The sequence below is a fragment of the Anoplophora glabripennis genome, unplaced genomic scaffold (assembly GCF_000390285.2).
Source record: "Anoplophora glabripennis isolate ALB-LARVAE unplaced genomic scaffold, Agla_2.0 scaffold38, whole genome shotgun sequence".
NCBI lineage: Eukaryota > Metazoa > Arthropoda > Insecta > Coleoptera > Cerambycidae > Anoplophora > Anoplophora glabripennis.
In genome coordinates this window covers 1,335,880-1,407,968 of record NW_019416373.1, presented here as the reverse complement: position 1 = coordinate 1,407,968, position 72,089 = coordinate 1,335,880, and the positions used below count along the sequence as shown (strand labels likewise).

The 72,089-nt window shown below is 32.6% G+C and overlaps 4 protein-coding genes across 4 annotated transcripts; 1 reads left to right on the top strand and 3 right to left on the bottom strand.

The window, feature by feature from the left end:
• Positions 1-24,219: 24,219 nt before the first annotated feature.
• Positions 24,220-42,458, bottom strand: LOC108905722. Its single transcript, XM_018708719.1, has 14 exons — positions 42,365-42,458; positions 42,173-42,307; positions 41,975-42,071; positions 41,546-41,744; positions 40,210-40,336; positions 39,947-40,041; positions 39,561-39,854; positions 33,763-33,850; positions 33,570-33,704; positions 28,111-28,207; positions 27,861-28,059; positions 27,185-27,311; positions 26,968-27,062; positions 24,220-24,739 (listed from the first exon to the last, which is right to left on the bottom strand). The coding sequence occupies exons 1-14, from the start codon at positions 42,441-42,443 to the stop codon at positions 24,437-24,439; spliced, it is 2,070 nt and encodes a 689-aa protein (XP_018564235.1). The 5' UTR covers positions 42,444-42,458; the 3' UTR covers positions 24,220-24,436.
• Positions 42,459-46,142: 3,684 nt separating this feature from the next.
• On the top strand, positions 46,143-49,812 carry LOC108905735 (sulfotransferase 1C4-like). Its single transcript, XM_018708743.1, has 7 exons — positions 46,143-46,241; positions 46,308-46,442; positions 46,525-46,621; positions 46,896-47,094; positions 47,154-47,280; positions 49,285-49,379; positions 49,471-49,812. Exons 1-7 carry the CDS (start codon positions 46,163-46,165, stop codon positions 49,771-49,773), a joined length of 1,035 nt encoding a protein of 344 aa, XP_018564259.1. The 5' UTR covers positions 46,143-46,162; the 3' UTR covers positions 49,774-49,812.
• A 3,249-nt stretch (positions 49,813-53,061) lies between these two features.
• Positions 53,062-55,757, bottom strand: LOC108905744 (estrogen sulfotransferase-like). Its single transcript, XM_018708754.1, has 7 exons — positions 55,664-55,757; positions 55,463-55,597; positions 55,284-55,380; positions 54,866-55,064; positions 54,678-54,804; positions 53,489-53,583; positions 53,062-53,397 (listed from the first exon to the last, which is right to left on the bottom strand). The coding sequence occupies exons 1-7, from the start codon at positions 55,740-55,742 to the stop codon at positions 53,101-53,103; spliced, it is 1,029 nt and encodes a 342-aa protein (XP_018564270.1). The 5' UTR covers positions 55,743-55,757; the 3' UTR covers positions 53,062-53,100.
• A 4,417-nt stretch (positions 55,758-60,174) lies between these two features.
• LOC108905753 (estrogen sulfotransferase-like) lies at positions 60,175-70,799 on the bottom strand. The gene is made up of 10 exons (XM_018708765.2): positions 70,687-70,799; positions 70,483-70,617; positions 70,295-70,391; positions 64,381-64,487; positions 64,180-64,314; positions 64,005-64,101; positions 61,390-61,588; positions 61,199-61,325; positions 60,587-60,681; positions 60,175-60,504 (listed from the first exon to the last, which is right to left on the bottom strand). Exons 1-10 carry the CDS (start codon positions 70,763-70,765, stop codon positions 60,214-60,216), a joined length of 1,362 nt encoding a protein of 453 aa, XP_018564281.2. The 5' UTR covers positions 70,766-70,799; the 3' UTR covers positions 60,175-60,213.
• Positions 70,800-72,089: the final 1,290 nt, after the last annotated feature.

Genomic DNA, 72,089 nt, shown 5'->3' with positions numbered 1-72,089 from the left:
AATGAAGCCAAATATCAATAAGCTTTTCTCCACAGTTTATTCCTGTACAATTTAACAAAATAGCGCCTTTGAAAATTAGTAAAACTTGACTACATAAAAAAAATAATAAATAAATATACAGGGTGTCCCAGAATAACGTGTACAGTGGAAGACCACATATTCGTGGACTCAAAATAGGCAGATCTAGACTAATTCACCTATATCCGAAATCGCTTAGTTTGGCCGGTAGATGGCTCAAAGTTCGTGAAAATTTTTTTTAATTTTGTAAGTAAGTCGAATACGTATTATTCGATTTTGATTATTTTTGGGGCGTGGATTTTTACTTTCAATTTACACATTTTGGGGCTTTTAAAATTTACAATTCCTACAAAATTGATGTAGGTTTGGCGATAATATCCGTTCATAACTTTTTCCTCTCTCTGGCAATAATGTCAACTATTTTTTATTTGATAGGTGATACTATTTGAAAGCTTTTGGGCATCTTGTAGAATTTTGATTAAATGAGCGGTTTGGGTACAAAAAAATATTATTTTAATGTATACATTATCTTGCCACACCCAGATTTCAATACTTAACAGTGTTAGTAGGCTCTGATTTTATAGGTTGACTATAATTTTAGTTTGATCTTTTATGGAATATTATTATTGTTCCTGTTATTCTACCCAACAGACTGAATGAGGAATTTTATTTAGAGTTTTCACAAAACCCGAGTTATTTGAAGATGTGCCGTTATTACTCAGAGCTAACATTTTTTTATTTATACATGACGGCGTTCCACCACATTTCACCGTAAATGTCCCGCAGTATCTGAACCAAAGATTCCCTCGTCGATAGATCGGTAGAGGGGTAATGTTCCTGCTAACTAGCCTGTACGTTCACCAGACTTAACGCCTTGCGACTATTATCTTTAGGACACTCTGATAACAACAGTGCATGATTCCACATCTAACACAAGTCCTTAAGAACTAACTGCAAAGGGTGTTCTTTAACTTTCTTCGCCGAATTAACAATTGTTGTAGAAACAAAGGTGGTCATTTTGAACAGTTTTTATAATAAATTGTACTAAATTTAATAACACCAACTTTGTTACTTCTATCACCAGCATTTTTTTTTTATTGTATTTGATTGTTTTTACGAATTATTTCAATAAAATTAGGCACGATATAAATAACTCTAATTCGTCGTATGTGTGTATCCATATCGAAAAATGAAATAACATGTATATACAGCGTGGTAAAAAAGTTCTGCATAAAATTCATATTTTCATTAAACAATTTTTTTTCGAAAAACGGTTTTTTTTAAATGACAACGCATATTTTTTTCGTTCGAAATTGATGACAGTAATAATTATCTAAACAACGGTGTGAAAATTTCGATGTCTTACATAACAATTTTTTTTAGAAAAATGCACCTTAAGTTCTTGAATGCAATAATTTGCTGTTTACGGATCAAATGCCTTAGAAAAAAATTTATTCGGCAGAAAGCATTTCAGATAACTTAAGTTGCAACTGGTGTTATGTAATATTTGCGGAATTATTCATCAGATATTGTCAGGATCCTGATTAAACTGCAAAATTTAGAACCAAGTTCAACCGCACAAAATCCAAATAGTATGTAGCAAATTAAGGTCGACTTTTTGTCTTCGAGTTTGCCGATAAATTCCCCAAAAAAAAAAGATCCAAAGAAATGTTTACTTGAAAGGAGTAGATTACCTGAAATATTGAAGACTAAAAATCAGTACCGATTTAACATTCTTTGGTGAAATCGTTTAATTCGAAATGGCAAAACTTAGTGAACGCGAAAGAATTGATATTTTGAGGATGATTGGTTTCGGCGATAAGTTACGAACCCATCAAGAAGCTTGCCAATTATTTAATGCAACGTACCCTGACAGACCACCAATTACGCAATCTACGGTTAGTAGGGTACTGGCAAGGTTTGAGGAAACTGGTAGTGTGAAAGATGCTCCTCGTGCGGGTCGTCCTAGAGTAGATGATGAAACTAGATTGAATATCCTGGTGGAGCTCCAGGACAACCCTCATTCTAGTACAAGGTCGATTGCATTGAACAATGATATTTCACATGTAACTGTGGTGAACTTTCTCAAAAAAGAGAAATTTCACCCCTATAAGGGTCACTTGATACATGCATTGACTGAGGACGACCCAGACCGCCGTCTCCACTTTTGTGAAGATTTAATGCATCGATGTAACGGAGACCCCGACTTCCTCAAGAACATAATTTTTTCTGACGAGGCTACTTTTTATCTTAATGGATCGGTGCATCGACATAACTGCCGGTATTGGTCTCAGGAAAACCCGCACTGGGTGCAAGAAGTAGATCATCAGCACCCCCGAAAGGTGAACGTTTGGGCGGGAATAATAGGGCGTCGTATTTTAGGCCCGTATTTTTTCGAGGAAAATTTAACTGCTGCTCGCTATTTGGATTTCCTGCGGTTCGATTTGGTCCCAAGCTTAGCAGAGTTATTCCCGAACAACGAGGATCCTGATATTCCTGAGGAAAGAATTTGGTTTCAGCAGGATGGTGCACCGCCCCATTATGGAGTGCAAGTACGGGAGTACTTGAATAACACGTTTACTGGCCGGTGGATCGGGCGACGCGGAACAATCGAGTGGCCTCCGCGTTCGCCTGATTTAACACCTCTAGACTTTTTTTGTGGGGCTATTTGAAATCGCGTGTGTACACAAACAGACCAGGTGATTTGGAAGAACTTAAAAACCGTATTCGTTTTGAAATAAATCAAATCGACCCGGGAATGCTTGAACGAAGTGTAGACGGCGTTTACACACGCTTAGGACAATGCCAAATGGTACAGGGTGGGCAATTCGAACAATTTCGCTAGACTTACACAAACATTAGTGTAATTTTACTCGTTTGAAATGTAATTTTGTCAACTTTGTCCTTTTCGGAGCCATTAATAGTGTAAGTAGACAATTATCACTTATAAGAACTTAAGGTGCATATTTCTAAAAAAAATTGTTATGTAAGACATCGAAATTTTTACACCGTTGTTTAGATAATTATCACTGTCATCAATTTCGAACGAAAAAAATATGCGTTGTCTTTTAAAAGGAAAATTATGTCATCGCTGCGGTAAGTGGATTATCGAAAAAAATTTTTTTTTCCACATAACAAGGTGCCCTGGATCAAATAAAAATCGACAGGTTTCACCGTTTTTAACGAAAAAAAATTGTTTAACGAAAATATGAATTTTATGCCGAACTTTTGTGTTTGATTAAAAAAAATAGAGATTAGTATTCTATGGGGCACGCACTATTGCCCCTAAAAAACCGACTTCCGCCAAAACTTACGCCCCATACACTTACAGATCCCAAGTCTACCCCATGTACAACTTATCAAGTGAACCGATTCTAATTGTCCGCAACCCCATTACAATTTAACGACATCCAGATACGGGGTTAATTTCACAAATGAAGATATTAGACGTCTGTAAACGACCTACGACAGAGATAAAGGGCAGCGAGTGAAACATGCCAGACTCGATGCCAATGCCAATACCTTGAATTGTGAAACACGTGTCTTATTAGAGATCACGTTGGGATGAGGGACGGATGAAGCCATCTGCTGTCAGACGAGGCTGTGACGAGGGAGTGCCACACACCCTTAAAGGCACAAATGTTTCGCTTTCCGCGTCTCTAATGACATAAATCACAACGCCGCGCGCCGGCGAGATAAAAAGCGTTATACTTTATCCGTCGCGATAAATGTCCTCTTAATTGTTCCGCATATTAAGTAGCGACAACCTGACCTGAGTTTTTATGGTTTCGCGCAAAATAGGCTTTAGAAATAGATTAGAGAAATTAGAAAATAGAAATTAGAGAAATTTAGCTTTATGACAGTTAAGAAACAACTAATTTTAAAACGAACTGGTGACTGATCCTTGCGTGCACCCCTCTAAGTTGTTGTAGCCGATTTAATTTTGTCAGATGCGTATTAATTAGGTATTATTGTGGTTTTCATAGCGCACTTATTACCGTGGTTTATTGTTTACATCTGTCTTAAAAGTGTTTAAAATAGCCTATGTGTATAACAATGCAGAGCTAACGGTTATTTTTTTAATCTATAGTGAAGCGAGACAAAAGGCATTAGCAGCTTCTTGCTTATATGCAGAACGTTTTCTGGGCACGTGCCAAACGCTGCTACATTTACCGCGGTGGAAAAGATGGATGTCGTAGATGTCCACATCACATTGTATACAAATCTTAAATATTGTGAAAAGGAAATAAACTGTTTGGAGTGTCTCATCAACAGTATGGCGCATTACGTGTTATACAAAGATCCAATGTACGGCATGTCCAAGCAGATTATCTGTAACGGGTTGGCCACCGTAGTTTCCTGACTTAGACGTTCTGGAATTTGTTACGGTGACATGTAAAAAATGATCCTTATCATACTGAAATGGAAACTATTGAAAATAAACGTGTTTCAGCAGCTGCAAAATCAGCCATAAGTAGGAACATTTCGATCGAAACATACCCAATTTTTTTTCTGTTAAAAAGCTCTCTTTTTTCTAATAAACTTTTATTGGGAAAATTTTTCTGTGTTATAAGCAATATAGTCCTAAGGAGTTTCAAAAGAAATGCCACCTAAAAATCACAGTAGGGTTGGAAGGATCATGTAGTTGTTGGAAAATAATTGAATGTTCATTGTTTAAAGTGAATAAACATTATTAAGAATAAATAAAAGGATTAAACTCGATAGTTCTTTAGTACAGTTATAATAAAATGTTATAATAACAATAAGTAAACTTAAAAAAATTAGGCAAACGCTTTCATACCACATACATATTATAATCTTTTAGGCCAGGAAAGTAAGCTGAGTAATGACCATTTCGCGACTTTTTGTCAATAACAATAACATTAGTTTCCACAGTCATAAAAATGGGGGAAGATTATTTACAGGGTGGTTAATTGTATAATTTTTACCTAAATTCAACTTTTTTCCGTTCATTTCTATTAGGCCAATCATTATAGCTTTTTTTCGGGAAAAAAATACTATTAGAAGTTTCTCTGCGGAATATTGTTCTGAAACGTGTTATAAACAAAATATCAAAAAATCAACTCGAGACTAGTTGGGAAACTTTGTTAAAACAATGGTCAAAATGATGGAAAAGTGGTTTTTTGACTCGCGTAAAAAAACTGTTATTCATAGAGAAAAAAGGTTTATACAAAAAAGGTAGGTATTAAATAAATCTGTAAAATAAGACAAGTCCGATTAAATTCCGATAATTTGTTTATGCGCAAGAGCTCAAAAATGGTCGAAATTGTCCGCTTTTTTCAATTGCTAATAATTAATGCAATTTTCATCGCAGACACTTGTAATTCAGGATTTTTGAGGCTTTTTGCACCCTTAATAAGTGGTAAAAATTTCAGCCCAAAAGCTTCATTAGCTTGGCGTTGGCGGAATTTGTTATCTAAGAAGATGCTATTTTCAATTCATTTTTCCCAAGCTCACAGGCGTTGTAGGGTTTCGATCATTAGTTGTTTTTGTACCTAAATAGTTGTATTGACATATGCATTTACTGATAATTTAATTTTTCAAATTTAATTTGTTTAAAAATGACTGAAAAAATGTTAATATTTATTAAATTGTTAAGATAGGTAATTATTATAAAATAAAATAGTAACCTCTATACTTTAGTTTTCTTCGAATTTAAAAAAAAATTCGTTGTTGTAAGTTGATTAGAAGCTGAGATAATTTTTTTTTTTTTTAATCGCAGTGACCTTAATTATTAATATTAAGAGCCGAAATTTGGAGAGAGTATACATTAAGAGCTATATTTTCATGTCCTACATTAACATTAAGGTGAATTCAACTATTTAATTTCGAAAAAGAAGATAGCGGCGATGCGTTCTATTACTTGGTCTAGCGAACGAGTGGGGAAGGCGAGGCTTAGCATGCGCGCTTAACGATGTAATAAATATTAACATTTTTTCAAAGTCATTTTTAAACAAATTAAATTTGAAAAATTAAATTATCAGTAAATGCATATGTCAATACAACTATTTAGGTACAAAAACAACTAATGATCGAAACCCTACAACGCCTGTGAGCTTGGGAAAAATGAATTGAAAATAGCATCTTCTTAGATAACAAATTCCGCCAACGCCAAACCAATGAAGCTTTCGGGCTGAAATTTTTACCACTTATTAAGGGTGTAAAAAGCCTCAAAAATCCTGAATTACAAGTGTCTGCGATGAAAATTGCATTAATTATTAGCAATTGAAAAAAGCGGACAATTTCGACCATTTTTGAGCTCTTGTGCATAAACAAATTATCGGAATTTAATCGGACTTTTTTCATTTTATAGGCTTATTTAATACCTACCTTTTTTGTATAAACTTTTTTTCGCTATGAATAATAGTTTTTTTACGTGAGTCAAAAAAACACTTTTCCATAACTTTGACCACTGTTAAAACAAAGTTTCCCAACTAGCCTCGAGTTGATTTTTTGATATTTTATTTATAACAGGTTTCCGAACAATATTCCGCAGAGAAACTTCTAATAGTATTTTTTTCCCGAAACAGGCTCTTTCGTGTCTATAATGACTGGGCTATATGAGAAAAAATATTTATTAGATTAAAAGTTATAAACAGACATTTTATTTATGACTTTTGAATTAAACATTTATAAACTGCGTTATTATTATTACCAGAACGTTTCATTTTTTTTATTTAAAATTTCCAACCTGGAAATTTTTTAAATTTTTTAGCCGTAGTTGCAAAATATACGACGTACGAGCGTGATATAGTTATATATTATTACATATTCGGAAAGCTTATGAAAAAAGCTTTAAGTTAAAAAAAAATTGTCAAGATTCGTTAAAAATTAAGGGAGTTACAATTGAAGGGAATTTAGGAGAAGTATTCAATTTTAGTTTAAATATAATCACGAATGAGTAAAATGATCAAAATGCTCAATACTGAATGAAAATGTACTCAATAATTTCACTCAATTGACTCACTCCGTATTTTTATTGCTTTCACTCACACCGATTTTTTACAGTATAAATACAATTATTATCGACTTAATTTACCAAATAATACAATTTACATCGCACGGTGTGACGTCACAGTCCTCTGACGGTAACGGCTAACTTTGGAGATGATATCGTGATGACAAAAACGTTTATAATTAATGTACAAATAAATAATAATGAACAAATATAATGTCAAAATGTGTCAATATACTGTACTAATGTACTATTCTTCGTATTTTTTTTAAATCTGATTTCGTAAAGTTGCAAAACATAACAGATTTTATCACCGGTCCCTTTGAAATCCCCATCCACCAGCTTACCTGTTTACGTATCTCAATTATCCCATTCAAGTACCTTTCAAAGGATTTGACTATTATTATACTAATTGTAACATAAATATCTTATATTAATTAGTAGCATGCTTTGTTCACCAATATCCTAATTGGCGCTTGTTTGTTGATACGCCCCGAGCAAGCAAAAGCCTGCTCGTATGTAATTAATAATACGTTACCGATAACTACGAGTATATAGCTCTTTATACATCCTAGTTCATAATTAGTCGGAAATTTAACATTTTTGCTAGACGGAAACTCGAATGAAAGTACTATTATGTTCATTAAGCCTTAGTTGAAGGTAAATGACGGATTGTTACTAGCACCCATTCTTTAATGGGTATGGTGTAATAGTTTAGAGAATACGCTGTATTTTTCTGTGGACTGCTAAATAATTTATTAAAAGTCTCTTGGGAACAGAAGTTTAAAAGTATACTTGACCCGTTTAAACTGAAACGACGCAAGGAAGAATACAAAGGCATAACTTGGATACCGGCTAGGCCCTTTTAGCCCGAGGGTATTCACGAAGGAGATTTCAGCATCAAATTATTTAAAATTAACTTCTTTCAGTCTTTCTTAGGGACCTAACAATTGGCGTTCAATTAAATTTTAAAATGATACAATAACCTATGTTTGCAGATTACTTATATTGTGCATATTCACAACTTATAAAAAGAATAGAAAATATACAATGGATTCATAATAGTGTAAATAAGAAATCGGAAATGACACTGAAAATTATTTTGTCAGCTATTTTAGTTTGAATTATTTTTGTTTTATTCCTATTGTTCTTGAAACTATCAGTAGATGTTAATAGAATAGTATATAACACTTTGCTGTTCAACTCACTACAAGCGTTTGTGATTTTTTCTTTCAAATGATTAATATCTCGCTAAACTGTTTTGTAAACCTTATTTTTTAAAACCTCCCATAAAAAAACATCGAGGGTGTTAGATCTGATGACTTTCTGGGCCACTGAATAGTCCATTAAGCTCAATCCATTTTTCTGGGAAAGTGTTATCTAAATATTGCTGCACAATCCTGGCCTTGTGGGCAAAAAAGTTCTTCTTGTATGAAATTTAGGTAACACACGCTGTTCAATGTGTGTTCATAAAAATAAGGCCCAATTAAATGCCTATCGATGATGCCGTACCATACATCTACACCAAAATGACCTTAATTTTGGACTGGATTTACAACGTGGGGGTTTTCAATGGACCAGTAGTGTTCGTTGCGCCTGTTTGGCAAACCATTAATGACAATCCGACTTTCGTCGGTCCAAATAACGTGCCAAAAAAAGTTCTGATCAACAGTTTTCTACATTTACTACAGTTTGAGCTATAAAATTAAGTCTGTTTTCAATGTGACGCTCAGGCTAATACTCCAAACTGTGAATTTTGTAGTCATGATACTCATTGGTCTCTAAAATTCGTTGAACGGCTGATTTATTCAAATTCAATTCCCGGCTAGCCTGCCGTATAGAATTTTGTGGATTTTGTTCGAAATACTGTAACAATCTAGTTGTATTAACATTGTTTCTTACCCATCGGTCAATTATTTAATTTTTCCGAACAGAAAATGCATCTTCATTTCGTCGCAATGTCGCCTTCAATCTTGTAAAGGTTCTATGATCAGGAATGAGGCGTTCTGGGTATCTTTCTCGATATAACTCTACAGCTCTTCTTTAATTTTTTTGTGACTCGTCGTAAATTAGCAACATATTAACTTTTTCTGAATGAGAAAACATTTTGTAAGCACAAAAGCTATACGTTTAACGTTCGTATTGAGTAGTGACAAGTATTTTGTGACATTTATGCACTTTAATTAAACAACGAACAATTATTTTTCAACGAGTACTTGATCCTTCCAACGACCAATGTGATTTTTAGGTGGTATTTCTTTTGAGACTCTTTAGCACGATATTCCTTATAACATTTACAGAAAAATTTCTCGAATAAAAGTTTATTAGAAAAAAAAAGGAAAAAATTTGGGTATGTTTACGAAAAAAAATTAATTGATGACGTCATTAGTCGATTCTGTCAAATCACAAATACTTTCGCTTGAAAATGTAGCTTACCTCATCTCATTTAACACCACCTGTCCCAAATTTTATTTAAATTTTTTGTATCCTCACAGTAGGCCCATAATATCGAAAGTCAACTCTTAATTGGTTTTACATACTCAGAATAGAGACAAGTCACTCACTTGTTAGCAGACACTCGGATTTGAGTAAAATTCACTCACTTCTGTTGCAATAGTATCACTCATAAAATTTTAGTTGCACTTCTACTAATAGAGTGAATAATTAATTCGATCAAGTGTGGACTGAAATAGATATACAGGGATGGCCAGAAGTACGGTATAAAATTCATATCTTTTGAATGAGTTAATTTTTTTAAAACGTCGAAACACGTTAACTGATTTTGATTTTTCCCCATCTTTCGGTTATATAATAATTAATTTTTCTTCAACCCCCTAACCACCAGCAACCCCTACTTTTTTTTCAATGGAAACATAAGGCATTAGGGGGCTCGTTGAAAAGTTTATAGAAAATCGAATCCAGCCATACCAAATAAACAAGTTTTATTTTTTCAATAGCAGGGTTTTTAGGGTTGTATAAAACACCTACTTAAAGCATGTATCAGACAATGCTATTTAGTTGCAGCGACAAAATTACGGGGATTTTGTTGCGAGGGTAAAATTGCATGTTTATTATCACACAATGGGACAGAATTGCTGCAATTTGTTTAGTTTCCAGTAGTGTTACCAACTATGCATTGTTTAACATGTAAAATTTCTTGTATGTATCTTGTAAACAATTATTTTTTATTCAAGCAAAACATTGCAATGGATGAAAATTTGAAAGTAAATTGCTGTATAGCTCTAATAGTGGCTTCAACGGTGTTACAACCATGATCAACAGCCAACAACAGCTAGGTTGGCAATAACCAAATCTTCATAAAAGTAACTAGAATCCCTGCAATTTTGTTGCACGGAATAGAGCATGTTCTAATTCATGCAATTCAGTTGCTGGGACAGAATTGCATAGTCTGATAAGAAAAATTTCATGGATTCTATCGCAGCAACCAAATCCCTGCAACAAAATTGCATTGTCTGATACAGGCTTAACAAGTGAAATAAAATTTAATTTTCTTCAGTGTTACGCTCCATGAATTTGCACAAAATAAAGAATTTGAAACTGTACCTATTACTGCTAACGCAAAAAAGATATATTTTTTATGTTGCGTTTTTTGGCACCACTTACTTGCCAGGCTTTCTGCTTAATTTTTCGCTTTAGTTGTAAATTGGAGTTCGAAACGTTACTATTGTGTCAAAATCAAGTTATTTACTGAATTGCAATGGTATTGTCGGAAAGGCAACGCATCAAAATCTTGATATTGCTTGGATGTGGAGACAAAATAAGAAGCCAGACTGAAGTGCGCGATTTATTTAATGCGAAATATTCCGAAAACCAAATCTCGCAAGGGACAATTAGTAAAATATTTCACAAATTTGAGGAACACAGTACAGTACAGACTTTAACCAAAACTGGACGGGCACGTGCATTGAATGAAGAAAAGAAATTAGACATTGCATTAGAACTTGTTGAAAATCCTCATACTTCAACTGTTTCATTGGCCCGCAATCACGATGCTTCTCGAACTGCAATTCGAATGTTTCTGAAACAAGAGAAATACCACCCCTATAAGGTATGTCTTGTCCAAGAGCTTTTGGAAGACGATTATGATAGGCGATTACAATTTTGTGAGGAAATGATGAGACGGTGTGACGACAATAATGGTTTTCAACGAGACGTACTTTTTTCGGATGAAGCTACGTTTTATTTAAATGGAGTGGTTAACAGGCACAACTATCGCTTTTGGTCCCAGGAAAATCCACACTGGACATGCGAATCGCATACGCAGCATCCACAAAAAGTTAATGTATGGGCAGGTATCATCAACAACAGAATCTTGGGCCCATTCTTTTTTGAAGAAAATCTTACTGCCGCACGCTACCTGGATTTCCTAACATTTGACCTGATACCTGCTCTAGCTGTGATTTTCCCTCATGAAATTGATCCAGATATACCGAATGAAAGAATTTGGTTCCAACAAGATGGCGCTCCCCCACATTTTGGTATTGATGTTCGAAGATACTTAGATGAAATGTTTCCAAATCGCTGGATTGGTAGACGGGGTACAGTTGAATGGCCGCCAAGATCCCCCGACTTAACACCCCTGGATTATTTTCTTTGGGGATATTTGAAAGAAAGAGTCTACCAGGACAGACCGGATAATATTGAGAATTTAAAGAACAAGATTAGGGCGGAGATGCATAATTTACCAGCTGAAGTCATTCAGAATGCTGTGGACAGCTTTTACTATCGTCTTGGAGAATGCCAAATAGTGAATGGAGGACATTTTCAGCATTTGCGACATTGAGTTTATTTTTGTAAATTATCTAGTTGTTTCAATTTCTAAATGAAAAAAAACTTGTTATTGAAAAAATAAAACTTGTTTATTTGGTATGGCTGGATTCGGTTTTCTATAAGCTTTTCAACGAGCCCCCTCATGCCTTATGTTTCCATTTGAAAAAAAAAGAGGGGTAGCTGGGGGTTAGGGGGTTGAAGAAAAATTAATTATTACATAACCGAAAGATGGGAAAAAATCAAAATCAGTTAACGTGTTTCGGCGTTTTAAAAAACATTAACTCGTTCAAAAGATATGAATTTTATTCCGTACTTCTGGCCATCCCTGTATTATTGTGTGAATTTGAGAGATTTTTTTAAAGTTCATTAAAAATGACGCAATGTTTACAACATTGTAATTAATAAAACGTTTGTATAAAGCCCAAATTTATTTCAGGATTCATAATAAAAAGTATGGCATCTCCGTACCCTTTAACACCTTGTATTGCTAGAAATTTTATGCTGAGAGTAACATTCTTCCACGAATTTTTCAATTGGCATTCACAAAAGCATTCATAGAACTAGTAGTTTTATGTATAATTTATCCTTAAACACAAGATACCTTAAGAAATATTATCATCATTGTCAGTGCGCGAAGTTCCTCACCCGTTCCACGAAATACCACGGAATCTCAATAAGGCCCTATGTTATATAAATCAATTTAATGCGCGTTCACTTTGAACTAACTGGTTGTTCATGGAACAGGACCAACTGCTTTAATATATATAATAGCATCCGGGAGTGTTGCCAGTTTAAAACCGACTTTGTATTCTAGCCGGCAGGTAGTGTTATTTGACAATTAATTATATAAAACATTTTACAAATTACAAACTAGTTACAATTATATTTACATTTGCATTTGGATCTAGCAGTTTTAATTTTGACCGCACTCTCATAAATACAAATTAAATGCGGTGTTCCAGTCGGTCTTTTTTGCCCTTTAATTGTACATGGTACAAATTGCAGCAGTTACATTTTAAATTGTTCTGCTTGTCGCGGTAGGCTGGTAATAATTCCTAGCAATTCCTTTTTTATATGAAAATAATTGACACTTTAAAACATTGTTTATTATTCACCGAGGAAAAAATACATTATATATTCAATAAACATTGATAAACATATTGCAGAAATAGAGCAGTTAATGTAATTCTACATTTATATTACTACTACAAATGTGACTATAGGTACAATATAATTTATATTTTTATAATTGAAAATATATCTCAATTATTGTAGATTCCGTGCAAGTTTGGTGTAATTTTTATGTAAATTTACATTATCCAAATTAATTACTCTAGTAACAAAAAAGTTAATGGAGATATTGTGGAAATTTTACATGTATTTTCTAAAATCATATATATTTTTTTGGTAAAATACCTACAGTTATAGTACCAGCTGATGTAATTTTACATTTATATTACAGAAACCAATGTAGTTTTGCAAATATAACTCTCATTACATTGAAAATTTATTATGGAAATATATTGTAACGAATTTGAAATGTTCATGTAGAAACTCGTATGAAAATATTGCCTGACCGAACTTAAAATCGTATAAAAATTTTAATTATTATTATAGCAACACCAAATTTGTTTAAAATTGTTACCATGGATATTCTGGATATAAAACTAGTAATGATCAATGATATTACATAATAATTATTATTAAAAATAATAATCTTTTAATTTTATTCTCAAGTACAGAATAAATTTTCATAAAATGCATGACGTCAACACTTGTTAGTACTCAGTCCATAGAGAAAATTGATTCTAAACTTAGAGTGACTTATACTGAATGAAAGTTTAAAGTCTATAACTGATAACTAATCTGGTATACATGTCGTTGGAAGACGAGTAAACTTAAAGAAGATATCTCAATCCAACATAAACCATAACATGAAAATTTTCATCAATTGTCAAATTTTATAATAAATTTCACAAATGTCAAAGCTAAAGGTGGCTTTGAATGAATACCCGGAGATGACCTAAAAAACATAAAATAAATATTTTATTAATTAATTTAAAGAATTGTATATAAAAATAAAAGGACATTTGTTAAAAATGTGTTAGCTATAAGTAATGTTGTGAAAAAGTGATTGAAAAGGACATCCAAAGACTAAAAAATTCTGTGTATGGACCTTAAGCAAAGCTAGGGACAGAATATTGAAGAAGGATGAGAAAAACAAAATAAAAACATTGATTGGTTCCGGCTTGGATTTTGCAGCGTAGATGTACAGCGTGGAGAGGCAGCTTCCGAAAAATAAAGCAAGAAAAAACAGTCCAAGAAAGAAAATTAAACACTCACCAGGTAAATTCACAGTTTGTCAGAGTCCAGAGAAGTTATGTTGTCATCCCATGAAAAATTTCCGCTACCAGCAGTATAAAGCAGTTTCCAGTGGCTCCATAAATAATCTGCAAGGCCTCTACGTAGTTTCCAGCAAAGAAAACTTCAAATTTTACAACGTACCAAGTACCTAAAACACAGTGCACTATAATATTGCTAGCTATCAGCAATACATCATGCTTTCTCTCGCATCAAATCTTTGCAAAATATAAATAACAAACCACAGGACTTGCCTGTACAGAAATAAGCATAATCCAATCACTTGTAACTTAAATATTTCACTATTTTCACGAGCTCTGAGAAAATATGTCAATTGAACAACCATTTGACTTTAGTCTGAATCATTTTCGTTCCTGTGTAGATATAAGAAATGCCCCTGTCTGATAGGCAACAAATAATATAAGGAGACGTACTCAGTATTACATAGATCAAATAAAGTTAGTTAATAGTTATTTTTTTATAATTATTCTTTATATTACTCGGCTGAGCCGAAAAAAAATGTAAATTTTGTTATTAAAATATTCTTTGTTCTGGAAAACATATTACATATAGAAAGGTGTTACTAATTTTAGTTTATAAAGTTTTCAAGTATAAGTAGTCATAACAAATTTTTGAATAAACATTTTATTGAATTTCAGACTCTCTATTCATTTCAAAGTGTATTGCATTGTACTAGTTTGTGTGTAAATATAGAACCGACTCCTGACGTTTTCTGATATTGTCTGATATGTAACAAATGTCTACCAACAGCTGGCCAGGGATAAGAAAGTACAAGGTAAGACATAAAAGATAGTAAAAGTTTGTATGGAACAATTTACAGCTTAATTAAAAATACAATCTACACTAAAATCAACACACACACACACACACACACACACACACACACATTGAAATTATATTTCAATATATTGCTCCAACAATAAATTGAATGTAATTTTCATGTAATTTTACACTGCCCCTAATTGTTACTATTAAGTTCTCACATATAATTGCTGTCTAATGCGAGTTTTGCGCATTACAATTATATGATAATAATTATATGTAATTTATATCTGTTAATTGTAATTTATTTTTAATCTATCTTTAGTAGTAAGTAATTCAACCATTTACTTGTTTCTTCATACCAAAAAGACATCAGCAACATGTTTAATTTATATGTCATAACTGCAATTATATGCTTAACTGTAATTTTACAATAAAATTTTGTGCAATTATTTGTAAATTTGCTAAATGTATTTTAAATGTAATATTGCATTCAGCTCGAAAACACAAGTTTAATGTAATTTATTTGCAATTTTGCTCCATTTTACTACTGTAATTTTACAGTTACTTAAAATGTAATATGATTATACACTGTTGTGTAAATTTAATGTAATTTGTTTTGTAATTCTACTCTGATCCGCCTTATTGCTGTAATTTTACGGTTTTATTAGATTTTGCAGTTTAAAAGAGTTCAAAGTGGATGTGTTATAAGAATATGTAATAATATATTTTTTTATAATTTTTTCTTATTCATTTAAAAACTGGGCCGTTTTACTTAGTGACGTGCAACCTCAATATTGATCCGTACCAAATAATTTTTTTTTAAATTCTTCCATATACATCAACTACCGGCCTCTGTTGACGTTTCGTTTAAAAAAGATGAGAAAGCAGGACGTGGATGTTTTTTTAAATGGGAAAATAAAACTGTGTATACATCTGTCACGGCGGTTGATGTATTTTTGCGAATAGCACGCCCAAATGAAAATATACGGGTGGTATTACCGGGAATGCAGTGAATTTTGCTTTGTTAAGGGGCGCTCTTGCCGGCGGTGAATGCATATCAGTTCCATTGTTGACTCGACTCCTAGGGCGTTGGAAAGTTTCCAAATATCGAGGTGCCGCGGATTGTTGATTAATTAGTTTACAATTAGCTAGAAGCTTTTTTCAGTCATCTGAGGTATGGGAAAGCTGCCACTATTACTTGTGTTCTAAATAATTTAAAATGAGATTTTGGGAGACGGTTGCACAAGGAATGAAAAAATTTCTAAAATATGATCCCGAAAGTGCTTATACAGAGTGTCCCATAGGAGAACACAAGATACGGGAGCAGCCATTTATTGATTTTTGGCCTTTAATGGAGGCCAACCATTAATTCTAGATCACTGTCTGGGTATTCCTAAATATCATATACATAAGGACGGGGTAATTCTTTGGCTTATTTCATGACTAAAAATTCATATAAACCTAGGTCCGCAAACGCTTCGTTACCGATCTACAGGCCGTTGAAATTTCAAGATTTTTCAATTTTTTCTCTATAACTCCTACAGTTTTTGAGAGATATACGCACTCTCGCACATCCTGGGTTATGGGGTTACGAAGTTATGGGGTTCCGAAATTATGGGGTCATGGGGATACGAAATTATGGGGTCATGGTATTATGAAATTATGGGGTCATGGGGTTACGAAATTATGGGGTCATGGGGTTACGAAATTATGGGGTCATGGGGTTACGAAATTATGGGGCCATGGGGTTACGAAATTATGAGGTCGTGGTGTTACGAGATTATGTGGTCATGGGGTTACGAAACTATGGGGTCTTGGGATTGCGAAATTATGGGGTCATAGGGTTTCGAAATTATGGGATTATGGGGTTACGAAATTATGGGGCATGGGATTCCGAATTTATGGGGTTATGAGGTTACAGGATTATGGGATGCACTGGTTTGGTCCACGACGCAGTCCCGTATTTTATGACGCTGCGTTACTGAACTGTTGCTATTTCTGGCACATTTTTTTTAATGAGGCCGACATCAGAACATCTGTCGGGTCCGTTCCGCGACACGAATCGATCGGGATCCTCAATTATGCAATAATAATCCAAGTTAGTGACAAAATAGCGATCAATCATCTGGCCCGTTCAAGATGTAGGACGGGATGATTATCGTGTTGTGGTAATTAAGCACTCGCGAATAATTAACTATCACGTCATCGATGTATCAACCACTTAAGGGAAGTTCGGTAAACAGGAGGGGGTGGGTCTGGGAGCACTCATTCAGCCTCGGTGCGACGGTTACAAAACAATGCGGGGGGCTCATATGCACGGTTTCAGTTTCAGCTGTTTTGGAAGCTCTGGGTCGCTGTAATTAATTAGTCTTAGCGGATTGGTGAAAAATGTACAGGGTGAGGCTGAAATCCGAGATGTGTAACTACAGAAGCGAAGCTTATACAATTTTAATATGAGTGATTAATAAAAGATGCCTATAATAAATTAAAATTACCTGAATCACACCAAGTTCCGCATTGCTGCACTGCACTGATTTGTCGACAACTGAATTTATGTCCAGATCGCCCAATGCAACTATGTTTGTGCCGCGTTTGCCCGCGCGCTCATTCTTCAACTGGGCGACTAGATCTGTATTTGGGTATAGCTAAATAAATATGAGACCAAGTTTTTCAAATATTTCAATGCCGAGTTTCTGCATCAGCGACCGAACGTGGTACATACTGCCAACCTCATGGTTCTTCAATTGATATCGGAAAGCCAATGTTGATGAATCATTTGGGTAAGGTAAGTAAAGGTAATAAAGAACTCTTTAAAGAAGGTACTTTTAATCTAAGTCGCCAATATTAATTTTCTGACAATAGGGTAAACCGAACCTAAATTATTATTTTTATTATATTTTAAAAAATATCATTTAAGGCATTTTTAGTACAATATTCCTAATGCATTTCATCAACGTGTTTAACTTAGATATGGCCTATGAATTCTCAAATATGGAATATCGTAATAAGTATTGCATTTCTGTCGTTGAAGAACAATGGGCAGTGATAATTATCCAAACAGAAATAATATCTCTCATTATCCAGTATTTAACAATGTTCACAGAAGTTGGTGAATCCGGAACTTTCAAGGTATTTAACAAAAATAGAAGATGCCACAAAACTGTTAGGATTGTGGAACAGGAAGAAAAAAAAATAGAAAACATGATTGGAGAAAACCTTAGAAAAATTGGTGTTGAAGTAGGAATGGCACGTGCTTTGAGAGCACTTCACGAGGAACAATTCTTTCCATTTCATGTCCAAAAACTGCAGACTCTTTACGAAGATGATTGGCAATGAGCCATCACATCTTGGCAAAATATCAACACAAAAACCAAATGATTAACCGCATATTGCTTATTCATGAATTGCAGGATTTACTAGTGTTGGAGTCATCAGCGTAAGTTTTCGGTTAATGGTGTGGTCTGGGATAATGGAGAATTGCTCTATTAGCTCTATCGTTTTAAGAGTCGTTAAATGACGATTTATACCTACATTTTCTACAAAATCAACTTCCTCTTTATATAGAAGATGTTCCTATAACCATAGGAGAAAACATGCAAGATTTAAATTCGCAAGACGCAAGGAATTAATTTGTAGAAATATATCTTCATAATTTCGTCAAAGAGTTCTCACCAAGAACAATATAAAAACCAGTTCATTGATAATAATTCCGACGTTTCTATTTTTTATATAACCTTCCTCAATACAATACACTTGCAAATATCAAATTTCAAATCTATTAAATACCATTGATAATGTCATTTCCAGATATTTATAATAGTTTTTGTGTATAACAAAACCAACTTATTTCGTGTTATTACACACATTTTCGATTTCTGTTCGTCCTCCACAGCTACAACATCATTTCTAACCCGAATCTATTATCGTAGAACAGTATTAAACCTCGGATTCTAGAACGGCTTCCTACATATATAATCACCTGTGTTAATTAAAACTTTCTTTAATGAGTTCAGCTGCAGAACACAGATAATGCAAAGAAAATTGGCCTTCTCGGAATTCTTATAAATAGGCACTCATTATAGTTTTATTTCCAAAAAGCTCCGCTCATCCTCCCTTAATTACTAGGCCTTAATCTAATGCGAGGTATGTCGTTAAAAAAAATGAATATCTCCACTCGCTGTACCTTTATGATTATTATTAAAGGGAGGATACAAGAGAATTATATGTTCTACATAACCGAATCCGGTAAGGTTCGTTTCACTTCTAATAAACTTTGACAAAGTAACAGCTTGATGGGCACTATCAAGCAGCGAAATTATTATTTGGTAGAGAACGAGTATGCTGTAACTGTTACACGAGAGATGTCCCGAGATGATTGACAGTTTTTATAGGCCAAGGCGTGAAAATTGTGGTGGTAATTACTGGTTGCAGGCGTTAATGTGCTGTGTAACGTTTATTTTGCTTCTCATATGGCGTACATCATGATATGGTATGGATACAGAAAAGGTGTCGAGTCCATGAATATTGAATACCCTGTTAAAACAGCGTTGTTGTTTAACTTGAACCTTGAATACAATGTTCAAGGTGTACTAGAATCCAGAATTATCGAATAATCAAATATTCAAACTAGATCAATACCAGATTGAATATTTACAATATGTTGGTTAATATAAGTGTAATTAAAAACAAATATAGGACTAGACATTTAAATAACTCAGACTCGCAAACAAAAGTCCAAACCCAAGAGACATTCATATAATTTCCGAAGAAATTCAATGTGTCAAAATTCATAATGCTATTAGTAAAATTCAACAATTGCTTCTGATTGTTGTGGAAAATGACTGAAAAATTTACATTTAGCGAACAAGTTGATATGCTACTTGTGCTGGGTTTCTGTGAAGGGAACTTAGAAAAAGTGTGGAAGAATTGTTGAAATAAAATAATTTTATTACTAACTGACAAGTTTGAAAGAAATTAATTGCCTATTACTGACTTTCTGATTATTTTTTAATACACACTGTTAAAATCTTGTGTCAGTTATTACGATTTTTCTTGAAAATCATAAAGTTTTTTAAAATTTAATAAGAGTAAAAATAATTTAAAATTAAATTCTGCCATGAATTAATATAGTCCAGACGGTATCTGTTTCAGAGTCCATATTTGGGTGAATCGTATATCCACGGAAATTTTTGGTTTTTTCAAATATCACAAGAAATGAACATTTTTCTATGCGCATAAAAAAACCTGGGCTTAACTTTTGGCTGCACAAAATGTTTAAAAAATTCGAAAAATGTCATATTTTTCTTCCCATTTAATTATGTATCTTTTCAAGAGTTGATTTTAGGCGAAAATGGAAGAGGAAAAAAATGTTTGTAATTAAATTTTGCAAAATGTGACTAGTTGAAAATCGAATGAATCATGATTATTATTGTAAAAATCGAAAAAATCGTCAAAAATGGGGTTAAAAGACATTACTTTTTAGGGAATTTTTTGGGTCTTTAAGTTGAATATAGGACCTTCATACTTGGCCCAAGAAAATTGCATGTTATGTAGAATCATCACACCAAATTTCATCAAAATCGGTTAGATAGATTTTGCATAATTGTTTTGCAATCCAGATTTTGAAAAAAAATTGCAAATTTTTCAAAATTTTGCACGGCAAAAATCAAGGCCCATGGATACTTGAAAATTTAATCACATATAGAAGGGCTCTCAAGGTTTCAAACGCTTTTTGAAAAATTCGAATCCATCAATTAGGAGAGCTTTGGTGCTTGTATAAACACTGGTCGAATTTTTGTAATATAATGAGTTAATTTCTCATTTGCTTATTTAAACAGTAAATAATATTTGAATTATACTTTAATCACAAAAGAAATGATGATTAAATTAATAATTAATTAATTACTAATTTTCGACATATTTTAAAAATAGTTGTTGTTTAAACAATTTTAGAATATTTAAATAAATTTGTTTTTGGCCTTTAATAAACAGTATCTAAGTTTATGCACTTACTTTTGATACAATAAAAAAATAAAGTTGATAATTTAAGGAAATTTAAAAATAAATAATTATTGGCTATTGAAATGCCAATAATAATTATTAACGATAGGCATTTGAAAATACGCTAATTGTTTTTAAATCGCGAGACATCGATTTAAAAAAAAATCATCAAAATCGGACCTCTAGAAGCTGAGATATTAAAAATTTTTAAACGCGTCGCGGTTTTGAACTCGCTGATTCAATTTCGAGCAGGCCGAAGCGGCCGCGCTCTCTGCTTCCCTCACCACCATCACCCGTACGCTTTTCTTACCATTTTCTTGAATTTCTCGCTTGCATAAATAACTTTAAATACGTTTTAAAGTAGGTTGCCAATGAAGAAAAGTATTGCAAACTTAGACCTGGTAAGTACTCGGAAATTTGCCTGAATGTCCCAGTACATTTAGTGTAAATGACGGTTAACTTTGATAGGCTAGTTATAGCCTATCAAAGTTAACCGTCACCGTAACTAATTGACCAATCGATCTGTTTTTTTTTAAAAAAAAAGAAGCGTATTTCCAATAACTTTTAAAACTTGCTTTAAAAAATTTGATTTGATTGAGTATTCACAAAGTACAAAAATTCGACCAATGTTTAAACAAGCGCCAGAGCTCTCCTAATTGACGGATTCGAATTTTCGAATATTTCAAAAAGTGTTTGAAAGCTTGAGAGCCCTTCTATACGTGATTAAATTTTCAAGTATCTAAGGGCCTTGGTTTTCGCTGTGCACATTTTTGAAAATTTGCAATTTTTTTTTCAATCTGGATTGCAAAATTATTATGCAAAATCTATCTAACTGATTTTGATGTTTGGTGTGATGTAAAGACCCCAAAAAAATTCCCTAAAAAGTAATGTTTTTTTAACGATTTTTACAATAATAATTCATTCGATTTGTAACTAGTCATATTTTGTAAAATTTAATTAGAAACATTTTTTTCCTCTTCCATTTTCGCCTAAAATCAACTTTTAAAAAGATTCATGATTAAATAAGAAGAAAATTAAGACATTTTTCGAATTATTTTCGACGTTTTTTATGCGCATAGAAAAATTTTAATTTCTAGTGATATTTGAAAGCCAAATAGCCAAAAATCTCCGTAGATATACGATTCACCCAAACCAAAACAGATACCGTCTTTCAATTCGGTCAATGAAAAAAAAAGTTCTGAACAATTTTAGGGTGAGTCATCCCCAATAAACACCTTGTAGTGCTTCAATTAACTTTAAACCACAGTCAAAGAAGACCAGTAATAAACCTAAATCATGTACCAAATTTGGTTCCTCTACGGTAAAGTGTTACAGAGATTTTTTCGAAATTTAGGCTCCACTATGGTAGAGTACGCCATTAAAGTTTGGCAAAACTTATCATTAACACCCTGTATAGAAGTCATGTGTAAATTTTACTAAGCACCTCAATGACTAGAAATGAAATTGAAAAATAATCTAAATTTTATTACAACATACATAAGATAATGCAATCTTTAAAAGAAATATTTTGTATTTCTGTTGTCCTAGCATCACCCATCACAAAGATCAAAACGTGCAAACTGGTTACTATAGAAGAACTAGTGCTTCACATAGAATAGAACTTTCTTTTATAGAAAGTCTGTACTCTGATAAATTAATATAAGATTGCAAAGCTTTGAAAATGGAATTATCAATATGGGATTTGAATCTCAAACTGATGTAAATTATAACTTCTAAATATTTTTCCACCTTAGCAGAAGACAGTCAAGAGTTAAGGAAAGGTTACAGAGATACATTTTACTCCTCTTTTGAAGGACCAATAATAATATAAACTTTGGTTTTAGCGGCATTAAGGCATGTTTTTTTTTAATCTCAGTTAAACTGGAAATATCTTTATTAATCATTTCAATTCCTTCATTTAAATTGCAGACTAGAGGTGCATAATATAAATATTCTATTCACAAAATATATAAGATAAAAAGCAGAGGGCTCAAAATCGATCCTTGTGGAACACAATAGAAACAGTATATCATCACTAATTTTTACTACTTGCTTTCTATTACTTAACTGATGAGGAAAACGCAATTAAGCACTTCCACTTATACCAATGAAATGTGAACAAATTTGTTGACAAAATTCTAAAGGATCTTACGTCCTTAAAATCATTTGAACTGCATTTGTTGAATAACTGTAGGTTTTCACGAGTTGGGGAAAGTATTTAATAATAGTAGACATTAATAACCATATTGAAAGCAATAGTTGAATTTGTTAAAATAACTAAAGCTCTGTTTTGTGTGTAAAGTTTTTGTATATGCCGATTATGTCGAGGATATTACTGTCCTCCAAATTTCAGTGGTATGTCCATAAATATTTTAAAATAATTGTCAAAGGTATACCTTTAGATTAATTTGTGTATCACAAGGTATATTTTCATGTACATTTGATGAAATATTACACCCCGTACTTGTTACCTATTTGCCTTGTCCGTATCTTTACGTTGCAATTTCTGGACCATTTACCTTGTAGGTCGAATAGATATAAGAATGTAATAACTTTTGCGGTTATCTCGCTGATGTCAAATAAATGTGATCAAACAACAAATTTCAAGCTTGTTTCTCGAATCTGCTTCTAAGGATTTTGCGGCAATAATGTACATTCGCTTGGCAGTGACTTTTTTTCACCCACGAGAATAATACTGAGGTTAAAAATCAGTTTTAGTGTTTTAAGAGCTTTGCTAAATTACAATATAATAATATGGTGTAGTTTAACAATTACACAACCCCACAAAAAAAAACAGACACACAAATACATAGATCTTGTGTATTTTTTTACGGTGATCTATGTACACAACTTTTTATTTTTGTGGGGCTGTGTAATTATTATACATATTCTTTGTTACAACGCATTTTCGATCGGAACCGAAGGAGAATTTAGAACATATTTTACATTCATGTCGCATGCTACCGACACTTATTATTTACATGCTAAGTAGGAATGACGATCTGGTAAGTAACCATATTATCGTCTTGGGAATAAAATAGTCCGCTTGTGAGCTAATAAATGACTGCAGTGGTACTTATAATAATGTAGTCGTCATTAGGCAATGTTTTATTATTGTAGGATTGTACACTGTAAGGACCTGCATGAAATAATAACGACGAATATTAGTTGCCAAGTCTGTTTGTGAAACAACGTTTAATTTATATTTAATTTCGTTGTTTTTGTTTGCAATTATTCCTTATCTAAGTGGTTTGAGTGGCATAATAGGATTAAATATCCAAAAATTGTTGTTAATATACTTTATTCTACCTTTTATTTTCTTAAACTTTACTGGTTGTTTACAGCACTGGTACCTATTAAACAGTTTTGATCTTAGATAATAGTAATTACAATTTATTTATTATTCTAATTGAACTGCAAGGATTAGCCCATAGATCGAGGACTTGTAAGGCGAGGGGGCAGAATACTATTATCTAACGGGTCCCACTAGATATTCTCGATTATTTAAGACTGCAAGTCTAAATCAATTGGAAATCTCAATGTTGTGCTCTTATAATGTTCTCTTATCCACTTGTTCGCTCTCTCCTTAAGTCGTCCTGTAAAATATTCATTCCAATTACCAGACTGTCCTACTCTAACATGTTGATATGGACCTTTGACGCTGAAGAACTCCCCGTAGTTGTTCGTTGTCTGCTGATTTTTGCGAAAATTGTCTATGTGTAGGTAATCAGCCAGTTTTGATGTCTGCTCGTTGCTCATTGGTGTCTCTAGGAAATTTGACAGCTCAGTCACGGCCTTTTTGTAATCCTATAAATCGTATTTAGTTGTTAAAAGTATTGTTTTTTGTAAACATATCCTGCCTAGGACACACATATTTTACAGATGGAACTATTCAGTAGGCAAAAAAGATATAAAAAATTAAATATGTTTGAGATGTCTTCATCAGAAGTTGTCACGTATCCAAGATATAAAAATGAATAATTATTTAAATAAGCGACATTGAAAATGGGCGAGTCCCATCGCGCTTATACATATACAGGAAAATTAGTGAAAATAAAAGAGAAACTCGAAAAAAGTCCTATCCGCGAGACTATTGTAAAATTGTGTAAAGGAACATAATACAAGACATCTCTCATCTCGTGAGTCAAAAACTTTTATTAGCTAACTTTTCTATTCAAACAAATAAGTGAGGAAACCAGTTTTTTCACTTTGCAGGGAAAACCATCAATTTGAGCGAAAAGTGACTCACAGCTTATAGGAAGTAAAATTATCAACAAAATGAGAGTTGTTAAATTAAAATCGGTTAATAAACAAAAAAGTTATTGCAAAAAACAGGAAAAGTGCCCATTTTTTAATTTGACTATAACTATCGCATTTATTGTTAAAATTTTATAAAACCTATGACAAGTTGAGGGTTTTGTCATACTTTAAAAGTGTGCCAAAAGTGGGCGCTAATTTGAAAATAATTTATGAATTTTTACTTTAATTTTACATTTAAATCGTAATTAAATACCTAACAAAATATTGAAAAGACTGCCTTAATATGTAAAAAAAAATAACTTTTTAAATGAATGATACCTTCATTTATTTATTTAATAATAGCAAAATAATTCCGAAATTGAAATTTTATTTAATATTTCGTTTAACAATAATTTTTGTGAATTAAAAAAATTAAGTGCATTTTTTCTGGGGTTCAGGGCTATTTTACGAATTCGTAAATATGTCCATTGTTATTTTTTTGTCAAGCTACCCCAGTTTAAAAAAAATAAGTTTCTACGATGAATAGAAGTCGAGATATTGCAAAAATTACAGCGCGCATCAATTTGAACACCACCACGCCGCCGGCCGCCGGACAGTTTACTTAGCGAGTACCTTCTCTTTAAAGGTCTCAAGAGTCGTTAATTAAATCGTAGTTTACGTCGTAAACTTTATTTTGCGAAAAATTCAAGTCTTAATATTTATAAACAATTTAAAACGATTTTAAAAAAATCTTATCTTGGCTCCTGTTGGTCGTAGAGGGTGCTTTTTTTAATTTGTATTTTTTTGCCAGCTATCCATTATATCTATTTTCAGTGAGGTAGCATAAATAGCAACAATTTTATTCAAATTGTTTATATGCGAAAAACGCACGGTTTTTTAATGCACAATTTGAGAATGTTAATGTCAAAAAAACGTCTTTAAGATTACAATGACGCTTTCAGAATCATGTTTGGTTGAAAATTAACGCCTGTACAGTATAACAAATTGAACTGTGCGAAAACTATTGCACCTACAGCGCCTACTTTGGGCAAACTTTTAAAGTATGACAAGACCCTCAACTTGTCATAGGTTTTATAAAAATTTAACAATAAATGCCATAGTTATAAACAAATTGAAAAATGGGCAGTTTTCTTGTTTTTTTTGCAATAACTTTTTTGTTTATTAACCGATTTTAATTTAACAAGTCTCATTTTGTAGATAATTTTACTCCCTACAAGCTGTCTGTGAGTCACTTTTCCTCACTTATTTGTTTAAATAGAAAAGTTAGCCAATAAAAGTTTTTGACTCACGAGATGAGAGATGTCTTGTATTATGTTGCTTTAGACAATTTTACAATAATCTCGCGGATATGACTTTTTTTGAGTAAAAATCTTATTTGCTTGGCCTAATAGTCATTTTTACGGAAAGAAGTATGGTTCTTCTCTCTCTCTATCTCTTTCAGTTTGAGAGAAACAAGGCGAGTTCGCATGTGGCACATTTCAAAACAACGAGAAGATTTTCGAAGGAATAAAGAAAGCAGGCGTAAAGAGAACAAGAGGGCGCAAAAAGAAAAGTGAAATAAGAAAAACGGAAGTAAAGTAAAAAAGTTGCCAAGAAGCAAAAATAAACCTTATTCAGGTGTTCTCCAAGGCTCCAATTTGGAGCCGCTACTGTTTCGTTATTTTATTAATGATCTGCTATTTTCTTTCTGAAAATTACTATAATTCGCTACAAGTTGATTTGAATTTTATAAGTGGTTATAGTAAAAAAATAAACGAATAAATAAACAAATTTACCCTAATTATGTCTTCATAGAACAGGAAAAGAAAATTTTTGTCCTGCCTGTGCTTCCATCCTTCCTCTACATGTTCCCAGTAAGGTGTACCTGGCACTAAAAAAAAGATTTATTGTATTATGCTAGTAAACATTTAGGCAACGTGTATTCTGCTTTTATCTTGGAAAATGTTAAAGGTATTATTAATTATTGTAAGATTCGTACTGACGTATACTCACTTAAGTTGTTTTCAAATAGATCCCAGTAGGTTTCAAAGTCGCCTATAAAGTGTCTGACCCTAAGTGCTATGTGTTGATTGTAAGCTGATATAACTACATTTTTGGGGTTGCGTGCAATATAAATCACCTAGAGTAAATGAGAAAAACATTATACAAGCCCACATAAGATGCCTGATATATTTAGTAAAGAAAAAGAAACCTATAAAGGAGCACTAGTGTACTAGATCAGATCAACTCACATAATAAAAGTGTAGATCCCTTGGTCCGGAACATTTTCAAAACTGCAAAAATGTTTAAAAAATTTTAAGAAATACCAATTTTATCTGAGTTTTTTACTTATATCTTCAATATTCTTCCAAAATGCATATGTTCCAAGATATAAGTAGAAAACTCAGATAAAATAGGCATTTTTAAAAATTTTTTAAACATTTTTGCAATTTTGAAAATGTTCTGGACCTCGCCCACGTCTAGGGATCTACACTTTTATTATGTGAGTTGTTCTGAAGGTATCCCAGCAAAAATTAGCTTGCCCCCTCTTACATCCAAGATGTGGGATATTTCGACAAATCCGCCCTGGTCTATACCAACAGTTTTAATTTCTATGACATTGGCAGAACAGAAAAAAGAAACGACCACTTCTCTGTCATTCATTCATTTAAGTAACGCTAATAGTAACCTTTGCTCCTGATGTGAAGAGCTCAGGAGGTAATAGAGACAGTGGTAAATGAGTCTTAATATATCTGCGACCATCAGTTCTTTCCAAGACTTCCCATTGTGGTTCTATAATTTTCAGAAATCTTGACAATTTTTCTTTATCGTCGCCAATTTCATTCTTCACTTCTGCTATAAGTCCGTCGGACACAAAAGTTGAAAATCTGTAAAATTACGTTTAAACTAAGTTAAATTTTATCGTCATATTTACTTACTCCAAGAAAGGAAATCTTTCGTTAAGTACAACTTCGGCAGCTGTTTCATAATCGTTGTTTAAAATCAACCATACCATTTCCTGTGTTAAGGTAGTACCTAAAATGGATATACTTGTATTACTCCCCAGTACATCACTCATTAGAAGCAAAGTTTGTCGGACTCGTTATAAGGAAGGCACACGCAAAGTTTGGCACTTGCATGTATCACTAAAACGCAATGATTGATGTACTGACGACTATACAGGGTAGCCCATCGAAAACGTACAGCAAGGCATTACAGGGTAGTAAAGAACTTTTCGGCAAAATCCAAAAACAGGTTAAATTTGTTTCTGAGGGGGACAACTTTTGGCTCAAAAAGTATACCAAAATCTTCAACCCCCTAAGTGGGGGTGCTATCCCCTAAATTTTTTCAAATGGGAATGGGGGTCAAGTGGGGGGTCATTAGAAAGGGCTTTTAATTCTCTATACATCGATTCTTACTTTTTGAAAATCGATTCATTATTTTAGAAAATATGCAGCTTTGAAAATACGAACAATATTTTTGACGAGAAATGCGAAAATCGATTTAATTTTACTTCAAAACTTACGGTATTAGTCAAGTAAATGCTGAAAATGTTGTCCGCCAACTTGCATACAATGATACAGGTTGTCTTCAAACCGTTGTCGAACATTCTGGAGCACTTGCGGTGTTACTTCGCGACATACATTAATGATTCGTCCTCGCAGATCTTCCAAGGTATCAGGTGGAGTGCTGTAAACTTTGCTTTTAATGTGCCCCCAGAGAAAGAAATCTAAAGGATTTAAGTCGGGTGACCGAGGGGGCCACTCAATTGCACCTCTTCGTCCTATCCAGCGTCCTGGAAACGTCTCATTTAGGTAATTGCGCACATTGAGCGAGTAATGTGGAGGAGCTCCGTCTTGCTGGAAAATCAGTTCGTGTTCATTGTAAGCAGGGTCGTCCTCTATGATATTTGTTAGAGCTGGGTCGATGACATTTTGTAGTAAATCCAAGTACATATCGCCTGTCAAATTTCCAGGAAGGAAAAAAGGACCTACAATGGAATTTCCAAAAATACCTGCCCATACATTCAACTTCTGGGGGTGTTGGGAGTGTGTCTCATGGAAAATCCTTGGATTGGTATCAGCCCAGTAACGACAATTATGGCGATTCACTAAACCATTCAAGAAGAACGTACACTCGTCCGAAAAACACACATTAAAGAGGAAATTATCGTTTATCGCTCGTTCAGTCATTATTTCGCAAAATTGCAAACGACGATCAAAATCGTCTTCATTTAGCTCTTGCACTAGCCGAATCTTATAAGGATGGAATTTGTATTTTTTTAATATTCGTTGGACACTTGTACGACTCACTCCTGTCGCAGTAGCCAATTGCATTGTACTCAGCGTACTATCCATTGCCACTTGCCCCAATACCGCTATTTCCGTAGGTTCATTTAGTACCGGATTTTCAACCTGCCTCTTTTTGTTATGAACGGAGCCAGTTTCGCGAAATTTGGCCACCAATTCGCGAACAATTTTTCCAGACGCATGTTTCTCAGGATGCCGTTGGTTGAACAGTTCGGCGACCCGATTTCCGCATTCATTGTTTTTGAAAAAAAGCTCAATAATTTCTACTCTTTCTGGAATTGAGTACACCATAATTAATCAATTTAAAAGACTCGGCAGTATTGGTACTCTTCAACTACAAGTCACAAGACAGTTATCTAGCAACTTCTTGTGGCCTATCTAAATACGAAACAAAAAGCGGACAATTTTTTGCTCACCAAAATCAGGCTAAAGAATTCGCAAATCAAAAAAAAAAACAGCGAATTCTTTTGAAGGAATTTACCAAGCTAATACCGTAAGTTTTGAAGTAAAATTAAATCGATTTTCGCATTTCTCGTCAAAAATATTGTTCGTATTTTCAAAGCTGCATATTTTCTAAAATAATGGATCGATTTTCAAAAAGTAAGAATCGATGTATAGAGAATTAAAAGCCCTTTCTAATGACCCCCCACTTGACCCCCATTCCCATTTAAAAAAATTTGGGGGATGGCACCCCCACTTAGGGGGTTGAAGATTTTGCTATGCTTTTTGCGCCAAAAGTTGTCCCCCTCAGAAGCAAACTTTACCTGTTTTTGGATTTTGCCGAAAAGTTCATTACTACCCTGTAATGCCATGTGGTACGTTTTCGATGGGCTAACCTGTATAATTTAGCTATTTACAAGAATTTTGATATATCATTTAGAATAAAACTTGATGCCTTTAAATATAAATAGCGAAAGTAAAACATTGTTGTAAGATTACAAGAAACCAATTCCTTATCGTTCAGTTTTGGACTTAGAAGGTACAAAGACAACATCTGAACCGTAACGAAGCATCGAGCAATAATTGGAGTGTTCAAAGTAGGTTAGATTCAAAGAGAAGTTATGTGTTAGTTACACGCTACGATAGTTACAGCCCTCCGTATCCAGAAAACTGATGTTTATGCGACAGTAGCTCCCGAAACATCATTAGGTGATATTAATGGACCACGAGGGGTGCATTACAAGACGGGAAACTTCAGATATACAGTGTGAGTAGGTAAGTATAGAGTTTCAAAGAAGGGAAAATTTTTTATTTCTCAGTTTACTGTATCTGTTAAAAAAATTACGAGTACAATTTAGAGATTATTTTGATAAAACATGCAAATTATGAAGTGTCCGCAGTGTATCACGACAATTAAATGTATGTAAAACTGATATTCACAAAACTTTAAAAAAGCAACTTCTTCGGACATTTCATTTAACTCCGCAGAAGATAATAATTTGTTTCAAAAATAGTTTTGTACCGACAAATCTTATTTTACAAGGAACGGAGTTGTAAATTTTCATAGTCTGCATGTGTGGAGTGATGAGAATCCTAAAGAAACACGACAATAATGACATTACCTGATAGCCACAGCCATCAACATCTTGTTTTCATCTCCTATTGAACTCAAAGTTTTAAATTCGTGATATTACTACGCAAACTGAAACGTACAGATCTGCTAATAACGCCATTTTTCTCAAAAATGGCTTTCTGTAGTCGATTTTCTCAAGAGACAATATTTTTTTTTAAATAAAATTACCTTTTCAATGTTGCTGTCCGTTTTAAAAAAATACGATCAGTGCAAACGTTTTAAACTCTAAAAGGAAGAGGTAACCGGAAAAAACTATCATCCAGTATATCGATTTGACTAAAGCTTTAAGAAATAATACGCCATAATAATCCAAATAAATGTGCCAAATTTTAACGCGATCGGCAAAAGGTTATGAAGTTATTAATTAAATAATTAGTATTATAGTCCAGCATTTTGGCTACCAATTTTTTCGGATGGAATGGATTGACGTGAAATTTCAACTGTGCCGGTGCCACCCCTTCTGGAGGGTGGCAATTTTTTTATTAAAAATAACCCAACGATTCGATAAAGAGGCGAATTTTAAGCAAAAAATGTTCTATAAGAATTTTTTGTACAGTCAATACTTTTTGAGTTATTTGCGCCTAAACATTTTTAGCCCAAAAAATGCATGTTTTTGAGCCATTTTTCGCGAATATCTCAAAAACTACAAGTTTTATCAAAAATTGATCATAAGCAAAAACGAAGGTAAATAAATAGCAAAGAGATTGCTTTTTATTAATTTTCGTAGATGGTATAGATCCCGAGTTATGACTCCCAGAAGTTGAAGTCAATTTCGAAGATAGCTATAATCGAAACTTTCAACGTCCTGTAGCGGAAAAATTAAAGGTTTTTCGAGGAAAACTTATATAACACTTATTAAAGTTCTTGAAAAGACCTTTAAATTGAGTGGTGGGGTGGAGTAGAAGTCGTTAGCATGAAAACGAATGAAGTTACAATCAAAATAATATGATTGTCTTGATTTTTGAGAAACAAAATCGGTATTAAAATTAATGACGACGGAAAAAAATTAAACGCATTCCTTCTGCAATTTACTTTATTTTTATATTAACAGTAGATTCTGTAAATTTGAACGATTTTAGAAGCCTAAATTTAAAAAAAATTCATTTACTTTTGAATAAAATTTTTCAATTTTTTTTAAAATCACCTTTTTTTCAAAATATTTAAAAAACTAACAGTTATAAAAAAAATATAGAATAAGAAATTGTAGGTTTTTTTCTTACTGGCCAATTTGCTTTTTTTTAAGTTTTGTAGGACAAAATTAGTTATGACCGTTAGAAGCTCAAAACTAAGCTCCAATTCTGCCTTTCCTGAGCCCTTTTAGCTTACAAATCTAAAAAACGAAGGGCTAAAAAAACTGCAAATCACAGAACTTAAAGTGCTTTAAATTTCCTACAAAATGTTTTTTGAGTAAATTTATAACTTTAAAATTACAAAAGTTATGGTAAAAAAATTAATCGCATTTTTTCGGTAAAATTTTCGGTGCAGGTAAATTACCTCTTTGTGTATTTTGGAGCACTTGTGAACTGATTTGAGTAAGTATTTTAATAATATACATACACACACGTATCCATTTATAATGTATATAATTTTGTTTTTATTTGATATAAATTTATTTATAAATAAAAAAATATTAAGAATAAATTCAATAAAATTAAAAAAATTAATTATATCATCATACTCACACATAATTTTTAGGAAATTTTTCTATAAAGGGTAGGTTTTCCATAAGGGTTTTTTGGGTGGCTGAAAAGTTGCAATATATCATAGATCATTTGAAAACCAATAAAAAATTTATAATTCAACATTATACCATTACTTAAAACATCTCAATCTTTCAATAATATTTTATTTTATTATAAGGGATGTTTTTTAAGGGTTGCAACTTTGTAATAAGTCGTAAGATTTCTAATGAATAACAAAATAAATGCAACACATTGTGAATGCACCAAAAGAATATTTTAAACTGTTAAAAACTTTTTTTCTATATTTTTGGCCATGGAAGGTTAATTTTTAAGAATTTTTAAGGGTTCAAAAGTAATTAAATTTCATAATTTATATTAAAAAAACATGAAAGGAACTTTATCCAACAATTTGAGCATGATTTGAATCTTTAAAATACATAAATCTGCGATTTTCGCAATTTTTTTCGTACAAAGGTAGTTTTCACCCCCAAATAGAAAAAAGCACACATCTAGACAATATAAATTTTGAAGTGGGGGGGTCAGATGAGCTTGTATGCAAATTTTCAGGAAAATCCATGCTATCCGGAAAAATTGGGAGCTTTTACTTTAATTTCGCCTTCAGTGACTAGACTATTTTTTTCGACAAATTTGAAAGCTTGTAACTCAATAATAAAAATTTTTTAATTAACTCTTTCGTAGATCGTTTTTATTTATCGTCCTGAATATGCAGTCAAGCGTTGTCGGTGAAATTTGCGGACAACCTGTATATTAAGAACCCCACTTCCGATGACAACCCGTATAACAGAGGTTCCATAAAATTGTCATTGACGTACCTGATCTCGGATATGTAACAACCCACACGTCACTTGGCCGGACTTCAAAGTTATATATTCTTTCAGCAACCAACCCATATTCGAGCCTGTGCACAAACCTTTTCGGTCCTATTGTTACTGAAATATTCCGCTGTCCTAGTAAAAGTATGCAAAAAATAAATCAAACTGATAAGAACATTTATTTGGTAATTACCTAAAAACAGAGCTTTCAGTTTCTTGTCCACTGCTGGGTCTTGTGGTTCAATTAAATATGGAAATTTTATAGAACCCATTTCGAAACATCAATTTGCAGAGGTTGAACATGAAGTAAATTCTATTTAATTATTTCAACATCTGACAAGACTGTTATAAGATAAGAATAAGAATTTTGACCTTGCTCATTTAGCTAAAAACTTATAGGATTTATTTTCTAGTATTTTCCACACCATTGCTGATTAAATTAGTTCTTTCTATTATTTGAAGCATTTTAAAACACAACACTATCCAATTAGTTGGGGATAACATTCTGCCTATTTAGTCCAGTTACTCAGGGTTTTTACCTCCCAATTCTTTATAACTGAACCGATTGACGTGAAATTTTGACTGAATGTGGGGAATGCCTCAAGGAACAAAACTTATATAGTGCCGAAGTGTGTTTTTGCCCTGGGGGTGGTTCCCACCCCTTCTTGGGGGTGAAAATTTTACGCCCAAAATAACCAGAGGAATCGACAGAGGAGGCAATTTTAAGTAACAAATTTTATATAAAGTTTTTTGGATAATCCAATACTTTCCGAGTAATTTATCATTGAAATTGTTGATTTTTTACTAAAAAAGTGCTTGTATTCAGATAGTTTTTTGCAAATAACTCTAAAACCATTGGATTCAATGAAAAAGTTGCAATGAACAAAAAGAAAGTTAATAAAAAAACAAATCCAATGGCGCTATTTTGTTTTTCTCTAATTACAATATAAACCGAGTTATGGATTTTCAAACATTATTATTATATGTTAGCTAAAAACTAAATTGGAACCAGTTAACGTTAAATAACGCCAAAACCATAAATATTAGGAAAAAAACAATTTGGACCTTTTTTAAAGTACTTTGAAAAACCTTTAAAATGAGCTGTTTTAAAAGTCTTTAGAATCAAAATTAACGGAAATATGGTCGAATTAACATGATAGTCTTATTTTTTTTAAGAAAAAAGTAATAAACAAATCAGTGCCTTTGGCGACAGAATTAAAATTAAATGCAATTCATTTACAGATTTCTTCATTTATGTTATAAGAATATGTTCTGGGTCTTTGGCTCACTTACAAAGCATGATTTCGAAAAAAAAACTTAATTTTTGAAAATGTTAATTTTTCAAATTTTTAAAAAAATTCGATTTTTACGCTGTAACTTAAAAATTAAGGGGTGTACGAAGAAAAATACAAGAATAAAAAAATTTAGCTTTATTTTTGCTGAAGATTTTGTTTAATTTTTTTATTCCTCTAAAATTAATATTAATCGAGATATCGCCATTTTAATTTATCATATGAATGAGAGAACCACCCTTTTCGAGCCCTTTAAACCCTTCAAACTTAAAAATGAAGGGCTTAAAAAAGATCATCTCAACAGTTCACGTAGCCCTTACAATTCCCTTCAAAATGAGCCTTTGTGCGATTAAAAATCTTAAAAAGTAAGAAAGTTATCGTCAAAAAAATAAACACGTGTATAGGTGATAATTTTAGGAAAATTTAGGTCAAACAAGAATATTGAAGCACTTAGATCTTTTTTGTATATATACGTATTTAGTATGTAAATATTCGAATAAACCAGTACTATACTATATTATAACTACTATATTATAATAAGGGAATAAATGTTTATTTAATACGAATGCACATTTAAAATGTTTCTACTCTTTCAATAATATTTTTTCATTTTATTTTCGAAAGAAGGGGTATTTTCAAGGGTTGAAAAGTTGCAATCGATAAAAAAGATTTTTTAATCAAGAAATCAATTTTAATTTGATAAAAATGCATGATTAAAACGTTTCAAGTTGAAAAAAAAAATGTATGTTATTTTCATCCAATGGGTGCTTTTTAAAGCTTTTTCCGGGTTGAAAATTTGGGATACATTAAGTATCATGTTAGGTAGCACATGAAATTACTCATACTGCACAAATAAAAAAGATTTGATTACATAAAATACTTAAATTTGTATTTTTTATTTTTTTCCAATAAGGGTGGTTTTCACCCCTTAAGAACAAAAAGTACACCTAGCGCATATATAAGTTTTGAAGTGAGTGGTAAGATGAGCCTAATTCTAAAGTTTGAGAAAAATCGATGCAGTTATAAAAAATTGGGAGGTATTACTATATTTTCAGCTACAGTAACTGGGCTAATTAGTTTATAAAATAATTTAAATAGAATAATAATTCAGGTATATATTTGTCGAATCGGTAGAACAAAGGAAAAATTTTAAAACCATTTGGTGAAATTATTATAATTATTAATTTGGAATTTACGGATGTTATAATATAATGCATTATTTTATATAACGGTGAGGAAATTCAATGACACGCGGAAATAATTACAAGTATTTAGTTAAATTAATGTGATAAAATTGTTTTACTAATTAAAATTTAAATATTCGACATATACCAGGATATTATTTTAACGTGAGGAATAATAAATAATATTGCAACGCACAGAATGAATCCTTTTTCACTAGCAAGCAATTGAAAAAGCTTTAAAATGTTGTGTGACTCAACATAGAGTGTCATTTAAAGTTTAAGGGTATTTTACACCCCCTAATAAGGGGTAGCTTCCAAGACACCAAAACATACGCCATCATGTGTCCCCCTTGAAAAGAAAATCGACGTGTCTCGATTTTTTTTTTAATTGGAACAATATACAGGGTATTGATTACAATATTGCTATTCCAATTAATTTAGCAACTTGTCCGTATTTGTAGCTAAGTAATTTTTTTTTGGTACAATTTCACACGAATCCTTCATTGCCACATATCAAAATTTGCATGAAGTTAAATACATCGATTTAAAAAAATAAGCAGCTGTGATTGTGCAGTTACCTAAACATAACTAAGTATATAATTTTTTCATCTAATTTATGTTCTAGCTGGTTTATTGCATACGGAAATTTATTGACGGCACTCATCTTAAAACTGATGACCACAATCTAGAAACAAAATTCGCCTAAAAAAAATATAGTGACCGTTATCTTTGTTTAACTTAATATTGTAATCGAAAGCAGTGCAATAAAAATGTTTTGTAATAGTTAAAAATGCTATCTCTATTCAAATACACAAATTACACACAAGGAATTTTTATTTATTAATTTTTCACTGACACACATTCACAAATTTTGAAGAAATGTTTGGCTAGCAGGTAGCAATTGTGAATATAATACCGATAATAAAACGAAATACTCTCAATTATAAGTACAAGTATATACAGGATGTCCGGTAAGTACCTCCTAATCCTCCTAATCGGGTGTGTATAGGGGAGGTCAAAATAAAACTAGTCCTTCCTATAATTTTTTTTCCTAATGTGCCCCCTAACGGAGTTATGGGGGGTCAAAGGGGTACCTAGAAATTAACGTTTAGGGTTATAACTTTGAAACCACCCTGTATATTTTAATAAAATTTTCGTACGTTGTATTACACATGGAGCTCTACGATTTGATGCTAAAATCAACTTTTTGCTATTATCAGGTGTCCAGAAACGGACTGGCCCTATCACAATTTTTCTCAAAATTTTGACAGAAGTAATTTTATCAAACTGAAAATATTATTATTAGATACTCTGAAGGTTTTTCTTTAAAAATGGTACTCTTTATTTATTTCGAAAAAATGAACGGTTTGCGAGATAAATCGGTTTTGAAAAAAATTGGTAACAAATACAACAACAATTAAAATTTATTTTTTTTACATATTATTTCATGCATTTAATTTCTTTAACTTTATCAAGTCCAGAAATCTTTGAACGGGTTGGCTATACTTTATGAGCAAGTAGTGACCAATTAAAAATAACATTTGAAAAATAACTTACTTACAAGACATGCAACAAAGAACATTCAACAATGAACAAAGGTACCTAAATGTTACTTCGGTAGATGTTCAAAATGAGCACCCCGTACTTCAATGCACTTTCTAATCCTACGAATGTTTTCCCGGTGCACTTGAAATAATATTCCGTGATTATTGCGGAGATGGTCACAGTTCTGTGTTAGCCTCAGCAGAAGTTCCTCTCTACTATTTACGGGTGTTGAATAAACGTTATTTTTTAAATGACCCCACAGAAAAAAGTCTAATGGGTTTAGGTCGGGCGACCTAGGTGGCCATAATACAGGTCCGCCTCGACCTATCCATCGATCACCAAAAACATTCGTCAGATGTTGACGTACTAAACGATCAAAGTGGGGTGGTGCACCGTCATGCATGTACCACATTTCAGTTCTTATTTGAAGGGGCACTTCTTCTAACAAAATATTTAGATTTTCCTCTAAAAATTGCAAATAAAGAGCACCATTAAGTCTTTGCTCCAGAATAAATGGACCAATCAAATGATTCCCGATAATGCCAGCCCACACATTCACCATAAACCTTTGTTGGTAGCGAGTTTGAACTAAAGCGTGAGGGTTTTCTTCATCCCAGACATGTAGATTATGCGAATTAATTATGCCGTCTCTTGTAAAACCTGCTTCATCGGTGAACAAAATAGATGTACCAAAATTATGATTCCGAATATGATGCTGTAAAAACCAATTGGCGTATTGAAGTCTTTTTGGATAATCATCTGGAGACATAGCATGTACTTTTTGGATGTGGTACGGGTAAAGCAATTGTTCTTTCAGAGTTTCATGTACAGCCCATTTTGTAACATTGTTTTGCGCCGCAAGCTTCCTTATGCTATTTGAAGGATTATTAGCAACGTCTTCCAATATTTGTTCCTCTACATGAGGGTCTCGTACTCTCCTCGGGGCTCCTGCTCCACCACGGCGTGGCAAAAAGCTTCCTAAATAAAGGATTCGGAAGAAATTAGTTTCACTAACGTTTTTCACTATTTTTTTTTACCTGTTTCTCTTAAACTACGATCAACTCTTTCAAAAGTTTTTGGACTCGGCAAATGTCGACCCGGAAACCTTTCCTCATAAAGTCTTCTTGCCTCCACGGAGTTGCATAATGCTTCCCCATAAATTAGGTGCATATCAGCATATTCTGCACAGGAATATTCTTCCATTTTTAAATGTTATTTCTAACGGCTTAAAACGAATACCACAATAAAATTGAATTTTTATTCTGTCACGCGCCTTTGACAAGTACTTTAAAATCAACAGGGTCTAACAACGAAAACAATAGAAAAGAACTCCATGGAGACAAGAGCAATAATAATTTGTAGATGTATTTTGGTCATAGATGTTGATTTTACAAGAAACGGCATTATTCATTCCCTTAATTCACCACCAGTAAATGTTTATGGTGAATCTGTAGGCTGGCACTAGCGGGAATGATTTTATTGTAAAAAAATAAATTTTAATTGTTGTTGTATTTGTTACCAATTTTTTTCAAAACCGATTTATCTCGCAAACCGTTCATTTTTTCGAAATAAATAAAGAGTACCATTTTTAAAGAAAAACCTTCAGAGTATCTAATAATAATATTTTCAGTTTGATAAAATTACTTCTGTCAAAATTTTGAGAAAAATTGTGATAGGGCCAGTCCGTTTCTGGACACCTGATAATAGCAAAAAGTTGATTTTAGCATCAAATCGTAGAGCTCCATGTGTAATACAACGTACGAAAATTTTATTAAAATATACAGGGTGGTTTCAAAGTTATAACCCTAAACGTTAATTTCTAGGTACCCCTTTGACCCCCCATAACTCCGTTAGGGGGCACATTAGGAAAAAATATTATAGGAAGGACTAGTTTTATTTTGACCTCCCCTATACACTCCCGAGAGATTAGGAGGTACTTACCGGACACCCTGTATTTTACTCTCCAATTAATACAATTTTACTGGAAATCTTAATGTAGTATTTTTATAATTTTCTTCTGTCCACTTGTTTGCTCTTGCGTCAAGCTCCTGGGTGAAATAGTCATTCCAGTCACCGGATTTTCCCGTTCTAACATGTTGGTAGGGACCTCTCAAACTTATAAGCTTTACCATAGTGTTTGTTTGTTGTAGATTTGTGTTACGAAAATTATCTATGCGCAGGTAGTCTGCTAGCTTCGATATTTGTTCTTCGTTCATGGTTTTTTCCAAAAAATTCGACAGTTCCACAATAGCCTTCTTATAATCCTAAAAATTTGTCACAGTTAATAAAAACACCACTAAGTAGTGTACAGATAGGACATTTCTAATAAAAGGGTACAGTGACTAATTGTCTTTACCTTTACCACATCCTCGTAGAAGAAGAACAAAAGATTTTTGTTACTTCTTTGCTGCCATGCTTCTTCTAAATGTTCCCAATATGGTGTGAAATATACTGAAACAAGTTACAAGTATGTGGAGCTAATAAACAATTGTAAAATTTTACACATATGTAGAGGTAAAAATTTACACAAAGGCTATCGTGAAATTTTACACACAAGCAACTGAAAACACAAAACCAATTCTAAAATTGTATAAATCCCCATAAAAAATATATATGTACCTAAGTTTTTTTCAAAGAGGTCCCAGTACTGATCAAAATTTCCCACATAGTTGGCTATCCCTAACGAGCGGTCTTGATGATACCTCGATATAGCAGCATTTTTTGGATTTCGTGCAATATAAACTACCTGAAAATTGTGTACGCTTATTGATATCGTGCGCGTAAATATTGATAGCTACCACAGACCACCTAGACTTGCTTATAGAGCGACTTTGGTGAAAACACTTTGGAGCCTGATTTGGAGCCCAGCACTCAGTCGTGTCCTAGCATTTGACGTGTACGCATCGCTGTAATTTCGATAATTAGACGTTCTATCATGGGCAAGTGTATTGTAAAACACTGTATAAATAGAAGTGATCGAGTTGGTCAAGAGAGGCAAAAAGTTTCCTTCTTTAGGTAAGTAAAAAAAAGGAACATATAAAATGTATGCCATTTTTCGGTTAACGTCACAAGTTTCCAGGGTTAGCTTTATAATTTTGTTCGCCCACATAGTGTAGTGATTAACATGATATTGTTATTATAAAATAATTAATGAAAAAAAAAAACCGTAAAATAATTTTAGTAATTATTTACTTTATGTGAGTCTTTATGAATTTTTATGAAATTTTACCAATTCCCGATATTTCGAGATAGCTGAAAATTAATTAAATATTTTTTTCAAATAAAAAAATCTCGAACAAAACTAATTTCAGATTCGGTATTCGTACAGTCAATTTTTATTAAAGATCGTGGTTGTTGGACGTATCCATCTCGAGATGTCGTAGTAATATGCTAAGAAACATAAAAATTAATAAAATTATTAAATAATGATGAAAGCAGAACACCTAGGCTACAGAAAAATAAAATTGTTTATCATGTATTAAAAAACTTTCTGAATGTGAACATATTTGAAAATTTGCATGAACATCAATTTGATAATTTGCCTAACAATTGTAATCATTTAATAGAACTTATAAGGGCTGAATGTGAAAAGTATATCGATGTACGAATAAATCATGAAGTCAAATTATTTAATTCCGTAAAATCTACGAAAAGGCAAATATTAAATAAATTAATATTATTTAGAGGACAATAAATATATTTAAATTATTTTGTAGTTTTATTTAATATGACACTAAAATATACTATTTTCTGAATTACAAACTTAAAATTGAATATTTGTCATAAGATGCAATATAATATTTAATATGTAATAAAAATATTACTTAATCCGGATCTGCTTAAAGATGCGCGCGATCAGATTTCCTTCCACACTTCACTTCCCCGGATTTTGCATTCACTGGTACCCGTGCATTGGAATTAGATACGGCCAGTCTAGGTGGTCTGTGATAGCTACCTTTGCTCCGGATGTGAGCAGCGTCGGAGGTAACAGCGACAAGGGCAAATGGCTTTTTATGAACCTCCTACCGACTGTATTTTCTAAAATTTCCCAGCGGGGCTTCAATGACTCTTTGTATTCTTCCCATATTTTTTTGTCATTCACTATATCCTCTGTTATTTCTGCCATAAGATGGTCTGATATCAATGTTGATAACCTAAATAAATATAGAAAAAATAAATAAGATTTCGATAATATGAAAATAGGTTTTCATACAAACATTAGAGGTTTTCTTTTATGAAAATTCTTTACTCACATTATGAGTATGGTAATGGAATATCAGATATGACAGCTGCTTGTTTATGCAATATAGTGTCCTAAGCTTTCCAAATCATTCCACTACCTCATAACTTTATATGCCTCATCTACTGTTTATTGTTTACTTACTCAAGAAAGGGAAACCTTTTAAAAAGTGAAACTTTCTTCGCAGTATCGTAATCCTCATTCAGTATCAACCATGCCATCTCTTGCATCAGCGTAGTACCTAAGAAGTTCATTAGATATTTAATAGTTTTTCATCCAGAATGTTAATTAGAAACAGAAGGTGTTTGGATTTGAGACTAGCCAGATTAAAAAGATACATACCTGACCTGGGAAATGTAACAATCCACACATCGTCCGATCTCACTTCAAAATTGTATATAGTTTCAGCTGTCTGGCCATACTTAGAACTAAATATATACTTTTTTGGGCCAATTTCCACAGATCCGTCTTTCTCACCTGTGAGAAGTAAATTAAATGCAAAAAATTAATTTGTTGCAATAATGCCGCGGTTACCTAAAAACAGTGACTTGATTTTTTCATCCAGTTCAGGTTGTATCGGTCTAATTTCGAATGGAAATTTGTTGATACTCATTTTGAATCCGATAAGTCCAATGTATGGCACTAATTTGTTTTTAAAAAAGTTTGTATATATATATATATATATTGGTCATTATCTTGTTTAAATTACGATTACTCCCAAAATTACGGCAATAAAAATGTATTGAAACAGATAAAATTTTAATAGCCATAATATGCGTACAGAATGTTATCTCTTTCCAAATATTTTTTATTCTTTTAGTAAAGTATCATACACAATTATTTTAGTATAAATAAATATTTATTCAAAGATTATATAAATTTTTATGTAATACAGATATTAGGTTGACAATAAAATACAAAATGATGAGCCATTTTAAGAAACGTTGTTTACAGAAAATGGTAAATTAGCCCAGTCATTATAGACATGAAACAGTGTGTTTCGGGAAAAAAAATACTATTAGAAGTTTATTTGTGGAATATTGTTCGGAAACCTATTATAAACAAAATATCAAAAAATCAACTCGAGGCTAGTGCGAAACTTTGTTTAAACAATAGTCAAAGTAATGGAAAAGTGGTTTTTTGACTCACGTAAAAAAACTATTATTCATAGCGAAAAAAAGTTTATACAAAAAAGGTAGGTATTAAATAAGCCTATAAAATGAGACAAGTCCGATTAAATTCCGATAATTTGTTTATGCGGAAGAGCTCAAAAATGGTCGAAAATGGCCTTTTCTTCAATTGCTAATAATTGATGCAATTTTCATCACAGACACTTGTAATTCAGGATTTTTGAGGCTTTTTACACCTTTAATAAGTGGTAAAAATTTCTGCCCGAAAGTTCAATTGGTTTGGCGTTGGCGGCACTTGTTATCTAAGAAGATGCTATTTTCAATTCACTTTTCCCAAGCTCACAGGCATTGTAGAGTTTCGATCATTAGTTATTTTTGTACCTAAATAAGTTGTATTGACATATGCATTTACTGAGAGCTAAGTTAGCTAAGTACATAGAGAGCTAAGTACATAGAGCTAAGTACATAGAACTAAATACTTAGAGCTAGGCACATAGAGCCAAGTACATATTAACATAGAGCTAAATATATAGTCTTCTCTTTCCGGTGTCAAAAGTATGTGTTACCATTTATTTGAAAAAATCAAGTTGACCTTGAAATGACCTTGAATGTCAAGGTCAACATTAGATGTCCCACTCAAAACCTTACAGCTTTTATTAAATTTTTTCATTAAGCCCTTAACTTAAGAGATATTTACGTCTATTTTTAAAATGGGACACCCTGTATATTACATAGAGCTAAATACATATTTTCTAAGACTTTTTGTTCCTAACATGGGTTTATTTTTAATTTTATCTTTTACTTTAAGAATATTGTAGTCGAAAGCCGAAAAATGATTTCTTTTTATTAAGTTTTCGCTGACACACATTCACAAATTTTGAAGAAATGTTTGGATAGCAGGTGGCAATTGTGATAAAATGAAATACACTCAGTTCCAATGACAAGTATACAGGGTGTTTTTGAATGGAGTAGCATAAATGATACCAGTGAATCTACATTTCAAAAGAACACGATATGCAAAAAATCACTTTAGTAAAATGTTCACCCCTGAAGAGATATGGGCCATCAGTTTCCAAAACAATTATGAAAATTGGCTGTAATTTGAAAACCGAACGAGGTACAAATAACAAATTTTTTACAGGTTGTTTAATAATACAGATGCGAGTTTTCAACTATTTTTCGAAAATTTTCACCCCTCGAAAGGGGTTGAAATAACCACCCCTCAAGCCATTTTTTGCCATAACTTTTATATTTCGTAAAAACTCGATATACAAAAATACGCATTAGATAAACTGGTTCTTTTATAAACTTTTACCTCACTAGCAATTTTCCTTTAAAACTTTTCGTTTATTAATAAAAAAATAAAATGTATTACCATTCACCACACACCGTATATGATTGCAATCAATCAAAGAAAAACTAAGTGTGCTGCTGTCATGCCAGTTGTCACAATTAACTCTTCTGTAAGTTGTCACTGTTATCAGCTAAATACTTTTTGGATGTAAATTAACAAGAATTATGCCAAATTTTACTAATGATGAATATGTGGACATGCTACAAGTGTATTTTGAATGTTGCAAAAACTGTGCTGCGGCAACGAGTTACGTGGGCAAAACTATTTATTTTTTTTCGTAAAAGCTATATGTGCATTAATGGAAATCTGTTAAAATTAATCTTAGTATTTAGTGATGCACCCTTTGCCGCAATTAGAGCTTTTATGTCTCGAGGCATGCTCATGTTGGAGTTCGACGTTGTGATGCCATTCTCCGACAAGAGTTTCAACCAATTGGTGCTTGGTGGTGATCAGCTTAATAGCAATTACCCGTTTGGTGAGTCCCCACATGTTCTCTATAGGGTTCATGCCCGGTCAGGGCAAAATTGTAATGTTTTTTCAGCCAGGAATGCACTAACACTCCTGGCTTTGTGGCACGGTGCCAAATCCTGCATAAAAATGGACTTTGCATCAGACTCTGTAGGATTTTTTGTACTCGTTTGTACGGATCCTGCGTCGTGATCCCCTGCACGATGTATAGGCGTCCTATGCCCTTTGCTGGAATCATAGATCATACCATGACACCAACCGGGTATTTAACCCTCAGCTCAAGGCAGTCTGGATGGAACTGCTCTCTCCAAGACGTCGTCGGAGAAATGAAGTTTTGTCGACCAAAATTTGAAACCCTGATTCGTCGGAAAATATTGAGATAATCACAAAAAAGTCTTTATTAACACTATTTTAATTAGTTGTTCTCATTCGAATGCAGTCATTTTCTGGAGTTATTGGGCCCATTGCAGCCGCATCTTCTTCATGACCTCCATCAAAGGTGGTTTTTGGTCGACAACGACCTATCGGGTTTTCTTCTGCTAATCACCTTCGGACTGTCATTTGGGAAAATACAATTCCTTCATTGTTTATTATAGTAACTCTATATAAAATATCAATAACGTTTTGATAATTTGTGACATGAAGAACTCACAAAAAACGATTCAGAAATACTTTTTAGCATCTCACTGTAACAAAAGTTCTAAACAAACTACCACCATACGAAGAGTTACCTCACTTATCTGATAAATTATGCAGGATATCAGGTTGCCACTCAACAAAAATATTAATAACAGTACTAGCTGTAATACAAAATATAAAAAAACTTGTGAAGACCTATTTGTTTAAATGAAACATAGTGGAACGTGTTCCCAAAGATAAATAAAAAAGTGATAGTAACAGACAAAAACCTAAATCAAGTGGAAATGATGGATGAGTGTAATATACCCTAAAAAATTAATCCATTTTCTACCACTATTTTTAGGAAATACGTTCGTAGTTATACTAACGCTACAAAAAAAAATATTTATAGAAAAATAAAAGCTTCAAATTAGGTAAAATTGCATATAAATAGAAACTGTACAGATACTAGTCAGTTACAACATAAAGTAGCAGCATTGAAATATTACTGTGATGTGTATTAATAAACGAAATATAATTATCCTTAAATAATTATTTCCAAGTAAGTAATAAATAAAAAAAATTTGCAAAGAGATAACGTTATTTTCGTATATTATGCTATTTATCTGTTACAATGAATTTTTATTACCGTAGTTTTAAGAGTAATCGTCATTTAAACAGTGATAAAGACCAATATATGTATATATACGAACTTTTTTAAAAGCCAAATTAGTACCACAAATTGAATTAATCAGATTCAAAATGAGTATCAAGAAATTCCCATTTGAAATTAGACCTCTACAACCTGAACTGGATGAAAAGATCAAGTCACTGTTTTTAGGTACCTGCAGAATTATTGCAACCAATTAAATTTTTTGCGATTAATTTACTTTTGTGACTTTGACAGGTTCGAAAGAGGGATCTGTGGAAATTGGCCCAAAAAAATATATATTTAGATCTGAATATGGCCAAGCAGCTGAAACTATATACAATTTTCAAGTAAGACCGGATGATGTGTGGGTCGTTACATTTCTAAGGTCAGGTATGGAGATTCGTATTATTTTAGCAAATTAATTTTTTTTTTAATTAATGTTCTGGATGAAAAACTAACGGACTGCCTATAGGTACTACTCTGATGCAGGAGATGGCATGGTTGATACTGAACGACGATTACGATACGGCGAAGAACGTTTCACGTTTTAAAAGGTTTCCCTTTCTAGAGTAAGTAAACAATATAACAATAAACAGCAGATGAGGCACATAAAATTATGAGGTAGTAGAACGGTTTGGAAACCTTAGGGTTCCTGCACATGAAGTGTATCACTACTCAACAACTTACAACTGCTTACTACAATGCGTTTTTTTTGTATGCATACATCAATAAAGATTATTATTATTATTCGTATCTTCATCGTCATCATCATCATAATTATTATGATAACTATAATAATTATTATTATTCAAAACATTACTTACTTACCATAGACTTGTCTAGGATAACAACACTGAGGCCAGACCATGTTTGGGCAGAGATAAAAGAGGAAATGAGGAATGATCAAAAACTGTGGGAAGACTACAAAGAGTCGGTGATACCCCAATGGGAAGTTTTAGAAAATACAGTAGGTAGGAGATTCATTAAAAGCCATTTACCCTTGTCCCTGTTACCTCCGACCCTGCTCACATCAGGAGCAAAGGTATCTGTCAATAATTACGCGTAAGATATCAGTAAGCATTAATAAACCACAATTTTTAGGTGATCTATGTTGCACGAAATCCAAAGAATGCAGCTGTGTCACGATTTCATCAAGACCGTTCGTTAAGAATAGCCAGCTATATAGGAAATTTTGAACAGTACTGGGACCTCTTTGAGAAAAACTTAAGTACATATACATAGCAACAAGTTTATTTAACGAGGATGTAAAGAATTTTATCTGCTCCCACTTATAGTAAATAGACTAGTAATACATTGTTTTTAAGGAGGTAAGTGAATTTTATTGTAGAAGTGGAAGTTGTTGTGAACAATGGGAGGTAAGTGAGGTAACTTACCTCCCTAGAGAAAAAAGTGATTTCGAGTTATAAATGCATATATGCGTATTTTATGAACAAATAAATATAAATATTTGATGAACATTACATTTTATTAATTATTATGAATGAATATTTATAGTAATTGTACAGTTATTACATTTAGTAACATTTATAAAATCTGGATAATTATTCCCCTCGCGTTTACTAATTGTCACATTTTTCTCAAAATGATTTGACCGCTCCATTTCAGTCACCAGAGGCTCAATATTAACTGACTGATCCATTAAAACAGCATGATGCGACGTACTGCTAGAACTTGTAATTGAAGTGTCATTGTAAAGAATCCTGTTGGCTATTTTTGTTACTTAAACTGTCAGCAATATAACTTTCTGCAATTGTGTCTGATTTCCACCGACCATGTCTCTTGATTACTAATACATCAACTCGTGTATTAGCCATTGTCCAGTAACGTTGCCGATGTTCTTCGGAATGAATGGTCTGTATATGTTTCAGCATGTTCTATCATCTTATTAGGAATCATAGAAAGGGTAACATCTACATAGCGCATAAAAAAACGTGAAATTTCAGTTTTAATTTCCAATTCTAATCTTGATATATTTCTTGAAAATTTCTAGGTGAGCAACAGAACCCAGGCGAAAAGTAATTGTAAACGTACGTGACATACCATTTTTAGAATCTAGAATTACATTAACTCATCAGAACGGCATGCTCCTGCAATGCCTAAGACCATCACTACTCTCATTAGCAAATATGTGTTAACGGGTGCCTGAACGAGAAAATCGTTGACTTGTTCTCTTTTAAAAACATTTGACTTATTAGGTGGATGGCCGTCATTCTTACGTTTCAAAAATGCTCTCAACTTGGGGTATTTTGATATATCCGCGTTCTCCTCTATAAAAATAGTTGCCCTAATCATTGACTCCACAAACTCACCGGTGACATTAAAGTTCTTGACTCCTCCATGGAATATGCTAGCAGTGGCATTTCAGAAACACTACTATTTTTCGACATTTCGGGCAATAAAAATTCGCAGGGATTTGCTGCATTTTTTATTTGAAAATCACTCATTTAGAAATAATAATTCAAAATCAGTAAAATTGCAACTTTTATGTATTATAAACACATTAGAAACGATAAAATCCAAACAACCAAGGCGACTTTGCAAGATTTCGAATAATGTCAAAATGAATTGATTAAAAAATGTCAAAAAATAAAACCTAATCTTTATTTTATAAACCAAGAACTGTGGGAGCAGATAAAATGTTATACACCACGCAACAGTTAAGTATAATTACCAGTCTCGGACTCTATTGCCAGCACTCGCTCCGCTCGGGCGCAAAATCATTCTCGACTGGTAAATCATACTTACCTCCTTTGTAGTGTAAATAACTACTAAAATTGCTTTTGTGTAGAATTTACGGTTGCTCGTATGTAAAATTTCACAATTGCCTAAGTAAATTTTTACAGTTACTTATATGTAAAATTCTGCAAATGTTAGTGTGTGTGTCCAAATTGCTTATGATCAAAATTCTACATTTGTTTATCTGAAAGCGTCAATGTGTAAAATTTTACCATTGCTTATGAGTAAAATTTTACAATTTACTTGGTGTAGAATTTTATAATTGCATAACTGCAAAATCTTCCTATTGCTTATGTGCAAAATTTTATAATTGCTTTTGTGAATAATTCTACAAATATCTGTGTATAATTTTATCATTGCTCACGTTTAAAATTGGCTTTGTAAAATTTTACAGTTGCAAAGTTTTGCAATTGCCTATGTATGTAGTAAATTGTACAATATCTTATTAGCACCACAGAATAGTAATTTGTTTCAGTATATTACACACCATATTGGGAACATTTAGAAGAAGCATGGCAGCAAAGAAGTAACAAAAACCTTTTGTTCTTCTTCTTCGATGATGTGATAAAGGTAAATATGTTTAGTTACTATAAGTTTTTCTTAGAGATGTCCCTCTGAACACCTCTTATTGGTATTTTTATTAACTGTAACAAATTTTAAGGATTATAAGAAAGCTATTGTGGAACTGTCAAGTTTTTTGGAAAAAACTATGAGCGATGAACAAATATCGAAGCTAGCAGACTACCTGCACATAGATAATTTTCGTAAGTCTGAACAACTTCAAATAAACTCTATGCTAAAGATTATACGAGAAAGTGGGCGAGAACCCTACCAACACGTTAGAACAGGAAAATCCGGTGACTGGAATGATTATTTTACCCAGGAGATTGAGGCAAGAGCAAATAAGTGGATAGAAGAAAATTATAAAAATACTACATTAAGGTTTCCAGTAAAATTGTATTAATTATTTTGGGCAGATCAAAATATATACTTGTCATTAGAATTGAGTGTATTTCATTTTGTCGCAATTGCCACCTGCTAGCCAAACACTTCTTCAAAATTTGTGAATGTGTGTCAGCGAAAAATTAATAAAAAAAATAATTTTTATTATTCTGCTTTCGACTACAATATTCTTAAGGTAGAAGATAAAATTAAAAACAAACCCATGTTAGGAACAAAAAAGTCATACAAAAGATACTTACTTAGCTCTATCTAGTATATAATATGTAAATATGCAAGTACATATGCAAATATCTACTTAGCTCTAAGTATGTGCAGCTCCAAAGTTTATATATTTAAATACGAACTTAGCTCTATGTATTTAGTTCTATGTACTTAGCTCTCTATGAACCTAGCTTTCTATGTACTTAGCTCTAAGTATGTCTAGCTATAATATGTACATAAGTACGGTAGAGGTGCTGAAATTTTGTATAATTTCCAAGTCAAGTTAGATGATGTATGGATTATGACTGTTCTTATGTCAGGTAATGTGAGCGATATATTCAAAAAGGTCAGTTATCCAAATCTTAGGCGGAATTCGCTACTCGACCTTTGTGGGCCGATCAAGGAATAAGATCGAACTTTGAACTTGATATCTTGCAGTCAAAGTCTCCAGAAACCGTACTATTCTGAGGATATACAAGAACGGAAAAAGGCGAAATAAATTATATCGCTTGAAAAAAGAGCGAACAAATAGACAGAGGAGAATTATAAGAACCCAACTTTGAGATTTCCAGGAATGCTGTATTAACGGTTTTGAGAAATCTTCATTTTAACAAATAGTAACAGTAGCAGCGGTAATAGAAAACTACCACAAAGTTAAAATTCACTTCTTTCATTTTCGTATAGTATTTCCAGTTTTCAGTAAACATTTCTTAAAATAGCTCAGTCATTTTGTAGTTTATGGTCAACAAAATTTATATAATCCTTGAATAAATATTTATTTATCCCAAAATAATTGTATATGATACTTTACTAAAAGATAGAATAAAAAATATTTGGAAAGAGATAACATTCTGTACGCATATTATGGCAATTAAAACTGTATCTGTTACAATACATTTTTATTGCCGTAATTTTGGGAGTAATCGTAATTTAAACAAGATAAAGACCAATATATATATATAAACTTTTTTAAAAACAAATTAGTGCCATACATTGAACTTATCGGATTCAAAATAAGTATCAACAAATTTCCATTCGAACGATACAACCTGAACTGGTTGAAAAAATCAAGTCACCGTTTTTAGGTAACCGCGGCATTATTGCAACAAATTAATTTTTTGCATTTAATTTACTTTTCACAAGTGAGAAAGACGGATCTGTGGAAATTGGCCCAAAAAAGGATATATTTGGTTCTAAGTATGGCCAAGCAGCTGAAACTATATACAATTTTGAAGTGAGATCGGACGATGTCGAATGAAAGAATTTGGTTCCAACAAGATGGCGCTCCCCCACATTTTGGTATTGATGTTCGAAGATACTTAGATGAAATGTTTCCAAATCGCTGGATTGGTAGACGGGGTACAGTTGAATGGCCGCCAAGATCCCCCGACTTAACACCCCTGGATTATTTTCTTTGGGGATATTTGAAAGAAAGAGTCTACCAGGACAGACCGGATAATATTGAGAATTTAAAGAACAAAATTAGTCCGGAGATACATAATTTAGCAGCTGAAGTCATTCAGAATGCTGTAGACAGCTTTTACTATCGTCTTGGAGAATGCCAAATAGTGAATGGAGGACATTTTCAGCATTTGCGACATTGAGATTATTTTTGTAAATTATCTAGTTGTTTCAATTTCTAAATGAAAAAAAACTTGCTATTGAAAAAATAAAACTTGTTTATTTGGTATGGCTGGATTCAGTTTTCTATAAGCTTTTCAACGACCCCCCTCATGCCTTATGTTTCCATTTGAAAAAATAAAGTAGGGGTAGCTGGGGGTTAGGGGGTTGAAGAAAAATTAATTATTATATAACCGATAGATGGGGAAAAATCAAAATCAATTAACGTGTTTCGGCGTTTTAAAAAAAAATAACTCATTCAAAAGATATGAATTTTATTCGGTACTTCTGGCCATCCCTGTATAGTTTCAGCTGCTTGGTCGTACTTAGAATCAAATACATACTTTCTTGGGATAATTTTCACAGATCCGTCTTTCTCACCTGTGAAAAGTAAATCAAATGCAAAAAAATTAATTTGTTACAATAATTCTACGGTTACCTAAAAACAGTGACTTGATTTTTTCATCCAGTTCAGGTTGTATCGGTCTAATTTCGAATGGAAATTTGTTGATACTTATTTTGAATCCGATAAGTTCAATGTATGGCACTAATTTGTTTTTAAAAAAGTTTGTATATATATATATTGGTCATTATCTTGTTTAAATTACGATTACTCCCAAAATTACGGCAATAAATATGTATCGTAACAGATAAAATTTTAATTGCCATAATATGCGTACAGAATGTTATCTCTTTCCAAATATTTTTTATTCTAACTTTTAGTAAAGTATCAAACACAATTATTTTGGGATAAATAAATATTTGTTCAAGGATTATATACATTTTTATGTAATACAGATATTAGGTTGACCATAAACTACAAAATGACTGAGCTATTTTAAGAAATGTTTACTGAATACTGGAAATACTATACGAAAATGAAAGAAGTGAATTTTAACTATGTAGTAGTTTTCAATTACCGCTGCTACTGTTACTATTTGTTAAAATGAAAATTTCTCAAATCCGTTAATACAGCATTCCTGGAAATCTCAAAGTTGGGTTCTTATAAGTCCCTTCTGTCTATTTGTTCGCTCTTTTTTTCAAGCGTTATAATTTATTTTGCCTTTTTCCGGTCTTGTATACCCTCAGAATGGTACAGTTTCTGGAGACGTAGATAGAGCTAACTATATAGAGCTAAGTACATAGAGCTAAATACATAGAGCTAAGTACGTATTTAAATATGTATACTTTAGAGCTGCACATACTTATAGCTAAGTAGATATTTGCGTATACATACATATTTACATATTATATACTAGATAGAGCTAAGTAAGTATCTTTTGTATGACTTTTTTGTTCCTAACATGGGTTTGTTTTTAATTTTATCTTCTACCTTAATAATATTGTAGTCGAAAGCAGAAAAATAAAAATTATTTTTTTTATTAATTTTTCGCTGACACACATTCATAAATTTTGAAGAAGTGTTTGGCTAGCAGGTGGCAATTGCGATAAAATGAAATACACTCAATTCTAATGACAAGTATATATTTTGATCTGCCCAAAATAATTAATACAATTTTACTGGAAATCTTAATGTAGTATTCTTATAATTCTCTTCTATCCACTTGTTTGCTCTTGCCTCAAGCTCCTGGGTAAAATATTCATCCCAATCACCGGATTTTCCTGTTCTAACATGTTGGTAGGGATCTCGCGCACTTATAATGTTTAGCATAGAGTTTAATTTAAGTTGATCTCTCTTACGAAAATTATCTATCCGCAGGTAGTCTGCTAGCTTCGATATTTGTTCATCGCTCATAGTTTTTTCCAAAAAATTTGACACTTCCACAATAGCTTTCTTATAATCCTTAAAATTTGTTACAGTTAATAAAAATACCAATAAGAGGTGTTCAGAGGGGCATCTCTAAGAAAAAATTATAGTAACTAAACATATTTACCTTTATCACATCTTCGAAGAAGAAGAACGAAAGGTTTTTGTTACTTCTTTGCTGCCATGCTTCTTCTAAATGTTCCCAGTATGGTGTGAAATATACTGAAACAAATTACTATTGTGTGGTGCTAATAAGATATTGTGCAATTTACAGGCATACACAGGCAATTGCAAAATTCTGCACATAGGTTATTGTAAAATTTTACTCATAAGCAATGGTAAAATTCTACACATTGACGCTTTCAGATAAACAAATGTAGAATTTTGATCATAAGCAATTTGTAGTAAGTAACTGTAAATTTTACACAAAAGCAATTTTAATAGTTATTTACACCATAAAGGAGTTAAGTATGATTTATCAGTCGAGGATGATTTTGCGCCCGAGCGGAGCGAGGGCTAGGAATAGAGTTCGAGACTGGAAATTTATACTTAACTGCTACGTGGTGTATAACATTTTATCTGCTCCCATAGTTCTTTATGGTTCATGCAAGAATACCCTTTTTATGATTCCTAATAATATTGCACAGTTTTTGAAACTAGAACATCTTGAAACATACACAGGCCATTCAATCCGAAGAACATCGGCAACGTTAGAGTCTAATACAGGAGTTGATGTATTAGCAAACAAGAGACATGGTGGGTGGAAATCAGCCACAATTGCCGAAAGTTAAGTTGCCGACAGTTTAAGTAACAAAAATGAAATAGCTAACAGGATTCTTTACAATGATACTTCAACTCCAGGTTCTAGTAGTACGTCGCATCATGCTGGTTTAGTGGATCAGTAGGATAATAACGAGCCCCCGGTGACTGAAATGGAGCGGTCAAATCATTTTAAAAAAATGTGATAATTAGTAAACGCGAGGGGAATAATTATCTAGACTTTATAAATGTTACTAAATGTAATAACTGTACAATTACTTTAAATATTCATTCATAATAATTAATAAAATGTAATGTTCATCAAATATTTCTATTTATTTGTTCATAAAATATGCGTTTATAACTTGAAATCGCTTTTTTCCCCAGAGAGGTAAATTACCTCACTTACCTCCCATTGTCCATAACAACTTCCACTTCTACAGTAAAATCCACTTACCTCCTTAAAAACAATGTATTACTAGTCTATTTACTATAAGTGGGAGCAGATAAAATTCTTTACATCCTCGTAAAATAAACTTGTTGCTATGTATATGTACTTAAGTTTTTCTCAAATAGGTCCCAGTACTGTTCAAAATTTCCTATATAGCTTACTGTTCTTAAGGAACGGTCTTGATGATATCGCGACACAGCTGCATTTTTTGGATTTCGTGCAACATAGATCACCTAAAAATTGTGGTTTATTAATATGCTTATTGGTATCTTACGCGTAATTATCGACAGTTACCTTCGCTCCTGATGTGAGCAGGGTCGGAGGTAACAGGGACAAGGGTAAATGGCTTTTAATGAATCTCCTACCGACTGTATTTTCTAAAACTTCCCATTGGGGCCTCACCGACTCTTTGTAGTCTTCCCACAATTTTTTATCATTCCTCATATCCTCTTTTATCTCTGCCAAAACATGGTCTGGCCTCAATGTTGATATCCTAGACAGGTCTATGGTAAGTAAAGTTTTGAATAATAATAATAGTTATAATAATCTTTATTGGTGTATGCATACAAAAAAAACGCATTGTAGTAAGTAGTTGTAAGTTGTTGAGTAGTGATACGCTTCATGTGCAGGAACCCTAAGGTTTCCAAACCGTTCTACTACCTCATAATTTTATGTGCCTCATCTGCTGTTTATTGTTATATTGTTTACTTACTCTAGAAAGGGAAACCTTTTAAAAAGTGAAACGTTCTTCGCAGCATCGTAATCATCATTCAGTATCAACCATGCTATCTCCTGCATCAGAGTAGTACCTATAGGCAGTCCGTTAGTTTTTCATCCAGAACATTAATTAAAAAAAAAATTAATTTGCTAAAATAATACGAATCTCCATACCTGACCTTAGAAATGTAACGACCCACACATCATCCGGTCTTACTTGAAAATTGTATATAGTTTCAGCTGCTTGGCCATATTCAGATCTAAATATATATTTTTTTGGGCCAATTTCCACAGATCCCTCTTTCGCACCTGTCAAAGTCACAAGAGTAAATTAATCGCAAAAAATTTAATTGGTTGCAATAATTCTGCAGGTACCTAAAAACAGTGACTTTATTTTTTCATCCAGTTCAGGTTGTAGCGGTCTAATTTCAAATGGGAATTTCTTGATACTCATTTTGAATCTGATTAATTCAATTTATGGTACTAATTTGGCTTTTAAAAAAGTTCGTATATATACATATATTGGTCTTTATCACTGTTTAAATGACGATTACTCTTAAAACTACGGTAATAAAAATTCATTGTAACAGATAAATAGCATAATATACGAAAATAACGTTATCTCTTTGCAAATTTTTTTTATTTATTACTTACTTGGAAATAATTATTTAAGGATAATTATATTTCGTTTATTAATACACATCACAGTAATATTTCAATGCTGCTACTTTATGTTGTAACTGACTAGTATCTGTACAGTTTCTATTTATATGCAATTTTACCTAATTTGAAGCTTTTATTTTTCTATAAATATTTTTTTTTGTAGCGTTAGTATAACTACGAACGTATTTCCTAAAAATAGTGGTAGAAAATGGATTAATTTTTTAGGGTATATTACACTCATCCATCATTTCCACTTGATTTAGGTTTTTGTCTGTTACTATCACTTTTTTATTTATCTTTGGGAACACGTTCCACTATGTTTCATTTAAACAAATAGGTCTTCACAAGTTTTTTTATATTTTGTATTACAGCTAGTACTGTTATTAATATTTTTGTTGAGTGGCAACCTGATATCCTGCATAATTTATCAGATAAGTGAGGTAACTCTTCGTATGGTGGTAGTTTGTTTAGAACTTTTGTTACAGTGAGATCCTAAAAAATATTTCTGAATCGTTTTTTGTGAGTTCATCCTGTCACAAATTATCAAAACGTTATTGATATAGAGTTACTATAATAAACAATGAAGGACTTGTATTTTCCCAAATGACAGTCCGAAGGTGATTGGCAGAAGAAAACCCGATAGGTCGTTGTCGACCAAAAAAACACCTTTGATGGAGGTCATGAAGAAGATGCGGTTGCAATGGGCCCAATAACTCCAGAAAATGACTGCATTCGAATGAGAACAACTAATTAAAATAGTGTTAATAAAGATTTTTTTGTGATTATCTCAATATTTTCCGACGAATTAGCGTTTCAAATTTTGGTAGACAAAACTTCATATCTCCTACGACGTCTTGGAGAGAGCAGTTCCATCCAGACTGCCTTGTGCTGAGGGTTAAATACCCATTTTTATGCACAATTTGGCACCGTACCACAAAGCCAGGAGTGTTAGTGCATTTCTGGCCGAAAAAACATTACAATTTTGTCCTGACCGGGCATGAATCCCATAGAGAACATGTGGGGACTCACCAAACGGGTAACTGCTATTAAGCTGATCACCACCAAGCACCAATTGGTTGAAACTCTCGTCAGAGAATGACATCACAGCGTCGAACTCCAACAGAATAATAATAAAAGCTCTAATTGCGGCAAAGGATGCATCACTAAATACTAAGATTAATTTTAACAGATTTCCATTAATGCACATATAGCTTTTACGAAAAAAATAAATAGTTTCGCCCACGTAACTCGTTGTTTTAATGATCTTAATAATAGGTACACTCTTTTGAATAAAAAAAAGCTGCAAGCCATAGAACCAACTGTTTGTTCAAAAAATTCAGTCAAACTAGAAAATAGAAGAAACTGGATACTGTCCCTAATAATTTGGCCATCCACTGTATTTGTCCGCTTTTTTTCAAGTTCCTCAGTAAAATATTTATTTCAATTACCAGATTTTCTTGATCTAGCATGTTGGTAGGTATCTTGCTGGCTCCAAGCTATCAAGGTCGACGTTCGATCTTATTCCTTGGTGGGACCGCAGTAGCCCTGTAGCGAATTCCGCCAAAGATTTGGATAACTGACCCTTTTGGATTTTACCCAACTTTGGGTGGACTTATAGTCTGTACATTTCCCCAGTTCGAATTTCGCATTTTTCGGAGTTTTTATTGTCCGAAATCCGAAACTGCCGACAATATCAGCCTTTGCGGCTCTGGTACTTGCGGAAAAAACATAGTCGAAAATTTTTCGCGCCACGCCTTCTATTTCTCGGTGGATGGTACATTGAAGCCCTCGAACACGGGTTAGGTCGAAATTGGCCCTGCGTAGAATGATTGAAAATGCCTTCGTGGTTCCGACTGGAAAGTTGAAAGAAAATTTGAAACTCTTTCGGAAGTTGAGCGAAATTTTGTTTATAAACCATAAACATACCTTCAATCTTCTATTATCATTTTTTAAAATAAAATATATCGCTTACATTACCTGACTTAAGAACAGTCATAACCCATACATCGACTAACTTGATTTGGAAATTATACAAAATTTCATCAGCTTTACCGTACTTAGAGCTATGTACATATTATAGCTAGACATACTCAGAGCTAAGTATATAGAGCTAAGTACATAGAAAGCTAAGTACATAGACAGCTAACTACATAGAGAGCTAAGTACATAGAGCTATGTACATATTTAGAACTAAATACATAGAGCTAAGTATATATTTAAATATCTACAGGGTGATTCATTAACAATGGGAAAATAGAAAGCTGAAGATACTACACGTGAAATGATGACCATTGCCTTATCCGAAAGTTGATAGTTTCGGAAATACAGGATGTTGCAAGTAAAAATTTTAAATCGTTTTTTTGCGATTATTCTGAAAATATGCAGGTTAGGAACTTGAAAATTTGTGAAACTATATTTTTTTAGGCGACTAATAAGATGCATGTTGTAATTTCAGCATTGCTCATAGAGGGCGCCACTTACGACCAATTTTACCGAAAATTTAGTTAATAACTTTTTACCCTGTATGTCTAACGTGAAACTTGATTCAAAATCAAAAACCTGAATGAGCGATCATTTTTCCATTAATTGAGTATTCTTGTTTCATTTCGGTATCTTGATCCGTTTTCGAGAAAAATCGATTTAACGAACACTCTATTTTAATTTAAATTAGTTAATTAATTAATTAATTAATTAATTAATTTTAATTAAAAGACGAAATTTAATTTAATTAAAAGAAATTAAAAACGAAACAAACCAAGTGTTTCTTCGTGTAATTACAACAATTAACAATAAAACAAATGAAATTCGTAATAATGATTTAAAGTCAGTGTTCGAAGAATCCACCGTTGACATTTATACACTTTACACAATGTTTTCTGAGAGATCTTCGAGTTTGAAACAACATATTGATGGGATTGTGTTTGACTTCGTTGGCAGCGATTTTTTTTGCCACAACTCTTCACATGAACCAATAGATTCTTCCAAATAGAAAAATGATGAGGATTGAAGTCCGGACTTCTGGGTGGCCAAGTAAAAATGCTTCCACAGCTTGAAGAAGTTCGACTTTATTTAAGAAGAGACATGTGGCTCATGCACCACGGAGTTCCACCGCAATTTTCTTGGCCAGTGCGTGCATATTTAGATGCAGTTTTTCCAAATCGCTGGATTGGCCATGTAAGCATTTTTGCTTGGCCATCCAGAAGTCCGGACTTCAATCCTCAATTTTTCTATTTGGTCTCGAATGAAAGATATCGTTTACAAATAATCTATTGGCTCGTGTGAAGAGTTGTGGCAAAGAATACAAATCGCTGCCAACGAAGTCAGACGCAATCACAGTATGTTGTTTCAAATTCGAAGATCTCTCAGAAAACGTGTAAGGTGTATCAGTGTCAACGGTGAATTCTTCCAACAATTACGTATTTTATTTGTTTTATTGTTAATTGTTGTAATAACACGAAGAAACACTTGGTTTGTTTCGCTTTTAATTTCTCATATTATCAAAACATAGTTTTCGTTAAATCGATTTTTCTCGAAAACGGATCGAGATACCGAAATGAAATAAGAGTACATAATTCATGGAAAAATGATAGCTCATTCAGGTTTTGAATCAAGTTTCATGTTAAAAATACAGGGTAAAAAGTTATTAATTAAATTTTCGGTAAAATTGGTTGTAAGTGGCGCCCTCTGTAAGCAATGCTGAAATTATAGCACGCATCTTATTCGTCGCCTAAAAAAATATAGCTTCACAAATTTTCAAGTTCCTAACCTACATATTTTCAGAATAATCTCAAAAAACGATTTATAATTTTAACTTTCAACACCCTGTATTTCCGAATCTATCAACTTTGGGATAAGGCATGTTTGCGTCAATGGTCACCATTTCACGTGTAGTATCTTCAGCCTTCGACTTTCTCATTGTTAATGAATCACCCTGTATACTTTAGAGCTGCACATACTTAGAACTAAGTAGATATTTATATATGAATAAATTTACATATTTATATATTATGTACTACATATAGCTAAGTACATATTTTTATGACTTTTTTGTTCCTATCGTGGGTTTGTTTTTAATTTTATCTTTTACTTTAAGAATATTGTAGTCGAAAGCAGAAAAATAAGAATTATTTCTTTTTATTAATTTCTGGCTGACACACATTCACAAATTTTGAAGAAATGTTCGGCTAGCAGGTGGCAATTGCGACAAAATGAAATACACTCAATTCTAATGACAAGTATATATTTTGGTCTGCCTAAAATCTCTAATACAATTTTATTGGAAATCTTAATGTAGTATTCTTATAATTTTCTTCTATCCACTTATTTGCTCTTGCCTCAAGCTCCTGGGTGAAATATTCATCCCAAACCCCGGATTTTCCTGTTCGAACGTGTTGGTAGGGATCTCGCACACTTATAATCTTTAGCATAAAGTTTACTTGAGGTCGACCACGAAAATTATCTATGTGCAGGTAGTCTGCCAGCTTCGATATTTGTTCATCGCTCATGGTTTTTTCCAAAAAATTCGACAGTTCCACAATAGCCTTCTTATAATCCTAAAAATTCATTAAAGTTAATAGAATGTGGTCTCCAGAAGGGCATCTCTAATAAAGAGGTATAGTAACTAAGTACCTTTACCTTTATCACATCGTCGAAGAAGAAGAACGAAAGATTTTTGTTACTTCTTTGCTGCCATGCTTCTTCTAAATGTTCCCAATATGGTGTGAAATACACTGGAACAAATTACCTATGTAGAGCTAATAAGAAATTGTACAATTTTACTTATAGGCTAATGCTAAATTTTACCCATAGGCAACTGTAAAATTTTGCTACGGTAAAATTGTACACATAAAGCTATGGAAATATTTTATACATAAGCAATGGTAATACGTTGCACATCAGCATTTGTAAAATTTTACACGTAGGCAATTGTAACATTTTACACATAAACAATTATAACACTTTTCACATAAGAAATCATAAAGTTTAACACATTGGCGATGCCAAAATTTCATACATAAGGGAGAGTAAAATTTTGCATATAGGCAATTGTAGCATTTTACACACAAACATGTAACATTTGTAATACAAGATATTGTAAAACTGAACACATTGACGACAATATTTAAGAGTAGGCAATTACAAAATTTTACAGATGGCAGTTGTGAAATATTTGCACATAAGCTTTTGCAAATTTTACACAAAGGCAATTGTAAACTTTTTAACTTATTGCTATACTTATGTATGTACTTAAGTTTTTTTCAAAGAGGTCCCAGTACTGTTCAAAATTTCCTACATAGTTCGTCATCCTTAGAGAACGCTCTTGATAATACCTCGATATAATTGCATTTTTCGGATTTCGTGCAATGTAAACTACCTAGTAATTGTGGTTTATTAATTATATGTTTAGTGATATCTTATGAGCAAATATTGTCTGCTACCTTAGCACCTGATGTGAGCAAAGTCGGAGGTAACAAGGACAACGGCAAATGGCTTTTAATGAATCTCCTACCGACTGTATTTTCTAAAACTTCCCATTGGGGCTTCATTGACTCTTTGTATTCTTGCCACATTTTTTGATCATTCACTATATGCTCTGTTGTTTCTGCTATAACATGGTCTGGGCACAATGTTGATAACCTAGGCAAGTCTATTATACAGGGTGGTCGCGATGTAATGGGCCAAAATTCATGACTAGATTCCTGACGTGAAAATATTGCGATTTAGACAAACTCACCTTAGTCCAAAAGTTGATACTTACAGAGATACAGGGTGTTTAATGCAAAATATTATTTTAGTTTTTTATTATTTATTTCATAATAAATGCTCATATCGAGATGAAATTTTGGTGTTAGGGGTTTTCTGGGGCGAGAGATTGAAATATATCCATGGTTTGCTTGTAGCTCATAGAGAGCGCCACCTGCGCTAGGTCGAATGCGTTGAAAACGACAGAACTTTTTTATCTTTCAAAAATCTAATTCTCAGGTAGCAAATTCTGATTTTACAACTTCTTTTACACAAAAAAGCTATACTTTTTGATAGTCGCTATCTTGCACCGTTCTCGTAAAATTTGCCATTGAAAATTCCAATGTATTTGCATTCAATTACAAATCGGCAAAAATTTTCAAGTAGGCTTATGTTAAAATCCAATTTTGACATTTTCCACTTATCTTAGTGCTGTCAGTAATATTACAGTATTATTCGTGCCTTATTAAAAGTATTCTTTACTTTATGATCTAAATCGTAGTGCGAGATAACATGCCACGCCATAATTTATTTTCAAATGGAGAAATGCGCGATATGGTTTGCGTTTATGCGCAATCAGATTATGTTGGACGTCGAGCGCTTCGTCGGTATTCAGAGTTGTATCCGAATAGAAGGCAACCAAATCGGAAACTATTTCAAGAACTTTTTAATAGACTTGGAGAAACTGGTAGTTTTCGTCCTAAAAGAGACAACGCAGGGCGTACTGTTACAGTTCACCAAGAAGAAGAAATTTTAGTAAGAGTGGCAGGAAATCCAGAAGTTAGCAGCAGGCAGGTAGCTAGAGAAACCGGTGTTAGTAAAACAACAGTTCTCAAAATCTTTCACAAGGAAAATTTATATCCCTACCATTTTACACCCGTGCAAAATCTTTTAGCAGCAGACTTACCAGCTAGATTACAATTTGCTCATTTTATGCGCAATCAGCAAAACCTTGACCAGGAATTTTTGGATAATGTACTATTCACTGATGAAGCGACCTTTACTCGTCGAGGAATTTTCAATTTTAGAAACAAGCACATATGGGATAATGAAAATCCTCACGTAGTCAGTGAGCGTCACTTCCAACATGAATTTAAGATAAATGTTTGGTGCGGAATCATAGGAAATCACCTTTTGGGTCCACATGAGCTTCCTCCAAATCTAAATGGTGACTTGTATTTAGATTTCCTGCAGCACCATTTAGTTGACTACCTCGACGATTTACCACTGAATACACGGCAAAATCTATTTTTCATGCAAGATGGAGCTCCCCCTCATTATTCTGTCAGAGTACGGAACTATCTTGACCACATTTTTCCGGATCGTTGGATCGGTCGTGGGAGTCGAATATTATGGCCTCCTCGTAGTCCTGACTTTAATCCTATGGATTTTTGTTTCTGGGGCTACATGAAATCAGTTGTCTATAGAGAAACTATAAACACCCGCGAAGAGCTATGGCAGAAAATTGTAAATGCCGCCGAATCATTTCGTAACAAGAATCTCTATTTTAAAATACGGCAGTCTTTGAACAAACGCGTTAATAAATGTATTGAAGTTGGAGGCGGACATGTTGAACATTTATTGTAATATTCGATATTCAATTGTTCATCACAATTTATAATTTGAAATAAACTCTTGTTCTTTTTGACATTCGTACCTTATTTTGATTACTCGAATTACCAAAGCTAAATATCTTGAGAACGGTGCAAGATAGCGACTATCAAAAAGTATAGCTTTTTTGTGTAAAAGAAGTTGTAAAATCAGAATTTGCTACCTGAGAATTAGATTTTTGAAAGATAAAAAAGTTCTGTCGTTTTCAACGCATTCGACCTAGCGCAGGTGGCGCTCTCTATGAGCTACAAGCAAACCATGGATATATTTCAATCTCTCGCCCCAGAAAACCCCTAACACCAAAATTTCATCTCGATATGAGCATTTATTATGAAATAAATAAGAAAAAACTAAAATAATATTTTGCATTAAACACCCTGTATCTCTGTAAGTATCAACTTTTGGACTAAGGTGAGTTTATCTATATCGCAATATTTTCACGTCAGGAATCTAGTCATGAATTTTGGCCCATTACATCGCGACCACCCTGTATATACATAAGTAAATTTTGACGATTTGAAAATATAGTTTTCACACAACCGTTTGTAATTTCCTTTTATGAGAGTTAGGATTTCTTTTGGTGTCGATAAATCTTGTACTCGTAAATTTTTACACGCTTTATGTGCAGAAACCCTAAGCTTTCCGACACGTTATAATTCATAACATTCTGCACCTTATCCAATGTTTATTGTTTACTTACTCTAGAAAGGGAAACCTTTTAAGAAGTGAAGCGTTCTTCGCAGTATCGTTATCGTCGTTCAGTATCAACCAGGCCATCTCTTGCATCAGAGTAGTACCTAGGAAGTTCGTTATTTTTTCATCCAGAATATCGATTAAAAAAATTTTAATTTGCTAAAAAATACTAATCTTCGTACCTGACCTGGGAAATGTAACAACCCACACATCGTCTGGTCTTACTTCAAAATTGTATATAGTTTCAGCAGCTTGGCCATATTTGGAGCTAATTATATATTTCTTTGGGCCAATTTCCACACACCCCTCATTCGCACCTGTTAAAGCCGTAGGAGTAAATCAATTACAAAAAATTTAAGGCGTTGCAATAATTCGGCAGTTACCTAAAAATAGTGACTTGATTTTGTCATCCAGTTCAGCTTCTAGTGGTCTAATTTCAAATGGGAATTTGTTGATATTCATTTTGAATCTGATTAATGTACTAATTTGCCTTTTAATATATTTTGTATTTATATGTAGGTCATTATTTTTGTTTAAATTACGATTATTCTCAAGACCACTATAATAAAAATGTATTGTAATAGATAAAATGTTAATCGGCATAATATACGGAAAGAATGTTATCTTTGCAAAAAATACTTAACTAATTCTAAACTATATTTGCAGATTTATAAAAAAGCATCATACCTATGTAATTATTTTGGCATAAATAAACATTTAATTTAAGGTTGTATAAATTATCAAGTAATACAGGTACTAAGTCGACAATTAACTGTATTTAAAAAAAATGTTCAAAGAAAACTGCAAATACTAAGAAATGACAGGAGTGAATTTTAGTTTTCATGTTTAACTTAAAATTGTAGTCGAAAGGGGAACAGTAAAAATATTTGTAATAGTTAAAAATTTTACTTAATGTTATCTACAGGGTGTTAGTGAATTTATGTCAAAAATTTAAAGGGGTGAAAAAGGAGCAAAAACTGAGTTTATTTAGCAGTCGCGAATATTATGATATAATTTATGGCGAAGCAAACGAAAATGCCCACAGAGCTTGTCAAGTGTCGCGACAGTGGCCCAGAGCGACCACTAAGAATCTTAAATGTCGAGACGATAATTTTAGATCTCGTCGAAGAAGGTGACCTTCGTAGCACTAGAAATATCGCACAGCAAGTTGTACTCATTTCATATTCAACGTGTTCAAGTACTTACTCCTGAGGATTTCCACTACGTCGAGGTTTTTGCGAGTGGTTGCTTCTGGACCATGCAAGAAATCCTCAATTTACAGAGCAAATACTTGTTACAGATGAAACATTTTTAGTCCAAATGGTGTGTACACAATAGACTTGGACAAAAAATCGAAATTTTTTTTTTTTTTTGAAAAGTATATCGAGAAATTCATTCAGAATGACGAAAAAAAAAATATTGTGAGAGTTTGAGCTCTTAATTTTAGTTTTAAGAGGTATATCATCGCTAGTTTCGATTTTTTATTCCTGATCCCATTTTTACGTCAAAACTGCCAAACCAAGGTAAAAAAATATCTACTTATATTTTTGAAGGAAACTGAATGCCCTACAAAAAAAGTCTGATTGTAAATTTTCGGCAGATGATCCGTTTCCATGTAATAAAGCCTTGAAAATTGTTAAGTTTTTTCGAATTGACTTTTTAACTTTGGAATTTTGTAAATAACGAACTAATTAGTATCTGAAAAAGTACAATGCAAATTTTCAAAGGAAATTTAATGCTCTACAAAGAAGGTCCTTTAACATTTTTGAATAAATTTACTCCTTCAAAAGTTATTCACGATTGAAGTTGAAGTAAAAATTAAATTTTTGTTTTTTTCGCTTTGGACCCAATTTTTTTCACACAATGGAACAAGTTGATATTATACATCATCGACAATTATTATTCTATCAATACAATCACCGAAAATATCCAAAATTCATCATATATTTAAATTTATTCTCGCTCAATAGCGAGCTCAATTTTTTCTACAAGAAAGTAGTTTTACTGTCAAAATAATTTTAAAAATAACAATTATGTAGTTTTACTATTGAAAATTATTTATTTACAATATTGTATACATTTATATGAATGAAAAATCAGATCATGGCTTATAAAATAATAGTATCAATGAAATATAGAAAAAAATCATTGTAAGTATCTTTATTCTTTATAATTTATATTTCATAAGAAATCATAAATCTTTTATAATTAAAGAATTATAACTAACTATTAATTAGATTAAAATTTATCACATTAACGTCTTTTTATTGCAATTCAAGGTTATTTTTACTTCGGCGTTTGTAATAGACGTTGCGGTTATTTAGTAGAAGGGGGAGTATTTTCACTCGGCATAGCGCTTAATAAGTTGAGAAAAAGCAAACAAATAGAGGGGTATGGGAGGAAAGTTGATAGACGCGAATTCGTATATATTAATGAATATAATATAATAAATAAATAATCTTCAGTAGTAAAACTACATGATTGTTATTTTTAAAATTATTTTGAAACAGAAAACTACGTTCTTGTAGAATGCGAGAATGAATTCATAAATTACACACAAGGAGTTTTTATTTATATATTTTTCACTGACGGACATTTATAAATTTGGAGGTTTGCTAGCAGATAGCAATTATAATTTTATTACTGATAATAAAACGAAATATTGTTAATTCTAGTTGCACATATATATTTTAGTTTTTCCAAAATAATTAATACAATTTTATTGGAAATCTTAAAGTGGTATTCTTATAATTTTCTTCTATCCACTTGTTTGCTCTTGCCTCAAGCTCCTGGGTGAAATAATCATTCCAGTCACCGGATTTTCCTGTTCTAACGTGTTGGTAGAGATCGCGCACACTTAAAATCTTTAGCATGGAGTTTATTTGAAGTTGATCTCTCTTACGAAAATGATCTATTTGTAGATAATCTGCTAGCTTCGATATTTGTTCATCGCTCATGTTTTTTTCCAAAAAATTTGACAATTGGCCGATGGCTTTCTTATAATCCTAAAAATTTATTGCAGTTAATAAACCATCGCCATTTAGTGAGCGTCTCTATAAAACAAAATATTAAATTAATTAGAGTAACTTTAAGGGTCTTTACTTTTGTCACATCTTCGAAGAACAAAAACAAAAAGTTTTTGTTATTTCTTCGTTGCCATGCTTCTTCTAGATGCTCCCAGTATGGTGTGAAAAACACTAAAACAAATGACTATTACATTAAGCTACTACAAAATTTTGCACATAGACAATTGTGAACACATGTAAGTAATTGTAAAATTTTACACGTTGCTAATTAAAACATTTTACTCAAAAGCGATTATAAAATTTTACACATAGGCAACTGTAAAATATTACACGAAGTTAATTAAAATTCTAAAGCAAATATATCGTTTTACACATAGGCAATTGTAAAATTTTATATGTCGTTAATAAATAAATTTTACAACTGATAGTTCATTAAAACATTTTGCGTAGAAGCAATTATAAAATTATACACATCCGCAACTATAACATTCTACACATAGGTAATTGTAAAATTTTACACATAATTAATTAGAACATTTTACGAAAAAGCAATTATAAAATTTTACTCATAGTCAATTGTCAAATTTTACACATAAGCAATTATCAAATTTTATACTTAAGATATTGTGAAATGTTACACATAAGCAAATGTCAAATTTTACACATAGCAATGTAAATTTTACACATAAGTAATTATAAAATTATACTTATACGCAATTGTAAAGTTTTACGCATAGGCAATGTAAAATTTTACCCATAAGCAATTTGTAAGATTTTACATATAAACATTGTAAAACTTTTCAGATAAGCTGCTGTAAAATTTTACACAGAATCATAAAACTTGTTTGTTTACTTAATATGAGTACCTACTTAAATTATTTTCAAAGAGGTCCCAATATTCTGCAAAATTTCCTGCATAGTTGATTAACCTCACCGAACGGTCTTGGTAATACCGCGACATAACTGCGTTTTTTGGATTTCGTGCAATATAAATTACCTAGTAATTGGCGTTTATTAAAAATTATGTTTTATTCATAAATATTGGCAGCTACCTTTGCTCCTGATGTGCGCAGAGTCGGGGGTAATAAGGATAAAGGCAAATGCAAATTTTCTTTCATAAGAGTTGGACTTTCTGTACAGGATGTCCCAAAGTTCGCTTCTCGGGCCCATAACAGACATAAGAAAAACGACAGTAAAAATCTGTTTAGATGGCGTGAATAGGAACTCGCTAAGGTCCGTTTTGCACTTGAAAAATATATTTTTCAAAATTCGGAAAATAAAAAAAATGACGTCTTTTTTTTCCATGAACATACCCATTTTCTACGATAACTAAAGTTATCTACTTTTTATGAACATTTTTTGTGCAGAAATTTTTTCTCTATCTCTTCTCCCTAAAAAGTTACAATAACAAACATTATACAAAAATGCATTCTATTGTATTGGAACTAGTCATGACTTAATCAGCATTACTATGAGAAACAATCGCTGTAACTTCTGCCACAAATTTGTTTACATATTAGTTGCTATGTTCTTCTTACAAAAGAAGAAGAAAAATAGAACAGTGCACATATTGACGGTTAAATATGATAACCAAATATAGAAAATGTTAAACAATAACTAATAACAAAACACAAAACAAAATATAAAATTATGATTACCTATTGGTTTAAAAAAAATTCGATATGCATGCTTCTACTTCTAAGCATTTATCCAATATTTTCCTAACTTCCCTTGTAGCTTTAAACAACGTTTCTCGTGAAAGATTCTCACAAACATGTCAAATCTTTTACTTTAAATGCTCCAAACTTCTCGTGGGTGTTTAATACTTGATTCTTTAATGTCCCCAGAAAAAAATAGTCTAGGGGTATTAATTCTGGAGACCTTGAAGCCCATTCTACAGGCCCGTTAGTTCCAATCCACTTAGTTCCGAAAGTATTTTTGAAATGGTCTGTAATTCTTTTAGCTTTATGTGGAGGACTACCATCGTGTTGCAACCACATATTCAACCTGAGCTGCAGCGGCATATGTTCAAGCAGTGCTCTTGTAAAAACTGTAAATAGCTATGAGCGCTCAATATATTTTCATAAAAGTATAGGCCAATTAAATGCATTCTAATAATGCCAAACAAGCTCAGTAATGTTCGTTTCTTTTATTTGACTAGCCATTACTTATAAAAACGTCTCTCATCGGTCCAAATAATGTGTTGTAAGAGTCTATTATCTATTTCCAAATTAACCATTATTTGGGCTACATAATTCAGTCTTTTTTCAGCATATATGTCAGATAAGTGCTCCAATTTATTTAGCCTATAGTCATGCTAACCATTGGAGCTCAAAATTCTTTGCACAGAGCTTACTTTTAAGTTTAATGCAAAAGTGGCCTGTCGTATAGAATTTCTAGGATTTACCTACCCTAGCTACATTGTTACACACTGATTTTGAAATTCCTCTCCCTTTTCTTGATGAAAATGCATTTTCGTTAGCACGCAAAATTCGTTCTAATCTGGCAAATATTTTTGGGTTAACAGCTTGACGCTCTGGATATCTCTCATGATATAAGTTAACAGCTCTTCTGACATTTTTTTGACATTCATCATAAATTAAAATCATGTCAACTTTTTCATAGTTTGTGAACATTTTTTAATTTTTAACAACCACTTACTAGTTTGTTTATCACGCAAGAAATAGCGTTTGACATAAACTAATATGTAAACAGACTTGTGACAGCAGTTTCAGCCATTGTTTTCACAGCAATGTTGATTATACAGGGTTTTCAAAAAGTTTGGAACCCCCCTTCTATCTCAGAAAGTACTGCCCAAACAAAAAAGTGATTGAAACCCAGGATACATTTTTGTACAATGTTTGTTATTGTAACTTTTTAAGGAGAAGAGATAGACGACAAATTTCTGCACAAAAAATGTTCATAAAAAATAGATAATTTTAGTTATCATAAAAATGGGTATGTTCGTGGAAAAAAGTTGATGTCGTCATTTTACTGTCGTTTTTCGTTTGTCTGTTATGGGCCCGAGATGCGAACTTTGGGACACCCTGTACATTAGACGTATGGTATTAGGTGTGATAGCAGTAATCTGTACGCTTGTTTGAGGCTTATTGACGTCATTGTTTCTAAAAGCGGACCCAAGCGTTTATGTCGATAAATCTCGTATGCGTCATACGCTTCATGTGCAGAAACTTTAAAATTTCCAAACCGTTCTACTATCTCATAACTATCTGTACCTCATCTACTGTTTATTGTTAAATAGTTGACTTACTCTAGGAAGGGAAATCTTTTAAAAAGTGAAACGTTCTTCGCAGTATCGTAATCGTCATTCAGGATCAACCATGTCATCTCTTGCATCAGAGTGGTACCTAGGAAGTCCATTAGTTTTTAATGGTTTTTCAACTAGAATGTTGATAAAAAAAAAATTAAGATTGTTAAAAAACACCAATATATCCGTACCTGATCTGGGAAATGTGACAACCCACACATCGTCTGGTCTTACTTCAAAATTGTACACAGTTTCAGCAACTTGGCCATATTTAGAGCTAATTACATACTTTTTTGGGCCAATTTCCACAGATCCCTCATTCGCACCTGTCAAATTAATTATTAAAGTAAATCAATTGACAAAAATTGACTTTGTTGCAATAATTGTGCAGTTACCTAAATACAGTGACTTGATTTTTTCATCCAGTTCAGGTTCTAGCGGTCTAATTTCAAATGGGAATTTCTTGATACTCATTTTGAATCTGATTACTTCAATGTATGGCACTAATTTGTCGTTTAAAATCGTTTTGTATATTATTGGACATTATCTTTGTTTAAATTAAGATTGCTGTCAAAAATGTGATAACAAAAATGTTTTCAAACAGATAAAATTTTAATTGTACGTACACAACCTTATCTCTTTTCAAATGTTTTGTTAATTATCTATAGGCTGTTTACACATTTGGAGATTATTTTGTTTATTAAACCATATGACCCTGAAATGTAAAAATAAATAAACAAAGAAATACTGACTGTGTTGGATGATCTCCTAGCGTTTCATATATTCTAGCCGTTGGGTGCCACTTCGTGGATTATGATTTTTTGTATCCCTTAGCGGTTGATTAAGGGTAATGGTCCACGCTCTATTGTTTTCGCTGATAGTACATTTTTACACCAGCGGGATATCACCTTTTTTGTAGTTGTCGACTAGCATGTAGGTACTCTGATGTCTTTGATCACTGTCTCTACGGCTTTGCTTAAACACTAAATGTAAGCGAGATTTTCTTAGAGTACCTGGTATGGAAACTTTATGAGCTTGTATCATCTCGTGTCGGGATATTAAATTTGCCGTACGAGCTTCCTTTATAGTAAACTAAAATAGTCTAATTAGACCGATTGAAATAACTCATTTAGAGGAAAAAAAGCGAAAATTGTTATCTGGACTTTTATAAGTGGAAATGGTAAAGGTGCTTATAATAAACGAAAAAAAAAAAATGCGTAAGCAGGGGCGGCGGATGGTTGATTTGGGGTGTTGAAAAGTTGTGAAAAATTGTATCATTGGGATTTCTGGCGAATGTTGACGTCAAACAAAAGAGTATCCAATACAAAACTTGTAGACTATGCAAAAATCTACAACTTTCGTAGAAGTCACTTTTTAAGATAACCTCAAAATTTCCGAGAAAAATGCGAAAAACAGTTTTTTTTTCTTATTTTCCGTCTTTTATTTCTCATTTCCTCAAAAATAACTCAATTTTGACGAAACTTAGTGAAAGTATATATTTCTGTGCCTTAAATAACCACAATTTTTTTTAGATAAAAAAAATCCGTTTAGATAAAAAAGTTTCCGAGATATTCTTTTTTTCCGGTCTGAAACATTTTTATTTTTTCATAGAAAAATTGTACTTAGAAAAATCATCGTACAGAGTTCTGTCAGAGATAATTTCTTTCGTTTTGACATATACTTTTTGGCGAAATAAAAAAAACTGTAATCACAGTTCAAAAACATGCTCAAAAATGCAAAAAAAAATAAAAAATGACTTGCAACAATGAATTTTTCAGTAATTGTTGATAATTTGTTT

What these genes read in the sequence shown, in the direction of transcription:
- LOC108905722 (XM_018708719.1), bottom strand. Translation starts at nt 42,443, where the DNA reads ATGAGTATCAACAAATTTCCATTCGAAATTAGACCGATACAACCTGAA. An exon ending in TCTACGAGGATGTGGTAAAG is followed by an intron (nt 39,855 to 39,946) that starts GTAAAGACAATT and finishes ACAAATTTTTAG; the next exon opens with GATTATAAGAAGGCTATTGT. An exon ending in TCTATTTGAAAACAACTTAA is followed by an intron (nt 27,063 to 27,184) that starts GTGAGTATACGT and finishes TCTTTTTTTTAG; the next exon opens with TGCCAGGTACACCTTACTGG.
- LOC108905735 (XM_018708743.1), top strand. Translation starts at nt 46,163, where the DNA reads ATGAGTATCAAGAAATTCCCATTTGAAATTAGACCTCTACAACCTGAA. An exon ending in AAAAGGTTTCCCTTTCTAGA is followed by an intron (nt 46,622 to 46,895) that starts GTAAGTAAACAA and finishes AGACTTGTCTAG; the next exon opens with GATAACAACACTGAGGCCAG. An exon ending in CCTCTTTGAGAAAAACTTAA is followed by an intron (nt 47,281 to 49,284) that starts GTACATATACAT and finishes AATTTGTTTCAG; the next exon opens with TATATTACACACCATATTGG.
- LOC108905744 (XM_018708754.1), bottom strand. Translation starts at nt 55,742, where the DNA reads ATGAGTATCAAGAAATTCCCATTTGAAATTAGACCGCTACAACCTGAA. An exon ending in CCTATTTGAGAAAAACTTAA is followed by an intron (nt 53,584 to 54,677) that starts GTACATATACAT and finishes AATTTGTTTCAG; the next exon opens with TATATTTCACACCATACTGG. An exon ending in TCTTCGAAGATGTGATAAAG is followed by an intron (nt 53,398 to 53,488) that starts GTAAATATGTTT and finishes ACAAATTTTAAG; the next exon opens with GATTATAAGAAAGCTATTGT.
- LOC108905753 (XM_018708765.2), bottom strand. Translation starts at nt 70,765, where the DNA reads ATGAGTATCAAGAAATTCCCATTTGAAATTAGACCGCTAGAACCTGAA. An exon ending in AAAAGATTTCCCTTCCTAGA is followed by an intron (nt 64,488 to 70,294) that starts GTAAGTCAACTA and finishes ATATATTAAAAG; the next exon opens with GCAAATTAGTACATTAATCA. An exon ending in TGTTACATTTCCCAGGTCAG is followed by an intron (nt 64,102 to 64,179) that starts GTACGAAGATTA and finishes CGAACTTCCTAG; the next exon opens with GTACTACTCTGATGCAAGAG.